General features: G+C 29.0%; 1 protein-coding gene and 1 long non-coding RNA gene across 3 annotated transcripts; one reads left to right on the top strand and one right to left on the bottom strand.

The window, feature by feature from the left end:
- The first annotated feature begins 35,145 nt into the window (after window positions 1-35,145).
- LOC143251831 (putative methyltransferase NSUN7) lies at window positions 35,146-67,336 on the top strand. The gene is made up of 6 exons (XM_076503078.1): window positions 35,146-35,355; window positions 35,954-36,272; window positions 39,520-39,663; window positions 47,054-47,158; window positions 59,551-59,891; window positions 66,483-67,336. Exons 2-6 carry the CDS (start codon window positions 36,035-36,037, stop codon window positions 66,984-66,986), a joined length of 1,332 nt encoding a protein of 443 aa, XP_076359193.1. The 5' UTR covers window positions 35,146-35,355; window positions 35,954-36,034; the 3' UTR covers window positions 66,987-67,336.
- Window positions 67,337-68,064: 728 nt separating this feature from the next.
- LOC143251832 (uncharacterized) lies at window positions 68,065-70,293 on the bottom strand. Of its 2 annotated transcripts, none has more exons than XR_013028659.1 (3): window positions 70,103-70,293; window positions 69,395-69,493; window positions 68,065-69,073 (listed from the first exon to the last, which is right to left on the bottom strand). It is a non-coding gene; the product is annotated as an uncharacterized LOC143251832 (long non-coding RNA). The 2 variants fall into 2 exon arrangements; XR_013028660.1 differs by having other exon boundaries at window positions 68,065-69,070.
- Window positions 70,294-72,089: the final 1,796 nt, after the last annotated feature.

The following is a 72,089-nucleotide window of genomic DNA, read 5'->3' as shown; positions in this document are numbered from 1 at the left end:
TTGTCTAATTCAATAGATATACACTTGGTTAAAGTTGTCTAATTCAATAGATATACACTTGGTTAAAGTTGTCTAATTCAATAGATATACACTTGATTAAAGTTGTCTAATTCAATAGATATATACACTTAGTTAAAGTTGTCTAATTCAATAGATATACACTTGATTAAAGTTGTCTAATTCAATAGATATACACTTGGTTAATCTAATTCAATAGATATACACTTGGTTAAAGTTGTCTAATTCAATAGATATACACTTGATTAAAGTTGTCTAATTCAATAGATATACACTTGATTAAAGTTGTCTAATTCAATAGATATACACTTGGTTAAAGTTGTCTAATTCAATAGATATACACTTGGTTAAAGTTGTCTAATTCAATAGATATACACTTGGTTAAAGTTGTCTAATTCAATAGATATACACTTGATTAAAGTTGTCTAATTCAATAGATATACACTTGATTAAAGTTGTCTAATTCAATAGATATACACTTGATTAAAGTTGTCTAATTCAATAGATATACACTTATAAAGTTGTCTAATTCAATAGATATACACTTGATTAAAGTTGTCTAATTCAATAGATATACACTTGATTAAAGTTGTCTAATTCAATAGATATACACTTAGTTAAAGTTGTCTAATTCAATAGATATACACTTGATTAAAGTTGTCTAATTCAATAGATATACACTTGGTTAAAGTTGTCTAATTCTAAAGTTAAAGTTGTCTAATTCAATAGATAATAGATAGATATACACTTAAAGTTGTCTAATTCAATAGATATACAATTAAAGTTGTCTAATTCAATAGATATACACTTGGTTAAAGTTGTCTAATTCAATAGATATACACTTGATTAAAGTTGTCTAATTCAATAGATATACACTTGGTTAAAGTTGTCTAATTCAATAGATATACACTTGATTAAAGTTGTCTAATTCAATAGATATACACTTGATTAAAGTTGTCTAATTCAATAGATATACACTTGATTAAAGTTGTCTAATTCAATAGATATACACTTGGTTAAAGTTGTCTAATTCAATAGATATACACTTATTAAACTAACTATACACTTGATTAAAGTTGTCTAATTCAATAGATATACACTTGATTAAAGTTGTCTAATTCAATAGATATACACTTGATTAAAGTTGTCTAATTCAATAGATATACACTTATTAAAGTTGTCTAATTCAATAGATATAGTTAAAGTTGTCTAATTCAATAGATATACACTTGATTAAAGTTGTCTAATTCAATAGATATACACTTGGTTAAAGTTGTCTAATTCAATAGATATACACTTGGTTAAAGTTGTCTAATTCAATAGATATACACTTGGTTAAAGTTGTCTAATTCAATAGATATACACTTGTTAAAGTTGTCTAATTCAATAGATATACAAAGTTGTCTAATTCAATAGATATACACTTGATTAAAGTTGTCTAATTCAATAGATATATACATAATTACTAATTCAATAGATATACACTTGATTAAAGTTGTCTAATTCAATAGATATACACTTGTTGTTAAAGTTGTCTAATTCAATAGATATACACTTGATTAAAGTTGTCTAATTCAATAGATATCAATAGTTGTCTAATTCAATAGATATACACTTGATTAAAGTTGTCTAATTCAATAGATATACACTTGGTTAGAGTTGTCTAATTCAATAGATATACACTTGATTAAAGTTGTCTAATTCAATAGATATACACTTGGTTAAAGTTGTCTAATTCAATAGATATACACTTGATTAAAGTTGTCTAATTCAATAGATATACACTTGATTAAAGTTGTCTAATTCAATAGATATATACACTTGATTAAAGTTGTCTAATTCAATAGATATACACTTGATTAAAGTTGTCTAATTCAATAGATATACACTTAGTTAAAGTTGTCTAATTCAATAGATATACACTTGGTTAAAGTTGTCTAATTCAATAGATATACATATACACAATAGATATACACTTGATTAAAGTTGTCTAATTCATATACACTTGATTAAAGTTGTCTAATTCAATAGATATACACTTGGTTAAAGTTGTCTAATTCAATAGATATACACTTGATTAAAGTTGTCTAATTCAATAGATATACACTTGGTTAAAGTTGTCTAATTCAATAGATATACACTTGATTAAAGTTGTCTAATTCAATAGATGTACACTTGATTAAGGTTGTCTAATTCAATAGATATATATACTTCGTTAAAGTTGTCTAATTCAATAGATATACACTTGGTTAAAGTTGTCTAATTCAATAGATATACACTTGGTTAAAGTTGTCTAATTCAATAGATATACACTTGATTAAAGTTGTCTAATTCAATAGATATACACTTGATTAAAGTTGTCTAATTCAATAGATATACACTTGATTAAAGTTGTCTAATTCAATAGATATACACTTGGTTAAAGTTGTCTAATTCAATAGATATACACTTGGTTAAAGTTGTCTAATTCAATAGATATACACTTGGTTAAAGTTGTCTAATTCAATAGATATACACTTGGTTAAAGTTGTCTAATTCAATAGATATACACTTGATTAAAGTTGTCTAATTCAATAGATATACACTTGATTAAAGTTGTCTAATTCAATAGATATACACTTGATTAAAGTTGTCTAATTCAATAGATATACACTTGGTTAAAGTTGTCTAATTCAATAGATATACACTTATTAAAGTTGTCTAATTCAATAGATATACACTTGGTTAAAGTTGTCTAATTCAATAGATTAAAGTTGTCTAATTCAATAGATATACACTTGATTAAAGTTGTCTAATTCAATAGATATACACTTGATTAAAGTTGTCTAATTCAATAGATATACACTTGATTAAAGTTGTCTAATTCAATAGATATACACTTGGTTAAAGTTGTCTAATTCAATAGATATACACTTGATTAAAGTTGTCTAATTCAATAGATATACACTTGATTAAAGTTGTCTAATTCAATAGATATACACTTGATTAAAGTTGTCTAATTCAATAGATATACACTTGGTTAAAGTTGTCTAATTCAATAGATATACACTTGTTAAAGTTGTCTAATTCAATAGATATACACTTGGTTAAAGTTGTCTAATTCAATAGATATACACTTGATTAAAGTTGTCTAATTCAATAGATATACACTTGATTAAAGTTGTCTAATTCAATAGATATACACTTGATTAAAGTTGTCTAATTCAATAGATATATACACTTGAGTTAAAGTTGTCTAATTCAATAGATATACACTTGATTAAAGTTGTCTAATTCAATAGATATACACTTGGTTAAAGTTGTCTAATTCAATAGATATACACTTGAGTTAAAGTTGTCTAATTCAATAGATATACACTTGATTAAAGTTGTCTAATTCAATAGATATACACTTAGTTAAAGTTGTCTAATTCAATAGATATACACTTGATTAAAGTTGTCTAATTCAATAGATATACACTTGATTAAAGTTGTCTAATTCAATAGATATACACTTGATTAAAGTTGTCTAATTCAATAGATATACAGTTAAAGTTGTCTAATTCAATAGATATACACTTGGTTAAAGTTGTCTAATTCAATAGATATACACTTGATTAAAGTTGTCTAATTCAATAGATATACACTTGATTAAAGTTGTCTAATTCAATAGATATACACTTGATTAAAGTTGTCTAATTCAATAGATATACACTTGGTTAAAGTTGTCTAATTCAATAGATATACACTTGGTTAAAGTTGTCTAATTCAATAGATATACACTTGATTAAAGTTGTCTAATTCAATAGATATACACTTATTAAAGTTGTCTAATTCAATAGATATACACTTGATTAAAGTTGTCTAATTCAATAGATATACACTTGATTAAAGTTGTCTAATTCAATAGATATACACTTAGTTAAAGTTGTCTAATTCAATAGATATACACTTGGTTAAAGTTGTCTAATTCAATAGATATACACTTGATTAAAGTTGTCTAATTCAATAGATATACACTTGGTTAAAGTTGTCTAATTCAATAGATATACACTTGGTTAAAGTTGTCTAATTCAATATATACATATACACTTGATTAAAGTTGTCTAATTCAATAGATATACACTTGATTAAAGTTGTCTAATTCAATAGATATACACTTGATTAAAGTTGTCTAATTCAATAGATATACACTTGATTAAAGTTGTCTAATTCAATAGATATACACTTGTTAAAGTTGTCTAATTCAATAGATATACACTTGATTAAAGTTGTCTAATTCAATAGATATACACTTGATTAAAGTTGTCTAATTCAATAGATATACACTTGATTAAAGTTGTCTAATTCAATAGATATACACTTATTAAAGTTGTCTAATTCAATAGATATACACTTAATTCAATAGATATAGTTAAAGTTGTCTAATTCAATAGATATACACTTGGTTAAAGTTGTCTAATTCAATAGATATACACTTGGTTAAAGTTGTCTAATTCAATAGATATACACTTGTCTAATTCAATTAAAGTTGTCTAATTCAATAGATATACACTTGGTTAAAGTTGTCTAATTCAATAGATATACACTTGGTTAAAGTTGTCTAATTCAATAGATATACACTTGATTAAAGTTGTCTAATTCAATAGATATACACTTGATTAAAGTTGTCTAATTCAATAGATATACACTTGGTTAAAGTTGTCTAATTCAATAGATATACACTTGATTAAAGTTGTCTAATTCAATAGATATACACTTGGTTAAAGTTGTCTAATTCAATAGATATACACTTGATTAAAGTTGTCTAATTCAATAGATATACACTTGATTAAAGTTGTCTAATTCAATAGATATACACTTGGTTAAAGTCTAATTCAATAGATATACACTTGATTAAAGTTGTCTAATTCAATAGATATACACTTGATTAAAGTTGTCTAATTCAATAGATATACACTTGGTTAAAGTTGTCTAATTCAATAGATATACACTTGGTTAAAGTTGTCTAATTCAATAGATATACACTTGATTAAAGTTGTCTAATTCAATATATACATATACACTTAGTTAAAGTTGTCTAATTCAATAGATATACACTTGATTAAAGTTGTCTAATTCAATAGATATACACTTAGTTAAAGTTGTCTAATTCAATAGATATACACTTGATTAAAGTTGTCTAATTCAATAGATATACACTTGTTAAAGTTGTCTAATTCAATAGATATACACTTGATTAAAGTTGTCTAATTCAATAGATATACACTTGGTTAAAGTTGTCTAATTCAATAGATATACACTAATTTGATTAAAGTTGTCTAATTCAATAGATATACACTTGATTAAAGTTGTCTAATTCAATAGATATACACTTGGTTAAAGTTGTCTAATTCAATAGATATACACTTGGTTAAAGTTGTCTAATTCAATAGATATACACTTGGTTAAAGTTGTCTAATTCAATAGATATACACTTGGTTAAAGTTGTCTAATTCAATAGATATACACTTGATTAAAGTTGTCTAATTCAATAGATATACACTTGGTTAAAGTTGTCTAATTCAATAGATATACACTTGATTAAAGTTGTCTAATTCAATAGATATACACTTATTAAAGTTGTCTAATTCAATAGATATACACTTGATTAAAGTTGTCTAATTCAATAGATATACACTTGATTAAAGTTGTCTAATTCAATAGATATACACTTGATTAAAGTTGTCTAATTCAATAGATATACACTTGATTACTTGATTAAAGTTGTCTAATTCAATAGATATATACACTTGGTTAAAGTTGTCTAATTCAATAGATATACACTTAGTTAAAGTTGTCTAATTAAAGTTGATTAAGTTGTCTAATTCAATAGATATACACTTGATTAAAGTTGTCTAATTCAATAGATATACACTTGGTTAAAGTTGTCTAATTCAATAGATATACACTTAGTTAAAGTTGTCTAATTCAATAGATATACACTTGGTTAAAGTTGTCTAATTCAATAGATATACACTTGATTAAAGTTGTCTAATTCAATAGATATACACTTGATTAAAGTTGTCTAATTCAATAGATATACACTTGGTTAAAGTTGTCTAATTCAATAGATATACACTTGGTTAAAGTTGTCTAATTCAATAGATATACACTTGATTAAAGTTGTCTAATTCAATAGATATACACTTGATTAAAGTTGTCTAATTCAATAGATATACACTTGGTTAAAGTTGTCTAATTCAATAGATATACACTTGTCTAATTCAATTATACAGATTAAAGTTGTCTAATTCAATAGATATACACTTGGTTAAAGTTGTCTAATTCAATAGATATACACTTGATTAAAGTTGTCTAATTCAATAGATATACACTTGATTAAAGTTGTCTAATTCAATAGATATACACTTGGTTAAAGTTGTCTAATTCAATAGATATACACTTGGTTAAAGTTGTCTAATTCAATAGATATACACTTGGTTAAAGTTGTCTAATTCAATAGATATACACTTGGTTAAAGTTGTCTAATTCAATAGATATACACTTGATTAAAGTTGTCTAATTCAATAGATATACACTTGGTTAAAGTTGTCTAATTCAATAGATATACACTTATTAAAGTTGTCTAATTCAATAGATATACACTTGATTAAAGTTGTCTAATTCAATAGATATACACTTGATTAAAGTTGTCTAATTCAATAGATGTATATACTTAGTTAAAGTTGTCTAATTCAATAGATATACACTTGATTAAAGGTGTCTAATTCAATAGATATACACTTGGTTAGAGTTGTCTAATTCAATAGATATACACTTGATTAAAGTTGTCTAATTCAATAGATATACACTTATTAAAGTTGTCTAATTCAATAGTCTAATTCAATATACACTTGATTAAAGTTGTCTAATTCAATAGATATACACTTGATTAAAGTTGTCTAATTCAATAGATATACACTTGATTAAAGTTGTCTAATTCAATAGATATACACTTGATTAAAGTTGTCTAATTCAATAGATATACACTTGATTAAAGTTGTCTAATTCAATAGATATACACTTGATTAAAGTTGTCTAATTCAATAGATATACACTTGATTAAAGTTGTCTAATTCAATAGATATACACTTGACTTGTTAAAGTTGTCTAATTCAATAGATATACACTTGATTAAAGTTGTCTAATTCAATAGATATACACTTGATTAAAGTTGTCTAATTCAATAGATATACACTTGATTAAAGTTGTCTAATTCAATAGATATACACTTGGTTAAAGTTGTCTAATTCAATAGATATACACTTGATTAAAGTTGTCTAATTCAATAGATATACACTTGGTTAAAGTTGTCTAATTCAATAGATATACACTTGGTTAAAGTTGTCTAATTCAATAGATATACACACTTAGATATACACTTGATTAAAGTTGTCTAATTCAATAGATATACACTTGATTAAAGTTGTCTAATTCAATAGATATACACTTGAGTTAAAGTTGTCTAATTCAATAATATACACTTGGTTAAAGTTGTCTAATTCAATAGATATACACTTGATTAAAGTTGTCTAATTCAATAGATATACACTTGATTAAAGTTGTCTAATTCAATAGATATACACTTGATTAAAGTTGTCTAATTCAATAGATATACACTTGATTAAAGTTGTCTAATTCAATAGATATACACTTGGTTAAAGTTGTCTAATTCAATAGATATACACTTGGTTAAAGTTGTCTAATTCAATAGATATACACTTGGTTAAAGTTGTCTAATTCAATAGATATACACTTGATTAAAGTTGTCTAATTCAATAGATATACACTTGTTAAAGTTGTCTAATTCAATAGATATACACTTGATTAAAGTTGTCTAATTCAATAGATATACACTTGGTTAAAGTTGTCTAATTCAATAGATATACACTTGTCTAATTCAATATTAAAGTTGTCTAATTCAATAGATATACACTTGATTAAAGTTGTCTAATTCAATAGATATACACTTGATTAAAGTTGTCTAATTCAATAGATATACACTTGGTTAAAGTTGTCTAATTCAATAGATATACACTTGATTAAAGTTGTCTAATTCAATAGATATACACTTGGTTAAAGTTGTCTAATTCAATAGATATACACTTGGTTAAAGTTGTCTAATTCAATAGATATACACTTGGTTAAAGTTGTCTAATTCAATAGATATACACTTGATTAAAGTTGTCTAATTCAATAGATATACACTTGATTAAAGTTGTCTAATTCAATAGATATACACTTGATTAAAGTTGTCTAATTCAATAGATATACACTTGATTAAAGTTGTCTAATTCAATAGATATACACTTGTTAAAGTTGTCTAATTCAATAGATATACACTTGATTAAAGTTGTCTAATTCAATAGATATACACTAAAGTTGTCTAAAGTTGTCTAATTCAATAGATATACACTTGGTTAAAGTTGTCTAATTCAATAGATATACACTTGATTAAAGTTGTCTAATTCAATAGATATACACTTGATTAAAGTTGTCTAATTCAATAGATATACACTTGATTAAAGTTGTCTAATTCAATAGATATTAACTTGGTTAAAGTTGTCTAATTCAATAGATATACACTTGATTAAAGTTGTCTAATTCAATAGATATACACTTGATTAAAGTTGTCTAATTCAATAGATATACACTTGATTAAAGTTGTCTAATTCAATAGATATACACTTGATTAAAGTTGTCTAATTCAATAGATATACACTTGATTAAAGTTGTCTAATTCAATAGATATACACTTACTTGTTAAAGTTGTCTAATTCAATAGATATACACTTGTTAAAGTTGTCTAATTCAATAGATATACACTTGATTAAAGTTGTCTAATTCAATAGATATACACTTGGTTAAAGTTGTCTAATTCAATAGATATATACTTGGTTAAAGTTGTCTAATTCAATAGATATACACTTGGTTAAAGTTGTCTAATTCAATAGATATACACTTAGTTAAAGTTGTCTAATTCAATAGATATACACTTGGTTAAAGTTGTCTAATTCAATAGATATACAGATTGTCTAATTCAATAGATATACACTTGATTAAAGTTGTCTAATTCAATAGATATACACTTGATTAAAGTTGTCTAATTCAATAGATATACACTTGATTAAAGTTGTCTAATTCAATAGATATATACACTTAGTTAAAGTTGTCTAATTCAATAGATATACACTTGATTAAAGTTGTCTAATTCAATAGATATACACTTATTAAAGTTGTTAAAGTTGTCTAATTCAATAGATATACACTTGATTAAAGTTGTCTAATTCAATAGATATACACTTGGTTAAAGTTGTCTAATTCAATAGATATACACTTGGTTAAAGTTGTCTAATTCAATAGATATACACTTGGTTAAAGTTGTCTAATTCAATAGATATACACTTGATTAAAGTTGTCTAATTCAATAGATATACACTTGATTAAAGTTGTCTAATTCAATAGATATACACTTGATTAAAGTTGTCTAATTCAATAGATATACACTTGGTTAAAGTTGTCTAATTCAATAGAGTTAAAGTTGTCTAATTCAATAAAGTTGTCTAATTCAATAGATATACACTTGGTTAAAGTTGTCTAATTCAATAGATATACACTTGATTAAAGTTGTCTAATTCAATAGATATACACTTGGTTAAAGTTGTCTAATTCAATAGATATACACTTGGTTAAAGTTGTCTAATTCAATAGATATACACTTGGTTAAAGTTGTCTAATTCAATAGTTAAAGTTGTCTAATTCAATAGATATACACTTGATTAAAGTTGTCTAATTCAATAGATATACACTTGATTAAAGTTGTCTAATTCAATAGATATACACTTGATTAAAGTTGTCTAATTCAATAGATATACACTTGAGTTAAAGTTGTCTAATTCAATAGATATACACTTGATTAAAGTTGTCTAATTCAATAAAGATATATACACTTGATTAAAGTTGTCTAATTCAATAGATATACACTTGATTAAAGTTGTCTAATTCAATAGATATACACTTGGTTAAAGTTGTCTAATTCAATAGATATACACTTGGTTAAAGTTGTCTAATTCAATAGATATACACTTGGTTAAAGTTGTCTAATTCAATAGATATACACTTATTAAAGTTGTCTAATTCAATAGATATACACTTGGTTAAAGTTGTCTAATTCAATAGATATACACTTGATTAAAGTTGTCTAATTCAATAGATATACACTTGGTTAAAGTTGTCTAATTCAATAGAGATACACTTGATTAAAGTTGTCTAATTCAATAGATATACACTTGATTAAAGTTGTCTAATTCAATAGATATACTTGATTAAACTAATTCAATAGATTAAAGTTGTCTAATTCAATAGATATACACTTGGTTAAAGTTGTCTAATTCAATAGATATACACTTGGTTAAAGTTGTCTAATTCAATAGATATACACTTGGTTAAAGTTGTCTAATTCAATAGATATACACTTGATTAAAGTTGTCTAATTCAATAGATATACACTTGGTTAAAGTTGTCTAATTCAATAGATATACACTTAGTTAAAGTTAAAGTTGTCTAATTCAATAGATATACACTTGGTTAAAGTTGTCTAATTCAATAGATATACACTTGATTAAAGTTGTCTAATTCAATAGATATACACTTGATTAAAGTTGTCTAATTCAATAGATATACACTTGATTAAAGTTGTCTAATTCAATAGATATACACTTGGTTAAAGTTGTCTAATTCAATAGATATACACTTGGTTAAAGTTGTCTAATTCAATAGATATACACTTGGTTAAAGTTGTCTAATTCAATAGATATACACTTGGTTAAAGTTGTCTAATTCAATAGATATACACTTGGTTAAAGTTGTCTAATTCAATAGATATACACTTGGTTAAAGTTGTCTAATTCAATAGATATACACTTGATTAAAGTTGTCTAATTCAATAGATATACACTTGGTTAAAGTTGTCTAATTCAATAGATATACACTTGATTAAAGTTGTCTAATTCAATAGATATACACTTGATTAAAGTTGTCTAATTCAATAGATATACACTTGATTAAAGTTGTCTAATTCAATAGATATACACTTGGTTAAAGTTGTCTAATTCAATAATAGTCTAATTCAATAGATATACACTTAGTTAAAGTTGTCTAATTCAATAGATATACACTTGATTAAAGTTGTCTAATTCAATAGATATATACACTTGATTAAAGTTGTCTAATTCAATAGATATACACTTGATTAAAGTTGTCTAATTCAATAGATATACACTTGATTAAAGTTGTCTAATTCAATAGATATACACTTGATTAAAGTTGTCTAATTCAATAGATATACACTTGAGTTAAAGTTGTCTAATTCAATAGATATACACTTGATTAAAGTTGTCTAATTCAATAGATATACACTTGGTTAAAGTTGTCTAATTCAATAGATATACACTTGATTAAAGTTGTCTAATTCAATAGATATACACTTGGTTAAAGTTGTCTAATTCAATAGATATACACTTGATTAAAGTTGTCTAATTCAATAGATATACACTTTAGTTAAAGTTGTCTAATTCAATAGATATACACTTGATTAAAGTTGTCTAATTCAATAGATATACACTTGATTAAAGTTGTCTAATTTGTACACTTAGTTAAATTCTAATTCAATAGATATACACTTGATTAAAGTTGTCTAATTCAATAGATATACACTTGGTTAAAGTTGTCTAATTCAATAGATATACAGTTAAAGTTGTCTAATTCAATAGATATACACTTGATTAAAGTTGTCTAATTCAATAGATATACACTTGATTAAAGTTGTCTAATTCAATAGATATACACTTGATTAAAGTTGTCTAATTCAATAGATATACACTTGATTAAAGTTGTCTAATTCAATAGATATACACTTGATTAAAGTTGTCTAATTCAATAGATATACACTTGATTAAAGTTGTCTAATTCAATAGATATACACTTGATTAAAGTTGTCTAATTCAATAGATATACACTTGATTAAAGTTGTCTAATTCAATAGATATACACTTGGTTAAAGTTGTCTAATTCAATAGATATACACTTGATTAAAGTTGTCTAATTCAATAGATATATATACACTTAGTTAAAGTTGTCTAATTCAATAGATATACACTTGATTAAAGTTGTCTAATTCAATAGATATACTTAGTTAAAGTTGTCTAATTCAATAGATATACACTTGATTAAAGTTGTCTAATTCAATAGATATACACTTGGTTAGAGTTGTCTAATTCAATAGATATACACTTGATTAAAGTTGTCTAATTCAATAGATATACACTTGATTAAAGTTGTCTAATTCAATAGATATACACTTGATTAAAGTTGTCTAATTCAATAGATATACACTTGATTAAAGTTGTCTAATTCAATAGATATACACTTGGTTAAAGTTGTCTAATTCAATAGATATACACTTGGTTAAAGTTGTCTAATTCAATAGATATACACTTAGTTAAAGTTGTCTAATTCAATAGATATACACTTGATTAAAGTTGTCTAATTCAATAGATATACACTTGATTAAAGTTGTCTAATTCAATAGATATACACTTGGTTAAAGTTGTCTAATTCAATAGATATACACTTGATTAAAGTTGTCTAATTCAATAGATATATACACTTAGTTAAAGTTGTCTAATTCAATAGATATACACTTATAAAGTTGTCTAATTCAATAGATATTAAAGTTGTCTAATTCAATAGATATACACTTGATTAAAGTTGTCTAATTCAATAGATATACACTTGATTAAAGTTGTCTAATTCAATAGATATCACTTGATTAAAGTTGTCTAATTCAATAGATATACACTTAGTTAAAGTTGTCTAATTCAATAGATATACACTTGATTAAAGTTGTCTAATTCAATAGATATACACTTGGTTAAAGTTGTCTAATTCAATAGATATACACTTGGTTAAAGTTGTCTAATTCAATAGATATACACTTGATTAAAGTTGTCTAATTCAATAGATATACACTTGATTAAAGTTGTCTAATTCAATAGATATACACTTGATTAAAGTTGTCTAATTCAATAGATATACACTTGATTAAAGTTGTCTAATTCAATAGATATACACTTGATTAAAGTTGTCTAATTCAATAGATATACACTTGATTAAAGTTGTCTAATTCAATAGATATACAATTAAAGTTGTCTAATTCAATAGATATACACTTGATTAAAGTTGTCTAATTCAATAGATATACACTTGATTAAAGTTGTCTAATTCAATAGATATACACTTGGTTAAAATTGTCTAATTCAATAGATATACACTTGGTTAAAGTTGTCTAATTCAATAGATATACATAGTTGTCTAACAATAGATATACACTTGGTTAAAGTTGTCTAATTCAATAGATATACACTTGATTAAAGTTGTCTAATTCAATAGATATACAAGTTAAAGTTGTCTAATTCAATAGATATACACTTGATTAAAGTTGTCTAATTCAATAGATATACACTTGATTAAAGTTGTCTAATTCAATAGATATACACTTGATTAAAGTTGTCTAATTCAATAGATATACACTTAGTTAAAGTTGTCTAATTCAATAGATATACACTTGATTAAAGTTATAGTCTAATTCAATAGATATACACTTGATTAAAGTTGTCTAATTCAATAGATATACACTTGATTAAAGTTGTCTAATTCAATAGATATACACTTGATTAAAGTTGTCTAATTCAATAGATATATTAGTTGTCTAATTCAATAGATATGATTAAAGTTGTCTAATTCAATAGATATACACTTGGTTAAAGTTGTCTAATTCATTAAAGTTGTCTAATTCAATAGATATACACTTAAAGTTGTCTAATTCAATAGATATACAGTTAAAGTTGTCTAATTCAATAGATATACACTTGGTTAAAGTTGTCTAATTCAATAGATATACACTTGGTTAAAGTTGTCTAATTCAATAGATATACACTTGGTTAAAGTTGTCTAATTCAATAATTACAATTAAAGTTGTCTAATTCAATAGATATACACTTGTTAAAGTTGTCTAATTCAATAGATATACACTTGATTAAAGTTGTCTAATTCAATAGATATACACTTGGTTAAAGTTGTCTAATTCAATAGATATACTTGATTAAAGTTGTCTAATTTGATATACACTTGGTTAAAGTTGTCTAATTCAATAGATATACAATTAAAGTTGTCTAATTCAATAGATATACACTTGATTAAAGTTGTCTAATTCAATAGATATACACTTGATTAAAGTTGTCTAATTCAATAGATATACACTTGATTAAAGTTGTCTAATTCAATAGATATACACTTGGTTAAAGTTGTCTAATTCAATAGATATACACTTGATTAAAGTTGTCTAATTCAATAGATATACACTTGATTAAAGTTGTCTAATTCAATAGATATACACTTGATTAAAGTTGTCTAATTCAATAGATATATACACTTAGTTAAAGTTGTCTAATTCAATAGATATACACTTGATTAAAGTTGTCTAATTCAATAGATATACACTTGATTAAAGTTGTCTAATTCAATAGATATACACTTGATTAAAGTTGTCTAATTCAATAGATATACACTTGATTAAAGTTGTCTAATTCAATAGATATACACTTGGTTAAAGTTGTCTAATTCAATAGATATACACTTGATTAAAGTTGTCTAATTCAATAGATATACACTTGATTAAAGTTGTCTAATTCAATAGATATACACTTGGTTAAAGTTGTCTAATTCAATAGATATACACTTGGTTAAAGTTGTCTAATTCAATAGATATACACTTGGTTAAAGTTGTCTAATTCAATAGATATACACTTGGTTAAAGTTGTCTAATTCAATAGATATACACTTGGTTAAAGTTGTCTAATTCAATAGATATACACTTGGTTAAAGTTGTCTAATTCAATAGATATACACTTGATTAAAGTTGTCTAATTCAATAGATATACACTTGATTAAAGTTGTCTAATTCAATAGATATACACTTGATTAAAGTTGTCTAATTCAATAGATATACACTTGATTAAAGTTGTCTAATTCAATAGATATACACTTGATTAAAGTTAATTCAATAATATCACTTGGTTAGATAGATATACACTTAGATTAAAGTTGTCTAATTCAATAGATATACACTTGGTTAAAGTTGTCTAATTCAATAGATATACACTTGATTAAAGTTGTCTAATTCAATAGATATACACTTGGTTAAAGTTGTCTAATTCAATAGATATACACTTGGTTAAAGTTGTCTAATTCAATAGATATACACTTGATTAAAGTTGTCTAATTCAATAGATATACACTTGATTAAAGTTGTCTAATTCAATAGATATACACTTGATTAAAGTTGTCTAATTCAATAGATATACACTTGATTAAAGTTGTCTAATTCAATAGATATACACTTGATTAAAGTTGTCTAATTCAATAGATATACACTTGATTAAAGTTGTCTAATTCAATAGATATACACTTGGTTAAAGTTGTCTAATTCAATAGATATACACTTGATTAAAGTTGTCTAATTCAATAGATATACACTTGATTAAAGTTGTCTAATTCAATAGATATACACTTGATTAAAGTTGTCTAATTCAATAGATATACACTTGATTAAAGTTGTCTAATTCAATAGATATACACTTGAGTTAAAGTTGTCTAATTCAATAGATATACACTTGGTTAAAGTTGTCTAATTCAATAGATATACACTTGATTAAAGTTGTCTAATTCAATAGATATACACTTGATTAAAGTTGTCTAATTCAATAGATATACACTTGGTTAAAGTTGTCTAATTCAATAGATATACACTTGATTAAAGTTGTCTAATTCAATAGATATACACTTGATTAAAGTTGTCTAATTCAATAGATATACACTTGATTAAAGTTGTCTAATTCAATAGATATACACTTGGTTAAAGTTGTCTAATTCAATAGATATACACTTGGTTAAAGTTGTCTAATTCAATAGATATACACTTGATTAAAGTTGTCTAATTCAATAGATATACACTTGATTAAAGTTGTCTAATTCAATAGATATACAGTTAAAGTTGTCTAATTCAATAGATATACACTGATTTAAGTTGTCTAATTCAATAGATATACACTTGATTAAAGTTGTCTAATTCAATAGATATACACTTGATTAAAGTTGTCTAATCAATATACACTTAAAGTTGTCTAATTAAAGTTGTTAAATTCAATAGATATACACTTGGTTAAAGTTGTCTAATTCAATAGATATACACTTGGTTAAAGTTGTCTAATTCAATAGATATACACTTGTTAAAGTTGTCTAATTCAATAGATATACACTTGGTTAAAGTTGTCTAATTCAATAGATATACACTTGGTTAAAGTTGTCTAATTCAATAGATATACACTTGGTTAAAGTTGTCTAATTCAATAGATATATACACTTAGTTAAAGTTGTCTAATTCAATAGATATACACTTGGTTAAAGTTGTCTAATTCAATAGATATACACTTAGTTAAAGTTGTCTAATTCAATAGATATACAGTTAAAGTTGTCTAATTCAATAGATATACACTTGGTTAAAGTTGTCTAATTCAATAGATATACACTTGGTTAAAGTTGTCTAATTCAATAGATATACACTTGGTTAAAGTTGTCTAATTCAATAGATATACACTTGGTTAAAGTTGTCTAATTCAATAGATATACACTTGATTAAAGTTGTCTAATTCAATAGATATACACTTAGTTAAAGTTGTCTAATTCAATAGATATACACTTGATTAAAGTTGTCTAATTCAATAGATATACACTTGGTTAAAGTTGTCTAATTCAATAGATATACACTTGGTTAAAGTTGTCTAATTCAATAGATATACACTTGATTAAAGTTGTCTAATTCAATAGATATACACTTGATTAAAGTTGTCTAATTCAATAGATATACACTTGGTTAAAGTTGTCTAATTCAATAGATATACACTTGGTTAAAGTTGTCTAATTCAATAGATATACACTTGGTTAAAGTTGTCTAATTCAATAGATATACACTTGGTTAAAGTTGTCTAATTCAATAGATATACACTTGGTTAAAGTTGTCTAATTCAATAGATATACACTTGATTAAAGTTGTCTAATTCAATAGATATACACTTGTTAAAGTTGTCTAATTCAATAGATATACACTTGATTAAAGTTGTCTAATTCAATAGATATACACTTGATTAAAGTTGTCTAATTCAATAGATATACACTTGGTTAAAGTTGTCTAATTCAATAGTACACTTGGTTAAAGTTGTCTAATTCAATAGATATACACTTGTCTAATTCAATAGTTAGTTGTCTAATTCAATAGATATACACTTGATTAAAGTTGTCTAATTCAATAGATATACACTTGATTAAAGTTGTCTAATTCAATAGATATACACTTGATTAAAGTTGTCTAATTCAATAGATATACACTTGATTAAAGTTGTCTAATTCAATAGATATACACTTGATTAAAGTTGTCTAATTCAATAGATATATACACTTAGTTAAAGTTGTCTAATTCAATAGATATACACTTGATTAAAGTTGTCTAATTCAATAGATATACACTTGGTTAAAGTTGTCTAATTCAATAGATATACACTTGGTTAAAGTTGTCTAATTCAATAGATATACACTTGGTTAAAGTTGTTGTCTAATTCAATAGATATACACTTGATTAAAGTTGTCTAATTCAATAGATATATACACTTAGTTAAAGTTGTCTAATTCAATAGATATACACTTGATTAAAGTTGTCTAATTCAATAGATATACACTTAGTTAAAGTTGTCTAATTCAATAGATATACACTTGATTAAAGTTGTCTAATTCAATAGATATACACTTGGTTAAAGTTGTCTAATTCAATAGATATACACTTGATTAAAGTTGTCTAATTCAATAGATATACACTTGATATACATTAAAGTTGTCTAATTCAATAGATATACACTTGATTAAAGTTGTCTAATTCAATAGATATACACTTGATTAAAGTTGTCTAATTCAATAGATATACACTTGGTTAAAGTTGTCTAATTCAATAGATATACACTTGGTTAAAGTTGTCTAATTCAATAGATATACACTTGGTTAAAGTTGTCTAATTCAATAGATATACACTTGATTAAAGTTGTCTAATTCAATAGATATACACTTGATTAAAGTTGTCTAATTCAATAGATATACACTTGATTAAAGTTGTCTAATTCAATAGATATACACTTGATTAAAGTTGTCTAATTCAATAGATATACACTTGATTAAAGTTGTCTAATTCAATAGATATACACTTGGTTAAAGTTGTCTAATTCAATAGATATACACTTGATTAAAGTTGTCTAATTCAATAGATATACACTTGGTTAAAGTTGTCTAATTCAATAGATATACTTGGTTAAAGTTGTCTAATTCAATAGATTACACTTGATTAAAGTTGTCTAATTCAATAGATATACACTTGATTAAAGTTGTCTAATTCAATAGATATACACTTGATTAAAGTTGTCTAATTCAATAGATATACACTTAGTTAAAGTTGTCTAATTCAATAGATATACACTTGATTAAAGTTGTCTAATTCAATAGATATACACTTGGTTAAAGTTGTCTAATTCAATAGATATACACTTGATTAAAGTTGTCTAATTCAATAGATATACACTTGGTTAAAGTTGTCTAATTCAATAGATATACACTTGGTTAAAGTTGTCTAATTCAATAGATATACACTTGGTTAAAGTTGTCTAATTCAATAGATATATACACTTAGTTAAAGTTGTCTAATTCAATAGATATACACTTAGTTAAAGTTGTCTAATTCAATAGATATACACTTGATTAAAGTTGTCTAATTCAATAGATATACACTTGATTAAAGTTGTCTAATTCAATAGATATACACTTGATTAAAGTTGTCTAATTCAATAGATATACACTTGATTAAAGTTGTCTAATTCAATAGATATACACTTGATTAAAGTTGTCTAATTCAATAGATATACACTTGATTAAAGTTGTCTAATTCAATAGATATACACTTGGTTAAAGTTGTCTAATTCAATAGATATACACTTGATTAAAGTTGTCTAATTCAATAGATATACACTTGATTAAAGTTGTCTAATTCAATAGATATACACTTGATTAAAGTTGTCTAATTCAATAGATATACACTTGGTTAAAGTTGTCTAATTCAATAGATATACACTTGGTTAAAGTTGTCTAATTCAATAGATATACACTTGGTTAATGTTGTCTAATTCAATAGATATACACTTGATTAAAGTTGTCTAATTCAATAGATATACACTTGTTGTTAAAGTTTCTAATTCAATAGATATACACTTGGTTAAAGTTGTCTAATTCAATAGATATACACTTGATTAAAGTTGTCTAATTCAATAGATATACACTTGGTTAAAGTTGTCTAATTCAATAGATATACACTTGATTAAAGTTGTCTAATTCAATAGATATACAATTAAAGTTGTCTAATTCAATATATACACTTGAGTTAAAGTTGTCTAATTCAATAGATATACACTTGATTAAAGTTGTCTAATTCAATAGATATACACTTGATTAAAGTTGTCTAATTCAATAGATATACACTTGGTTAAAGTTGTCTAATTCAATAGATATACACTTGGTTAAAGTTGTCTAATTCAATAGATATACACTTGGTTAAAGTTGTCTAATTCAATAGATATACACTTGATTAAAGTTGTCTAATTCAATAGATATACACTTGGTTAAAGTTGTCTAATTCAATAGATATACACTTGGTTAAAGTTGTCTAATTCAATAGATATACACTTGATTAAAGTTGTCTAATTCAATAGATATACACTTGATTAAAGTTGTCTAATTCAATAGATATACACTTGGTTAAAGTTGTCTAATTCAATAGATATACACTTGATTAAAGTTGTCTAATTCAATAGATATACACTTGATTAAAGTTGTCTAATTCAATAGATATACACTTGAGTTAAAGTTGTCTAATTCAATAGATATACACTTGATTAAAGTTGTCTAATTCAATAGATATACACTTGAGTTAAAGTTGTCTAATTCAATAGATATACACTTGATTAAAGTTGTCTAATTCAATAGATATACACTTGGTTAAAGTTGTCTAATTCAATAGATATACACTTGGTTAAAGTTGTCTAATTCAATAGATATACACTTGATATACATTAAAGTTGTCTAATTCAATAGATATACACTTGATTAAAGTTGTCTAATTCAATAGATATACACTTGATTAAAGTTGTCTAATTCAATAGATATACACTTGATTAAAGTTGTCTAATTCAATAGATATACACTTGGTTAAAGTTGTCTAATTCAATAGATATACACTTGGTTAAAGTTGTCTAATTCAATAGATATACACTTGGTTAAAGTTGTCTAATTCAATAGATATACACTTGGTTAAAGTTGTCTAATTCAATAGATATACACTTGGTTAAAGTTGTCTAATTCAATAGATATACACTTGGTTAAAGTTGTCTAATTCAATAGATATACAATTAAAGTTGTCTAATTCAATAGATATACACTTAGTTAAAGTTGTCTAATTCAATAGATATACACTTGATTAAAGTTGTCTAATTCAATAGATATACACTTGGTTAAAGTTGTCTAATTCAATAGATATACACTTCAATAGATATACACTTTAAAGTTGTCTAATTCAATAGATATACACTTGGTTAAAGTTGTCTAATTCAATAGATATACACTTGATTAAAGTTGTCTAATTCAATAGATATACACTTGATTAAAGTTGTCTAATTCAATAGATATACACTTGGTTAAAGTTGTCTAATTCAATAGATATACACTTGATTAAAGTTGTCTAATTCAATAGATATACACTTGGTTAAAGTTGTCTAATTCAATAGATATACACTTGATTAAAGTTGTCTAATTCAATAGATATACACTTGATTAAAGTTGTCTAATTCAATAGATATACAATTAAAGTTGTCTAATTCAATAGATATACACTTGGTTAAAGTTGTCTAATTCAATAGATATACACTTGATTAAAGTTGTCTAATTCAATAGATATATACACTTAGTTAAAGTTGTCTAATTCAATAGATATACACTTGATTAAAGTTGTCTAATTCAATAGATATACACTTGATTAAACTAATTCAATAGATATACACTTGATTAAAGTTGTCTAATTCAATAGATATACACTTGGTTAAAGTTGTCTAATTCAATAGATATACACTTGATTAAAGTTGTCTAATTCAATAGATATACACTTGGTTAAAGTTGTCTAATTCAATAGATATACACTTGGTTAAAGTTGTCTAATTCAATAGATATACACTTGATTAAAGTTGTCTAATTCAATAGATATACACTTGATTAAAGTTGTCTAATTCAATAGATATATACACTTACAGTTAAAGTTGTCTAATTCAATAGATATACACTTGATTAAAGTTGTCTAATTCAATAGATATACACTTGGTTAAAGTTGTCTAATTCAATAGATATACACTTGGTTAAAGTTGTCTAATTCAATAGATATACACTTGATTAAAGTTGTCTAATTCAATAGAAAGTTAAAGTTGTCTAATTCAATAGATATACACTTGATTAAAGTTGTCTAATTCAATAGATATACACTTGATTAAAGTTGTCTAATTCAATAGATATACACTTGATTAAAGTTGTCTAATTCAATAGATATACACTTGATTAAAGTTGTCTAATTCAATAGATATACTTGGTTAAAGTTGTCTAATTCAATAGATATACACTTGGTTAAAGTTGTCTAATTCAATAGATATACACTTATTAAAGTTGTCTAATTCAATAGATATACACTTGATTAAAGTTGTCTAATTCAATAGATATACACTTGGTTAAAGTTGTCTAATTCAATAGATATACACTTGATTAAAGTTGTCTAATTCAATAGATATACACTTGGTTAAAGTTGTCTAATTCAATAGATATACACTTGATTAAAGTTGTCTAATTCAATAGATATACACTTGATTAAAGTTGTCTAATTCAATAGATATACACTTGAGTTAAAGTTGTCTAATTCAATAGATATACACTTGATTAAAGTTGTCTAATTCAATAATATCAATTAGTTGTCTAATTCAATAGATATACACTTGATTAAAGTTGTCTAATTCAATAGATATACACTTGGTTAAAGTTGTCTAATTCAATAGATATACACTTGATTAAAGTTGTCTAATTCAATAGATATACACTTGGTTAAAGTTGTCTAATTCAATAGATATACACTTGGTTAAAGTTGTCTAATTCAATAGATATACACTTGATTAAAGTTGTCTAATTCAATAGATATACACTTGATTAAAGTTGTCTAATTCAATAGATATACACTTAGTTAAAGTTGTCTAATTCAATAGATATACACTTGGTTAAAGTTGTCTAATTCAATAGATATACACTTGATTAAAGTTGTCTAATTCAATAGATATACACTTGATTAAAGTTGTCTAATTCAATAGATATATACACTTAGTTAAAGTTGTCTAATTCAATAGATATACACTTGATTAAAGTTGTCTAATTCAATAGATATACACTTGATTAAAGTTGTCTAATTCAATAGATATACACTTGATTAAAGTTGTCTAATTCAATAGATATACAGTTAAAGTTGTCTAATTCAATAGATATACACTTGGTTAAAGTTGTCTAATTCAATAGATATACACTTGATTAAAGTTGTCTAATTCAATAGATATACACTTGGTTAAAGTTGTCTAATTCAATAGATATACACTTGATTAAAGTTGTCTAACAATAGATATACACTTGATTAAATAATTCAATAGATATACACTTGATTAAAGTTGTCTAATTCAATAATAGATATACACTTGTTAAAGTTGTCTAATTCAATAGATATACACTTGATTAAAGTTGTCTAATTCAATAGATATACACTTGATTAAAGATATACTTGGTTAAACACTTACACTTGATTAAAGTTGTCTAATTCAATAGATATACACTTGGTTAAAGTTGTCTAATTCAATAGATATACACTTGATTAAACTAATTCAATAGATTAAAGTTGTCTAATTCAATAGATATACACTTGTTAAAGTTGTCTAATTCAATAGATATACACTTGGTTAAAGTTGTCTAATTCAATAGATATACACTTGGTTAAAGTTGTCTAATTCAATAGATATACACTTGGTTAAAGTTGTCTAATTCAATAGATATATACAGTTAAAGTTGTCTAATTCAATAGATATACACTTGATTAAAGTTGTCTAATTCAATAGATATACACTTGGTTAAAGTTGTCTAATTCAATAGATATACACTTGATTAAAGTTGTCTAATTCAATAGATATACACTTGATTAAAGTTGTCTAATTCAATAGATATACACTTGGTTAAAGTTGTCTAATTCAATAGATATACACTTGGTTAAAGTTGTCTAATTCAATAGATATACACTTGGTTAAAGTTGTCTAATTCAATAGATATACACTTGGTTAAAGTTGTCTAATTCAATAGATATACACTTGGTTAAAGTTGTCTAATTCAATAGATATACACTTGATTAAAGTTGTCTAATTCAATAGATATACACTTGGTTAAAGTTGTCTAATTCAATAGATATACACTTGATTAAAGTTGTCTAATTCAATAGATATACACTTGATTAAAGTTGTCTAATTCAATAGATATACACTTGATTAAAGTTGTCTAATTCAATAGATATACACTTGATTAAAGTTGTCTAATTCAATAGATATACACTTGGTTAAAGTTGTCTAATTCAATAGATATACACTTATTAAAGTTGTCTAATTCAATAGATATACAGTTAAAGTTGTCTAATTCAATAGATATACACTTGATTAAAGTTGTCTAATTCAATAGATATACACTTGGTTAAAGTTGTCTAATTCAATAGATATACACTTGATTAAAGTTGTCTAATTCAATAGATATACACTTGATTAAAGTTGTCTAATTCAATAGATATACACTTGATTAAAGTTGTCTAATTCAATAGATATACACTTGGTTAAAGTTGTCTAATTCAATAGATATACACTTGATTTAATTCAATAGATTAGTTGTCTAATTCAATAGATATACACTTGATTAAAGTTGTCTAATTCAATAGATATACACTTGGTTAAAGTTGTCTAATTCAATAGATATACACTTGATTAAAGTTGTCTAATTCAATAGATATACACTTGATTAAAGTTGTCTAATTCAATAGATATACACTTGATTAAAGTTGTCTAATTCAATAGATATACACTTGGTTAAAGTTGTCTAATTCAATAGATATACACTTGATTAAAGTTGTCTAATTCAATAGATATACACTTGGTTAAAGTTGTCTAATTCAATAGATATACACTTGATTAAAGTTGTCTAATTCAATAGATATACACTTGGTTAAAGTTGTCTAATTCAATAGATATACACTTGATTAAAGTTGTCTAATTCAATAGATATACACTTGATTAAAGTTGTCTAATTCAATAGATATACACTTGATTAAAGTTGTCTAATTCAATAGATATACACTTGGTTAAAGTTGTCTAATTCAATAGATATACACTTGTTGTTAAAGTTGTCTAATTCAATAGATATACACTTGATTAAAGTTGTCTAATTCAATAGATATACACTTGGTTAAAGTTGTCTAATTCAATAGATATACACTTGGTTAAAGTTGTCTAATTCAATAGATATACACTTGGTTAAAGTTGTCTAATTCAATAGATATACACTTGATTAAAGTTGTCTAATTCAATAGATATACACTTGATTAAAGTTGTCTAATTCAATAGATATACACTTGATTAAAGTTGTCTAATTCAATAGATATACACTTGATTAAAGTTGTCTAATTCAATAGATATACACTTGGTTAAAATTGTCTAATTCAATAGATATACACTTGGTTAAAGTTGTCTAATTCAATAGATATACACTTGGTTAAAGTTGTCTAATTCAATAGATATACACTTGTCTAATTAAAGTTGTCTAATTCAATAGATATACACTTGAGTTAAAGTTGTCTAATTCAATAGATATACACTTGGTTAAAGTTGTCTAATTCAATAGATATACACTTGGTTAAAGTTGTCTAATTCAATAGATATACACTTGATTAAAGTTGTCTAATTCAATATACACTTGATTAAAGTTGTCTAATTCAATAGATATACACTTGATTAAAGTTGTCTAATTCAATAGATATACATATAAAGTTGTCTAATTCAATAGATATACACTTGATTAAAGTTGTCTAATTCAATAGATATACACTTGATTAAAGTTGTCTAATTCAAATATACACTTGGTTAAAGTTGTCTAATTCAATAGATATACACTTGATTAAAGTTGTCTAATTCAATAGATATACACTTGATTAAAGTTGTCTAATTCAATAGATATACACTTGATTAAAGTTGTCTAATTCAATAGATATACACTTGATTAAAGTTGTCTAATTCAATAGATATACACTTGGTTAAAGTTGTCTAATTCAATAGATATACACTTGGTTAAAGTTGTCTAATTCAATAGATATACTTGGTTAAACTTAGATATACACTTGATTAAAGTTGTCTAATTCAATAGATATACACTTGGTTAAAGTTGTCTAATTCAATAGATATACACTTGATTAAAGTTGTCTAATTCAATAGATATACACTTGGTTAAAGTTGTCTAATTCAATAGATATACACTTGTTAAAGTTGTCTAATTCAATAGATATACACTTATAAAGTTGTCTAATTCAATATATATATACATTAAAGTTGTCTAATTCAATAGATATACACTTGATTAAACACTTGAGTTAAAGTTGTCTAATTCAATAGATATACACTTGATTAAAGTTGTCTAATTCAATAGATATACACTTGGTTAAAGTTGTCTAATTCAATAGATATACACTTGATTAAAGTTGTCTAATTCAATAGATATACACTTGATTAAAGTTGTCTAATTCAATAGATATACACTTGATTAAAGTTGTCTAATTCAATAGATATACACTTAGTTAAAGTTGTCTAATTCAATAGATATACACTTGATTAAAGTTGTCTAATTCAATAGATATACACTTGGTTAAAGTTGTCTAATTCAATAGATATACACTTGATTAAAGTTGTCTAATTCAATAGATATACACTTGATTAAAGTTGTCTAATTCAATAGATATACACTTGAGTTAAAGTTGTCTAATTCAATAGATATACACTTGATTAAAGTTGTCTAATTCAATAGATATACACTTATTAAAGTTGTCTAATTCAATAGATATACACTTGATTAAAGTTGTCTAATTCAATAGATATACACTTGATTAAAGTTGTCTAATTCAATAGATATACACTTGGTTAAAGTTGTCTAATTCAATAGATATACACTTGATTAAAGTTGTCTAATTCAATAGATATACACTTGGTTAAAGTTGTCTAATTCAATAGATATACACTTGGTTAAAGTTGTCTAATTCAATAGATATACACTTGGTTAAAGTTGTCTAATTCAATAGATATACACTTGGTTAATGTTGTCTAATTCAATAGATTATACAACTTGTCTAATTAGTCTAATTCAATATATACACTTGGTTAAAGTTGTCTAATTCAATAGATATACACTTGGTTAAAGTTGTCTAATTCAATAGATATACACTTGATTAAAGTTGTCTAATTCAATAGATATACACTTGATTAAAGTTGTCTAATTTAGATATACACTTGATTAAAGTTGTCTAATTCAATAGATATACACTTGATTAAAGTTGTCTAATTCAATAGATATACACTTGATTAAAGTTGTCTAATTCAATAGATATACACTTGGTTAAAGTTGTCTAATTCAATAGATATACACTTGATTAAAGTTGTCTAATTCAATAGATATACACTTGATTAAAGTTGTCTAATTCAATAGATATACACTTGTTGTTAAAGTTGTCTAATTCAATAGATATATACACTTGGTTAAAGTTGTCTAATTCAATAGATATACACTTGATTAAAGTTGTCTAATTCAATAGATATATACACTTAGTTAAAGTTGTCTAATTCAATAGATATACACTTGATTAAAGTTGTCTAATTCAATAGATATACACTTGATTAAAGTTGTCTAATTCAATAGATATACACTTGATTAAAGTTGTCTAATTCAATAGATATACACTTGATTAAAGTTGTCTAATTCAATAGATATACACTTGATTAAAGTTGTCTAATTCAATAGATATACACTTGATTAAAGTTGTCTAATTCAATAGATATACACTTGGTTAAAGTTGTCTAATTCAATAGATATACACTTGGTTAAAGTTGTCTAATTCAATAGATATACACTTGATTAAAGTTGTCTAATTCAATAGATATACACTTGATTAAAGTTGTCTAATTCAATAGATATACACTTGATTAAAGTTGTCTAATTCAATAGATATACACTTGATTAAAGTTGTCTAATTCAATAGATATACACTTGATTAAAGTTGTCTAATTCAATAGATATACACTTGATTAAAGTTGTCTAATTCAATAGATATACACTTGGTTAAAGTTGTCTAATTCAATAGATATACACTTGGTTAAAGTTGTCTAATTCAATAGATATACACTTGATTAAAGTTGTCTAATTCAATAGATATACACTTGATTAAAGTTGTCTAATTCAATAGATATACACTTGGTTAAAGTTGTCTAATTCAATAGATATACACTTGGTTAAAGTTGTCTAATTCAATAGATATACACTTGGTTAAAGTTGTCTAATTCAATAGATATACACTTGGTTAAAGTTGTCTAATTCAATAGATATACACTTGGTTAAAGTTGTCTAATTCAATAGATATACACTTGGTTAAAGTTGTCTAATTCAATAGATATACACTTGATTAAAGTTGTCTAATTCAATAGATATACACTTGATTAAAGTTGTCTAATTCAATAGATATACACTTGAGTTAAAGTTGTCTAATTCAATAGATATACACTTGATTAAAGTTGTCTAATTCAATAGATATACACTTGATTAAAGTTGTCTAATTCAATAGATATACACTTAGTTAAAGTTGTCTAATTCAATAGTTGTCTAATTCAATATATACACTTGATTAAAGTTGTCTAATTCAATAGATATACACTTGATTAAAGTTGTCTAATTCAATAGATATACACTTGATTAAAGTTGTCTAATTCACTTGGTTAAAGTTGTCTAATTCAATAGATATACACTTGGTTAAAGTTGTCTAATTCAATAGATATACACTTGGTTAAAGTTGTCTAATTCAATAGATATACACTTACACTTGTTAAAGTTGTCTAATTCAATAGATATACACTTGGTTAAAGTTGTCTAATTCAATAGATATACACTTGATTAAAGTTGTCTAATTCAATAGATATACACTTAGTTAAAGTTGTCTAATTCAATAGATATACACTTGATTAAAGTTGTCTAATTCAATAGATATACACTTGAGTTAAAGTTGTCTAATTCAATAGATATACACTTGATTAAAGTTGTCTAATTCAATAGATATAACTTGATTAAAGTTGTCTAATTCAATAGATATACACTTGATTAAAGTTGTCTAATTCAATAGATATACACTTGGTTAAAGTTGTCTAATTCAATAGATATACACTTGGTTAAAGTTGTCTAATTCAATAGATATAACTTGGTTAAAGTTGTCTAATTCAATAGATATACACTTGGTTAGAGTTGTCCAATTCAATAGATATACACTTGGTTAAAGTTGTCTAATTCAATAGATATACACTTGGTTAAAGTTGTCTAATTCAATAGATATACACTTGATTAAAGTTGTCTAATTCAATAGATATACACTTGATTAAAGTTGTCTAATTCAATAGATATACACTTGGTTAAAGTTGTCTAATTCAATAGATATACACTTGGTTAAAGTTGTCAATAGATATACACTTGGTTAAATAATTCAATAGATATACACTTGATTAAAGTTGTCTAATTCAATAGATATACACTTAGTTAAAGTTGTCTAATTCAATAGATATATACTTAGTTAAAGTTGTCTAATTCAATAGATATACACTTGATTAAAGTTGTCTAATTCAATAGATATACACTTGATTAAAGTTGTCTAATTCAATAGATATACACTTGATTAAAGTTGTCTAATTCAATAGATATACACTTGATTAAAGTTGTCTAATTCAATAGATATACACTTGATTAAAGTTGTCTAATTCAATAGATATACACTTTGTTAAAGTTGTCTAATTCAATAGATATACACTTGGTTAAAGTTGTCTAATTCAATAGATATACACTTGATTAAAGTTGTCTAATTCAATAGATATACACTTGGTTAAAGTTGTCTAATTCAATAGATATATACACTTAGTTAAAGTTGTCTAATTCAATAGATATACACTTGAGTTAAAGTTGTCTAATTCAATAGATATACACTTGATTAAAGTTGTCTAATTCAATAGATATACACTTGATTAAAGTTGTCTAATTCAATAGATATACACTTGTTAAAGTTGTCTAATTCAATAGATATACACTTAGATATAGTTAAAGTTGTCTAATTCAATAGATATACACTTGATTAAAGTTGTCTAATTCAATAGATATACACTTGGTTAAAGTTGTCTAATTCAATAGATATACACTTGGTTAAAGTTGTCTAATTCAATAGATATACACTTGGTTAAAGTTGTCTAATTCAATAGATATACACTTGATTAAAGTTGTCTAATTCAATAGATATACACTTAGTTAAAGTTGTCTAATTCAATAGATATACACTTGATTAAAGTTGTCTAATTCAATAGATATACACTTGAGTTAAAGTTGTCTAATTCAATAGATATACACTTGATTAAAGTTGTCTAATTCAATAGATATATACACTTAGTTAAAGTTGTCTAATTCAATAGATATACACTTGTCTAATTTAAAGTTGTCTAATTCAATAGATATACACTTGATTAAAGTTGTCTAATTCAATAGATATACACTTGATTAAAGTTGTCTAATTCAATAGATATACACTTGATTAAAGTTGTCTAATTCAATAGATATACACTTGGTTAAAGTTGTCTAATTCAATAGATATACACTTGGTTAAAGTTGTCTAATTCAATAGATATACACTTGGTTAAAGTTGTCTAATTCAATAGATATACACTTGGTTAAAGTTGTCTAATTCAATAGATATACACTTGATTAAAGTTGTCTAATTCAATAGATATACACTTGGTTAAAGTTGTCTAATTCAATAGATATACACTTGATTAAAGTTGTCTAATTCAATAGATATACACTTGATTAAAGTTGTCTAATTCAATAGATATACACTTGATTAAAGTTGTCTAATTCAATAGATATACACTTGGTTAAAGTTGTCTAATTCAATAGATATACACTTGGTTAAAGTTGTCTAATTCAATAGATATACACTTGATTAAAGTTGTCTAATTCAATAGATATACACTTAGTTAAAGTTGTCTAATTCAATAGATATACACTTAGTTAAAGTTGTCTAATTCAATAGATATACACTTGGTTAAAGTTGTCTAATTCAATAGATATACACTTGGTTAAAGTTGTCTAATTCAATAGATATACACTTGATTAAAGTTGTCTAATTCAATAGATATACACTTGATTAAAGTTGTCTAATTCAATAGATATACACTTGATTAAAGTTGTCTAATTCAATAGATATACACTTGATTAAAGTTGTCTAATTCAATAGATATACACTTGGTTAAAGTTGTCTAATTCAATAGATATACACTTGGTTAAAGTTGTCTAATTCAATAGATATACACTTGATTAAAGTTGTCTAATTCAATAGATATACACTTGATTAAAGTTGTCTAATTCAATAGATATACACTTGATTAAAGTTGTCTAATTCAATAGATATACACTTGATTAAAGTTGTCTAATTCAATAGATATACACTTGATTAAAGTTGTCTAATTCAATAGATATACACTTGATTAAAGTTGTCTAATTCAATAGATATACACTTGATTAAAGTTGTCTAATTCAATAGATATATACACTTAGTTAAAGTTGTCTAATTCAATAGATATACACTTGATTAAAGTTGTCTAATTCAATAGATATACACTTGAGTTAAAGTTGTCTAATTCAATAGATATACACTTGATTAAAGTTGTCTAATTCAATAGATATACACTTGGTTAAAGTTGTCTAATTCAATAGATATACACTTGGTTAAAGTTGTCTAATTCAATAGATATACACTTGGTTAAAGTTGTCTAATTCAATAGATATACACTTGGTTAAAGTTGTCTAATTCAATAGATATATACTTGGTTAAAGTTGTCTAATTCAATAGATATACACTTGGTTAAAGTTGTCTAATTCAATAGATATACACTTGGTTAAAGTTGTCTAATTCAATAGATATACACTTGATTAAAGTTGTCTAATTCAATAGATATACACTTAGTTAAAGTTGTCTAATTCAATAGTACACTTAATTCAATAGATATACACTTGATTAAAGTTGTCTAATTCAATAGATATACACTTATACACTTGTTAAAGTTGTCTAATTCAATCAATAGATATACAGATTAAAGTTGTCTAATTCAATAGATATACACTTGATTAAAGTTGTCTAATTCAATAGATATACACTTGATTAAAGTTGTCTAATTCAATAGATATACACTTGATTAAAGTTGTCTAATTCAATAGATATACACTTGGTTAAAGTTGTCTAATTCAATAGATATACACTTGATTAAAGTTGTCTAATTCAATAGATATACACTTGGTTAAAGTTGTCTAATTCAATAGATATACACTTGGTTAAAGTTGTCTAATTCAATATATATATACACTTGGTTAAAGTTGTCTAATTCAATAGATATACACTTGGTTAAAGTTGTCTAATTCAATAGATATACACTTGATTAAAGTTGTCTAATTCAATAGATATACACTTGATTAAAGTTGTCTAATTCAATATATATATACACTTGTCTAATTCAATAGATATACACTTGTTAAAGTTGTCTAATTCAATAGATATACACTTGATTAAAGTTGTCTAATTCAATAGATATACACTTGATTAAAGTTGTCTAATTCAATAGATATACACTTGATTAAAGTTGTCTAATTCAATAGATATACACTTGATTAAAGTTGTCTAATTCAATAGATATATACACTTAGTTAAAGTTGTCTAATTCAATAGATATACACTTGGTTAAAGTTGTCTAATTCAATAGATATACACTTGATTAAAGTTGTCTAATTCAATAGATATACACTTGATTAAAGTTGTCTAATTCAATAGATATACACTTAGTTAAAGTTGTCTAATTCAATAGATATACACTTGATTAAAGTTGTCTAATTCAATAGATATACACTTGGTTAAAGTTGTCTAATTCAATAGATATACACTTGGTTAAAGTTGTCTAATTCAATAGATATACACTTGGTTAAAGTTGTCTAATTCAATAGATATACACTTGATTAAAGTTGTCTAATTCAATAGATATACACTTAGTTAAAGTTGTCTAATTCAATAGATATACACTTAGTTAAAGTTGTCTAATTCAATAGATATACACTTGATTAAAGTTGTCTAATTCAATAGATATACACTTGATTAAAGTTGTCTAATTCAATAGATATACACTTGATTAAAGTTGTCTAATTCAATAGATATACACTTGATTAAAGTTGTCTAATTCAATAGATATACACTTGATTAAAGTTGTTGTCTAATTCAATAGATATATATACTTCGTTAAAGTTGTCTAATTCAATAGATATACACTTGGTTAAAGTTGTCTAATTCAATAGATATACACTTGATTAAAGTTGTCTAATTCAATAGATATACACTTGGTTAAAGTTGTCTAATTCAATAGATATACACTTGATTAAAGTTGTCTAATTCAATAGATATACACTTGATTAAAGTTGTCTAATTCAATAGATATACACTTAGTTAAAGTTGTCTAATTCAATAGATATACACTTGATTAAAGTTGTCTAATTCAATAGATATACACTTGGTTAAAGTTGTCTAATTCAATAGATATACACTTGGTTAAAGTTGTCTAATTCAATAGATATACACTTGATTAAAGTTGTCTAATTCAATAGATATACACTTGATTAAAGTTGTCTAATTCAATAGATATACACTTGGTTAAAGTTGTCTAATTCAATAGATATACACTTGGTTAAAGTTGTCTAATTCAATAGATATACACTTGATTAAAGTTGTCTAATTCAATAGATATACACTTAGTTAAAGTTGTCTAATTCAATAGATATACACTTGATTAAAGTTGTCTAATTCAATAGATATACACTTGATTAAAGTTGTCTAATTCAATAGATATATACACTTAGTTAAAGTTGTCTAATTCAATAGATATACACTTGGTTAAAGTTGTCTAATTCAATAGATATACACTTGGTTAAAGTTGTCTAATTCAATAGATATACACTTAGTTAAAGTTGTCTAATTCAATAGATATACACTTGGTTAAAGTTGTCTAATTCAATAGATATACACTTGATTAAAGTTGTCTAATTCAATAGATATACACTTAGTTAAAGTTGTCTAATTCAATAGATATACACTTGATTAAAGTTGTCTAATTCAATAGATATACACTTGATTAAAGTTGTCTAATTCAATAGATATACACTTGGTTAAAGTTGTCTAATTCAATAGATATATACACTTAGTTAAAGTTGTCTAATTCAATAGATATACACTTGGTTAAAGTTGTCTAATTCAATAGATATACACTTGATTAAAGTTGTCTAATTCAATAGATATACACTTGATTAAAGTTGTCTAATTCAATAGATATACACTTAGTTAAAGTTGTCTAATTCAATAGATATACACTTGATTAAAGTTGTCTAATTCAATAGATATACACTTGATTAAAGTTGTCTAATTCAATAGATATACACTTCGTTAAAGTTGTCTAATTCAATAGATATACAGTTAAAGTTGTCTAATTCAATAGATATACACTTGGTTAAAGTTGTCTAATTCAATAGATATACACTTGATTAAAGTTGTCTAATTCAATAGATATATACACTTAGTTAAAGTTGTCTAATTCAATAGATATACACTTGGTTAAAGTTGTCTAATTCAATAGATATACACTTGATTAAAGTTGTCTAATTCAATAGATATACACTTGATTAAAGTTGTCTAATTCAATAGATATACACTTGATTAAAGTTGTCTAATTCAATAGATATACACTTGGTTAAAGTTGTCTAATTCAATAGATATACACTTGATTAAAGTTGTCTAATTCAATAGATATACACTTGGTTAAAGTTGTCTAATTCAATAGATATACACTTGGTTAAAGTTGTATAATTCAATAGATATACACTTGATTAAAGTTGTCTAATTCAATAGATATACACTTTATTAAAGTTGTCTAATTAAATAGATATATATACTTAGTTAAAGTTGTCTAATTCAATAGATATACACTTGATTAAAGTTGTCTAATTCAATAGATATACACTTGGTTAAAGTTGTCTAATTCAATAGATATACACTTAGTTAAAGTTGTCTAATTCAATAGATATACACTTGATTAAAGTTGTCTAATTCAATAGATATACACTTGGTTAAAGTTGTCTAATTCAATAGATATACACTTGGTTAAATTTGTCTAATTCAATAGATATACACTTTCTGTTAAGCCTCTTAACTTTCCACTTAAATCTGTTTTTTGTATTACTAAATAACGTCTTCATGCTATTTTTTAAGATAAGATAAATATCGTGACGAAAGAAGTTATATTTTATCATTAAAGTACTGTACTTACCATTAGATAACGTCACCAGATTACAATTGGTTGCTGACAAATATTTAAGTGTGACAGTTGTGACAGTGGTTTATAAAGGAAAGATAAAGCATGATAATGGATCGTGCAAGTTTTGTTCAATCTGTTTTATAGCATTCAGTCGATTATAGACGAATTACAAGACGAAGGCATCACAGCCACACCACTACATGACCCTAGTAGTCCATTACCTTGCTTATTTTCAGAGCGACATCTTGCGGACATTTTGTGCTTTCTTCCGAGCGACAAGGAACGCCTCTTGTGGAGCCGCGTCATAAAGGAAGATATTCTTGTTGTTCAGGTTAGTAGATTATTTTATTTTACATAATATCTACTCTGACTACAACATCTCCACGGTTGAAAGAGCGAGCATATCTGGTGTGACGGGAATTTGGTCCCGTGACCCTAAGATTGCTAGTCGAGCTTCCTAACCACTACTGACTGTGGTAATATAGATTATGTTAAGTTATCGTAAACCTGAATATTATGATTGGTGTAAACAATGTGGCGTGCACTGGTCTCAAGAGGACTTTGTAACAGTGATGGTCAAGTGCTATCATTGATGAATTAAATGAATTGACAGTATGTTACCTACCTGACCTCTAGCGTGTCAACCTAAAATTATTAACTGGCTATGCATAGATATTCATTGGTTTCGGGCTGCGTAAATAAATGAAAAATAGAATAAAACAACAACAAAAAAACATATTTAATCAGATTATTATTAATATTTGGGACATCACTAGCGACCTTTATTCTCTAGCTGCATCTAAACTGCATTATGAAGTATTAGGTTTGTTTTGAATTTAGTCTTTAGTTTCTGTGGTTGCATCATGGCAATGGATCCCATTTCATCTGACGGAAGAACAGTAACAATATTCTGTATTTATAAATTCCAGGAAAGTATTAGCTGTTTAGGACCCCAATGTCTGAGAAAAGCACTTGTCTTAGAATGGGAGAAAGAGAACATTGAAAGACCAATGTCCCCAAACTCACTGATATTGGCCAAGTTGTTAAATAAGCCCAGACCACCTTCGGCTCCAGTCATTGGTAAGACTGACGTAGTTATCACCAACATAGGCACAGGTAAAACAGCTGTTTACCTGTCAAGTCTTCTTGTGGAATGTGGCTTCGAGGGTAGGATCTTAGCTTTCGGCGCCTGTTCACTCGCTGAACAACTGGAACTGCAAACCAGAGTTAACAACTGGGGTGCAACCAGTATCCATTTGTAAATAAGATTAACTTGACCTGTCACAAGACACAATGTGAGACATTTAGCAACTAATGGTCAGTAACGTGACCTGTCACTAGACACAATGTTAGACATTTAGCAACTAATGGTCAGTAACGAAACCTATCACAAGACACAATGTTAAACTAATGGTGAACAAATTGAAATTCTTACAAGTTTTGTCTTCTGTGAATAATAAATGTTTTGGTCCAGTGTAACAGGAAACCATACAACACCACTTGTTAGCACCATTTACAAAGAAGACAAATTTGTAACTCTTCCAGAGAACTAAAACTGTAATATATTCTAGTAATACATTACATATAATGTTTGATTAATGTTCTATAATCTTTAATTATTCGAAAGAAAGTTTGATCTGAATTATAAATTAAGTCTTCTGGTTTTCTGTACCAGTCCTTTAAAAATTATAAAATTAACGTGAAATCCTGACTTAAGAACTATTTTATTTATACCGATAATCCAGCAAGCCTCTGACGACCACTTCAAAACTGTAATTGTTCACATGATTCCACCTGGGAAATAACGACATAATTTCTTTCTACAGATACGAGCGTACATAAAGACATCTCTGTTAAGCCTGTAACACCTGTGAAAGAAGGTTACGTCTCTCAATTTCATTTTTAAAAATATAAGCCTAAAAAAATTGTAACTGTTGATTATTCTTTCATGTAATATGTTCAAATTTTGACCTATAGTTTTTGTACATGTTTTAAATATCCAGTTCACATCCTTTGTTACGGTTAGTCCTACTGAAAGTATTTCTTTCACAGATGTTACTGATGTAGCAACACCTAGCGGATATTTTCGCAACTAAAGTTAAAGTTTATTCGACTTGATGAACATGTTACTGAGCTGCTCAGTCTGAGTATAGTAATGTCAGATTTTTCATTCTTAATAAAATAATAAATATTATATCTAATAGATGTGAAATTATCCAAATCGTAAACCACACCAGGTGAGCTTAATTTATTTGGAGTTGTTATTTTATTTAGAGAAAAACACAACCTTATGATATTTCATATATATTATTTTGATTATTATACAGTTATAATGAATAGTGCTAGTAGATTTTTTTTGTATAACCTTTAATAACAACAATTCAAATTTATTAATCAATCAACCACAGCAGCGCCTCTGTGACTCAGCAAGGCGCTTTTGACACGATGACCGTATTTGACTAAACGGCTTCACTGAGAACAAACGAAACCAAAATCAGTTAATATAAATCTTTGGAGATATGGACATTCACTTTAGAATATGTTCAGCACGTTAAAACATGTTTTATATTAATATTCTCAAAATTCAAGCTGTTGAAGTGAATAGTTTTTCAATTTTGTTTTCCAATTAATTTAGATTTGTAACAAAATTAGTTAGATAATCTGATATGTATTTAAAACCAAAGGAGAGAGTTTGTTTGTTTCGCGCATAGCTACTCGAGGGCTATCTGCGCTAGCCGTCCCTAATTTAGTAGTGTAACACTAGAGAGAAGGCAGCTAGTCATCATCACCCACCGCCAACTCTTGGGCTACTCTTTTACCAACGAATAGTGGGATTGACAGTACCATTATAACGCTCCCAGTGCTAAAAAGGCGAGCATGTTTGGTGCGGCGGGCATACGAACCCGCGACCCTCAGATTACGAGTCGCACGCCTTAACTCACCTGGCCATGCCAGGCCTTTCTCAATAGGTAAAGAGGATATTGTTTTAAACAATAGTATATTTATATGTATAGACGATATAGTTGTAAAGAATACTATATAAAATTATGTACCTGATATTTTTGTAAACAATAGCGTATCAACATGTATAGATAATATTCTTGAAAACAATAATATATCAACATGTATATATGATATTGTTATAAACATGTACAGCAGATATTGTAATAACTTATACAAAATCAGCATGTATATGTGATATTCTTATAACAATACTAAATAAATACATATGTAGGAGTGTTATAAACAATAGTATATCTGCATGTATAGATAATATTGTTGTAAACAATACTATATCAAAACATATAGCTAATATTGTTATAAACAATACTATATCAACACATATAGCTGATAATGTTGTAAACAATACTATATCACCACATATAGCTGATAATGTTGTAAACAATATTATATCACCACATATAGCTGATAATGTTGTAAACAATATTGTATCAACACATATAGCTGATAATGTTGTAAACAATATTATATCAGTACATATAGCTGATAATATTGTGAACAATATTATATCAACATGTATAGATGATATTGTTGTAAACAATAGTATATCAAAGTGTATAGATTATTTTGTTGTAAACAATAATATACCAACATGTATAAATGATATTGTTGTGAACAATATTATATCAACATGTACGGATGATAGTGTTGTAAACAATACTATATCAACACGTTATATTATATTGCTATAAATAACACTATATCAACATGTAAATAGGACAATGTTCTAAACAATAGTATACAAACATGTATAAGTGATAATGTTCTAAACAATACTAAATCATCATGTACATACGATAACATTATAAACAATATTATATCAACATGTATAAATGATAGTGTTGTAAACAATAGTATATGAACATGTATATATGATATTGTTATAAACAATACTATATGAACATGTATAATTGATATTGTTATAAACAATAGTATATGAACATGTATAGTTGATATTGTTATAAACAATACTATATGAACATGTATAGTTGATATTGTTATAAACAATGGTACATGAACATGTATAGCTGATATTGTTATAAACAATAGTATATGAACATGTATAGTTGATATTGTTATAAACAATAGTATACGAACATGTATAGTTGATATTGTTATAAACAATAGTATATGAACATGTATAGTTGATATTGTTATAAACAATAGTATATGAACATCTATAGTTGATATTGTTAAAAACAGTAGTATATAAACATGTATAGTTGATATTGTTATAAACAATAGTATATGAACATGTATAGTTGATATTGTTTAAACAATAGTATATGAACATGTATAGTTGATATTGTTATAAACAACAGTATATGAACATGTATAATTCATATTGTTATAAACAACAGTATATGAACATGTATAGTTGATATTGTTTAAACAATATTTTATCAATTACTTCTTATTATGAATATCATATCAGTATCCACAGTTATGATGCTTAACTATAGCTACTTGTAAGATATTCACGTATTTGTTGGATGTCTACAAGACCTGTCCCTCTGTGACGTACGGTTGAGGAATGTTATTGCAGTACTTGCAAATTGTCCCTGTTCACTTACAGCAGTGTCATGTCCCGTGGAGTTCCTCTGCTCAGAAGGAGGAGGTAACGAACTATTTTAATCTAATGATGAAATATCATATTAAACTTAACATTTTAGAAAGTGAAAGAGGCGATCAACTGGTAGAAATAATCTTTAAAAACCTATTGTTTTAATGCAGAAAGTGTGATGTAAAATTTTGGTTGTGATACGTTGGTCCCTTGAAGAATTCATGATTTCCTAATAAAACAGGATAAAGTATTGTCTCTGAATATTATACTTAATAATATGTTGTCTTAATAATTTTATGTTAGCAGTTGTTTTCCTTAACTTGGAACCTTTTACTGTTTTTATCACTTCAACGCATCTTTAAGTTTAAAGTTTTAAGAAAATTGACTGTAACCCCATGCAGTCTTGACCCAGATGACTCATGAGACCATAAACAAGACTAACAACTGAAAATAAATGACATTTTGTACAGAATAATAAGTCTAATTATTTGATGCAACTTACAAACAACTAGTTGGCCGTAAATTATATTAAATAATTACACCTATTAATGTGCCCCCAAACGTATTAAATAATTACACCTATTAATGTGCCCCCAATTCCAGCTGTCACTCATAATTTACCAGCACAATGTACCTCAAAAGGAACTACAGTAGTTTTATATCACAAGTACAGTACAACATCTGTTGTGGCAAATTTACCATATGAAAATTTCTATATAGACATTTTGAAAGTACAACTAGAGCTCATGTGAACAATCACTCTGTAGTAACTCCAATGTTGAGTGATGCTACTATTCAGCTTATACATACAATCACTCTGTAGTAACTCCAATGTTGAGTGATGATACTGTTCAGCTTATACATACAATCACTCTGTAGTAACTCCAATGTTGAGTGATGCTACTGTTCAGCTTATACATACAATCACTCTGTAGTAACTCCAATGTTGAGTGATGCTACTGTTCAGCTTATACATACAATCACTCTGTAGTAACTCCAATGTTGAGTGATGCTACTGTTCAGCTTATACATACAATCACTCTGTAGTAACTCTAATGTTGAGTGATGCTACTGTTCAGCTTATACATACAATCACTCTGTAGTAACTCTAATGTTGAGTGATGCTACTGTTCAGCTTATACATACAATCACTCTGTAGTAACTCCAATGTTGAGTGATGCTACTGTTCAGCTTATACATACAATCACTCTGTAGTAACTCCAATGTTGAGTGATGCTACTGTTCAGCTTATACATACAATCACTCTGTAGTAACTCCAATGTTGAGTGATGCTACTGTTCAGCTTATACATACAATCACTCTGTAGTAACTCCAATGTTGAGTGATGCTACTGTTCAGCTTATACATACAATCACTCTGTAGTAACTCCAATGTTGAGTGATGCTACTGTTCAGCTTATACATACAATCACTCTGTAGTAACTCCAATGTTGAGTGATGCTACTGTTCAGCTTATACATACAATCACTCTGTAGTAACTCCAATGTTGAGTGATGCTACTGTTCAGCTTATACATACAATCACTCTGTAGTAACTCCAATGTTGAGTGATGCTACTGTTCAGCTTATACATACAATCACTCTGTAGTAACTCCAATGTTGAGTGATGCTACTGTTCAGCTTATACATACAATCACTCTGTAGTAACTCAATGTTGAGTGATGCTACTGTTCAGCTTATACATACAATCACTCTGTAGTAACTCTAATGTTGAGTGATGCTACTGTTCAGCTTATACATACAATCACTCTGTAGTAACTCCAATGTTGAGTGATGCTACTGTTCAGCTTATACATACAATCACTCTGTAGTAACTCCAATGTTGAGTGATGCTACTGTTCAGCTTATACATACAATCACTCTGTAGTAACTCCAATGTTGAGTGATGCTACTGTTCAGCTTATACATACAATCACTCTGTAGTAACTCCAATGTTGAGTGATGCTACTGTTCAGCTTATACATACAATCACTCTGTAGTAACTCCAATGTTGAGTGATGCTACTGTTCAGCTTATACATACAATCACTCTGTAGTAACTCCAATGTTGAGTGATGCTACTGTTCAGCTTATACATACAATCACTCTGTAGTAACTCCAATGTTGAGTGATGCTACTGTTCAGCTTATACATACAATCACTCTGTAGTAACTCCAATGTTGAGTGATGCTACTGTTCAGCTTATACATACAATCACTCTGTAGTAACTCCAATGTTGAGTGATGCTACTGTTCAGCTTATACATACAATCACTCTGTAGTAACTCCAATGTTGAGTGATGCTACTGTTCAGCCTATACATACAATCACTCTGTAGTAACTCCAATGTTGAGTGATGCTACTGTTCAGCTTATACATACAATCACTCTGTAGTAACTCAATGTTGAGTGATGCTACTGTTCAGCTTATACATACAATCACTCTGTAGTAACTCCAATGTTGAGTGATGCTACTGTTCAGCTTATACATACAATCACTCTGTAGTAACTCCAATGTTGAGTGATGCTACTGTTCAGCTTATACATACAATCACTCTGTAGTAACTCCAATGTTGAGTGATGCTACTGTTCAGCTTATACATACAATCACTCTGTAGTAACTCCAATGTTGAGTGATGCTACTGTTCAGCTTATACATACAATCACTCTGTAGTAACTCCAATGTTGAGTGATGCTACTGTTCAGCCTATACATACAATCACTCTGTAGTAACTCCAATGTTGAGTGATGCTACTGTTCAGCTTATACATACAATCACTCTGTAGTAACTCCAATGTTGAGTGATTTTACTGTTCAGCTTATACATACAATCACTCTGTAGTAACTCAATGTTGAGTGATGTTACTGTTCAGCTTATACATACAATCACTCTGTAGTAACTCCAATGTTGAGTGATGCTACTGTTCAGCTTATACATACAATCACTCTGTAGTAACTCCAATGTTGAGTGATGCTACTGTTCAGCTTATACATACAATCACTCTGTAGTAACTCCAATGTTGAGTGATGCTACTGTTCAGCTTATACATACAATCACTCTGTAGTAACTCCAATGTTGAGTGATGCTACTGTTCAGCTTATACATACAATCACTCTGTAGTAACTCCAATGTTGAGTGATGCTACTGTTCAGCTTATACATACAATCACTCTGTAGTAACTCCAATGTTGAGTGATGCTACTGTTCAGCTTATACATACAATCACTCTGTAGTAACTCCAATGTTGAGTGATTTTACTGTTCAGCTTATACATACAATCACTCTGTAGTAACTCCAATGTTGAGTGATGCTACTGTTCAGCTTATACATACAATCACTCTGTAGTAACTCCAATGTTGAGTGATGCTACTGTTCAGCTTATACATACAATCACTCTGTAGTAACTCCAATGTTGAGTGATGCTACTGTTCAGCTTATACATACAATCACTCTGTAGTAACTCCAATGTTGAGTGATGCTACTGTTCAGCTTATACATACAATCACTCTGTAGTAACTCCAATGTTGAGTGATGCTACTGTTCAGCTTATACATACAATCACTCTGTAGTAACTCCAATGTTGAGTGATGCTACTGTTCAGCTTATACATACAATCACTCTGTAGTAACTCCAATGTTGAGTGATGCTACTATTCAGCTTATACATACAATCACTCTGTAGTAACTCTAATGTTGAGTGATGCTACTGTTCAGCTTATACATACAATCACTCTGTAGTAACTCCAATGTTGAGTGATGCTACTGTTCAGCTTATACATACAATCACTCTGTAGTAACTCCAATGTTGAGTGATGCTACTGTTCAGCTTATACATACAATCACTCTGTAGTAACTCCAATGTTGAGTGATGCTACTGTTCAGCTTATACATACAATCACTCTGTAGTAACTCCAATGTTGAGTGATGCTACTGTTCAGCTTATACATACAATCACTCTGTAGTAACTCTAATGTTGAGTGATGCTACTGTTCAGCTTATACATACAATCACTCTGTAGTAACTAACCAATGTTGAGTGATGCTACTGTTCAGCTTATACATACAATCACTCTGTAGTAACTCCAATGTTGAGTGATGCTACTGTTCAGCTTATACATACAATCACTCTGTAGTAACTCCAATGTTGAGTGATGCTACTGTTCAGCTTATACATACAATCACTCTGTAGTAACTCCAATGTTGAGTGATGCTACTGTTCAGCTTATACATACAATCACTCTGTAGTAACTCCAATGTTGTTCAGCTTATACATACAATCACTCTGTGATGCTACTGTTCAGCTTATACATACAATCACTCTGTAGTAACTCCAATGTTGAGTGATGCTACTGTTCAGCTTATACATACAATCACTCTGTAGTAACTCCAATGTTGAGTGATGCTACTGTTCAGCTTATACATACAATCACTCTGTAGTAACTCAATGTTGAGTGATGCTACTGTTCAGCTTATACATACAATCACTCTGTAGTAACTCCAATGTTGAGTGATGCTACTGTTCAGCTTATACATACAATCACTCTGTAGTAACTCCAATGTTGAGTGATGCTACTGTTCAGCCTATACATACAATCACTCTGTAGTAACTCCAATGTTGAGTGATGCTACTGTTCAGCTTATACATACAATCACTCTGTAGTAACTCCAATGTTGAGTGATGCTACTGTTCAGCTTATACATACAATCACTCTGTAGTAACTCCAATGTTGAGTGATGCTACTGTTCAGCTTATACATACAATCACTCTGTAGTAACTCCAATGTTGAGTGATGCTACTGTTCAGCTTATACATACAATCACTCTGTAGTAACTCCAATGTTGAGTGATGCTACTGTTCAGCTTATACATACAATCACTCTGTAGTAACTCCAATGTTGAGTGATGCTACTGTTCAGCTTATACATACAATCACTCTGTAGTAACTCAATGTTGAGTGATGCTACTGTTCAGCCTATACATACAATCACTCTGTAGTAACTCTAATGTTGAGTGATGCTACTGTTCAGCTTATACATACAATCACTCTGTAGTAACTCCAATGTTGAGTGATTTTACTGTTCAGCTTATACATACAATCACTCTGTAGTAACTCCAATGTTGAGTGATGCTACTGTTCAGCTTATACATACAATCACTCTGTAGTAACTCCAATGTTGAGTGATGCTACTGTTCAGCTTATACATACAATCACTCTGTAGTAACTCCAATGTTGAGTGATGCTACTGTTCAGCTTATACATACAATCACTCTGTAGTAACTCCAATGTTGAGTGATGCTACTGTTCAGCTTATACATACAATCACTCTGTAGTAACTCCAATGTTGAGTGATGCTACTGTTCAGCTTATACATACAATCACTCTGTAGTAACTCCAATGTTGAGTGATGCTACTGTTCAGCTTATACATACAATCACTCTGTAGTAACTCCAATGTTGAGTGATGCTACTGTTCAGCTTATACATACAATCACTCTGTAGTAACTCCAATGTTGAGTTGATTTTACTGTTCAGCTTATACATACAATCACTCTGTAGTAACTCAATGTTGAGTGATGCTACTGTTCAGCTTATACATACAATCACTCTGTAGTAACTCCAATGTTGAGTGATGCTACTGTTCAGCTTATACATACAATCACTCTGTAGTAACTCCAATGTTGAGTGATGCTACTATTCAGCTTATACATACAATCACTCTGTAGTAACTCCAATGTTGAGTGATGCTACTGTTCAGCTTATACATACAATCACTCTGTAGTAACTCCAATGTTGAGTGATGCTACTGTTCAGCTTATACATACAATCACTCTGTAGTAACTCCAATGTTGAGTGATGCTACTATTCAGCTTATACATACAATCACTCTGTAGTAACTCTAATGTTGAGTGATGCTACTGTTCAGCTTATACATACAATCACTCTGTAGTAACTCTAATGTTGAGTGATGCTACTGTTCAGCTTATACATACAATCACTCTGTAGTAACTCCAATGTTGAGTGATGTTACTGTTCAGCTTATACATCTGTTGGTTCTTTATGTAAGAGAACCTACTAGTCAGTCTGATACTAAATAATATGTTCTTTTTTAAACAATTGAGAAATATTCAGAATGTTCCTTCGATTCATTACTTACTGTTAATGTTTTAAATTTCACACTGATGAGTGAACGTGAAAATTGGTTTTCACTAAACAGTTAACACTATTTCTCTGGTTATTCAAGATATTAACTGTTGTTTATTTAGCTATGGTTCCCTGGTGGCTCGAGAGGAAATATCTAGGCTTATAATGCTAGAAGACTTACCTGAATAAACATATCTTAACATAAATTACATAGCAACACAAAATACGTTAATAAACATATATTATCACAGACACTAACATACAAAATACGTTAATAAACATATATTATCACAGACACTAAAATACAAATTACGTTAATAAACATATATTATCACAGACACTAACATACAAATTACGTTAATAAACATATATTATCACAGACACTAACATACACAATACGTTAATAAACATATATTATCACAGACACTAACATACAAAATACGTTAATAAACATATATTATAATAGACAAAAACATACAAAATACGTTAATAAACATATATTATCATAGACACTAACATACAAAATACGTTAATAAACATATATTATCACAGACACTAACATACAAAATACGTTAATAAACATATATTATCAAAGACAAAAACAAACAAAATACGTTAATAAACATATATTATCACAGACACTAACATACAAAATACGTTAATAAACATATATTATCACAGACACTAACATACAAAATACGTTAATAAACATATATTATAATAGACAAAAACATACAAAATACGTTAATAGACATATATTATCACAGACACTAACATACAAAATACGTTAATAAACATATAATATCATAGACATTAACGTACACAATACGTTAATAAACATATCACAGACACTAACATACAAAATACGTTAATAAACATATCACAGACACTAACATACAAAATACGCTAATAAACATATATTATCATAGGCAGTAAAATACAAAATACGTTAATAAACATATATTATCATAGGCAGTAAAATACAAAATACGTTAATAAACATATATTATCATAGGCAGTAAAATACAAAATACGTTAATAAACATATATTATCATAGACACTAACGTATACAATACTATAGAATAAATGCTATATTATGTTGTGGAATTTGTAGGTCCTATGTTATACTATGCAATATGAAAGTGCTATATTCTACTATGGAATATGTAAGTGCTGTATTATGCAATGGAATAGGAAAGTTATTTTAAAAGTATGAAAGTACTATATCGTAGTATGACGTAAGAAAGTGCTATATTATACTTCGGAATATGTAAGTGTACATTATACCAGTTGTTTTGTTTTTCTATAGATGCCAGTTGTTTAGTCGAACGTCTTGTTAGAAGGGACGACGAAAAGGAGGACATTCAACTTATGAGTGAAGGAAACTATATAACATTAGATCATGCTATGAAACGTTAGTGTATATAGTATTAGATCATGCTATGAAACGTCAGTGTATACAGTATTAGATCGTGTTATGAAACGTTAGTGTATATAGTATTAGATCATGCTATGAAACGTCAGTGTATACAGTATTAGATCGTGTTATGAAACGTCAGTGTATACAGTATTAGATCGTGTTAAGAAACATTTGTGTATATAGTATTAGATCATGTTATGAAACGTTAGTGTATACAGTATTAGATCATGTTATGAAACGTTAGTGTATATAGTATTAGATCATGCTATGAAACGTTAGTGTATAGAGTATTAGATCATGTTATGAAACGTTAGTGTATATAGTATTAGATCATGCTATGAAACGTCAGTGTATACAGTATTAGATCGTGTTATGAAACGTTAGTGTATATAGTATGAGATCATGCTATGAAACGTCAGTGTATACAGTATTAGATCGTGTTATGAAACGTCAGTGTATACAGTATTAGATCGTGTTATGAAACATTTGTGTATATAGTATTAGATCATGTTATGAAACGTTAGTGTATACAGTATTAGATCATGTTATGAAACGTTAGTGTATATAGTATTAGATCATGCTATGAAACGTTAGTGTATATAGTATGAGATCATGATATGAAACGTTAGTGTATATAGTATTAGATCATACTATGAAACGTTAGTGTATATATTATTAGATCATGCTATGAAACGTTAGTGTATACAGTATTAGATCATGCTATGAAACGTTAGTGTATATAGTATTAGATCATGCTATGAAACGTTAGTGTATACAGTATTAGATCATGCTATGAAACGTTAGTGTATATAGTATTAGATCATGCAATGAAACGTTAGTGTATACAGTATTAGATCATGCTATGAAACTTTTGTGTATATAGTATTAGATCATGCTATGAAACGTTAGTGTATACAGTATTAGATCATGCTATGAAACGTTAGTGTATACAGTATTAGATCATGCTATGAAACGTTATTGTATATAGTATTAGATCATGCTATGAAACGTTAGTGTATATAGTATTAGATCATGCTATGAAACGTTAGTGTATACAGTATTAGATCATGCTATGAAACGTTAGTGTATATAGTATTAGATCATGCTATGAAACGTTAGTGTATATAGTATTAGATCATGCTATAAAACGTTAGTGTATATAGTATTAGATCATGTTATGAAACGTTAGTGTATACAGTATTAGATCATGTTATGAAACGTTAGTGTATATAGTATTAGATCATGCTATGAAACGTTAGTGTATATAGTATTAGATCATGCTATGAAACGTTAGTGTATATAGTATTAGATCATGCAATGAAACGTTAGTGTATATAGTATTAGATCATGCTATGAAACGTTAGTGTATATAGTATTAGATCATGCTATGAAACGTTAGTGTATATAGTATTAGATCATGCAATCAAACGTTAGTGTATATAGTATTAGATCATGCTATGAAACGTTAGTGTACACAGTATTAGATCATGCTATGAAACGTTAGTGTATACAGTATTAGATCATGTTATGAAACGTTAGTGTATATAGTATTAGATCATGCAATAAAACGTTAGTGTATATAGTATTAGATCATGCTATGAAACGTCAGTATATACAGTATCAGATCATGCAATAAAAGGTTAGCGTATGCAGTATTAGATCATGTTATGAAACGTTAGTGTATATAGTATTAGATCATGCTATGAAACGTTAGTGTATATAGTATTAGATCATGCTATGAAACGTTAGTATATACAGTATTAGATCATGCTACGAAACCTTAGTGTATATAGTATTAGATCATGCTATGAAACGTCAGTGTATACAGTATTAGATCGTGCTATGAAACGTCAGTGTATTAGATCACGTTATGAAACCTTAATGTATATAGTATAAGATCATGTTATGAAACGTTAGTGTATATAGTATTAGATCATGTTATGAAACGTTAGTGTATATAGTATTAGATCATGCTATGAAACGTTAGTGTATATAGTATTAGATCATGCTATGAAACGTTAGTGTATATAGTATTAGATCATGCAATGAAACGTTAGTGTATACAGTATTAGATCACGCTATGAAACTTTTGTGTTTACAGTATTAGATCATGCTATGAAACGTTAGTGTATATAGTATTAGATCATGCTATGAAACGTTAGTGTATATAGTATTAGATCATGCAATGAAACGTTAGTGTATATAGTATTAGATCATGCTATGAAACTTTAGCGTAATTTACGTAATTAATATTCATTTGGTATATTAATCTCATCAACATATTACTTTCTCTTTCGTTCTTGTTGAAATAAAAAACCTAAATCACATTGTGTTCAGTAAGTAACCTTCTCATGCGAATTATAAAGGAATTAATGAACGTCTCTAGTACCACCTAGTGACGTAGAAAAGTTAAATGGTTATTCGATGCTCTAACATTTCTGTGGTGATATTGTTATTTCTTATAGTTGTTTGGTGATACATTGTTGCACACTATTGTGTTTAAATTCAAAATAATTAAATCTATTTTATTCGATTTAATCCAGTGACGTAACATGGGTCTCATGTTATTAAACGTTTTGAGTTTATCAAGGTTGCTACATGGTCAATTAGTTATAATTATTAAATTATGTTAATCAGATTTTGTTTGAATACAATATCTATAGATTAACACATTATTGGGACAAAAGAGGGAACATGAAATCAACAAATTAAATTGCATCCCCAAAGAATTCGGTGGTTTAACGTGGACAGTTGTGTGTTTATTAAAGTAGGATTTAGTATTCACACTGTGAAGATGACAAAACCTGTTTAACGTGGACAGTTGTGTGTATATTAAAGTAGGATTTAGTATTCACACTATGAAGGTGACAAAACCATAATTAACGTGGACAGTTGTGTGTTTATTAAAGTAGGATTTAGTATTCACACTGTGAAAATGACAAAACATGTGTAACGTGGACAATTATGTGTTTATTAAAGTAGGATTTAGTATTCACACTGTGAAGATGACAAAATCTGTGTAACGTAGACAGTTGTGTATTTATTAAAGTATGATTTAGTATTCACACTGTGAAGATGACAAAACCTGTATAACGTGGACAGTTGTGTGTTTATTAAATTAGGATTTAGTATTCACACTGTGAAGATGACAAAACCTGTGTAACGTAGACAGTTGTGTGTTTATTAAAATAGGATTTAGTATTCACACTGTGAAGATGACAAAATCTGTGTAACGTGGACAGTTGTGTGTTTATTAAAGTAGGATTTAGTATTCACACTGTGAAGATGACAAAACCTGTATAACGTGGACAATTGTGTGTTTATTAAAGTAGGATTTAGTATTCACACTGTGAAGATGACAAAATTCGTATAGTGTGGACAATTGTGTGTTTATTAAAGTAGGATTTAGTATTCACACTGTGAAGATGACAAAACCCGTATAGTGTGGACAATTGTGTGTTTATTAAAGTAGGTATTTAGTATTCACACTGTGAAGATGACAAAACCTGTGTAACGTGGACAGTTGTGTATTTATTAAAGTATGATTTAGTATTCACACTGTGAAGATGACAAAACCTGTATAACGTGGACGGTTGTGTGTTTATTAAATTAGGATTTAATATTCACACTTTGAAGATGACAAAACCTGTATAACGTGGACAGTTGTGTGTTTATTAAAGTAGGATTTAGTATTCACACTGTGAAGATGACAAAATCTGTGTAACGTGGACAGTTGTGTGTTTATTAAAGTAGGATTTAGTATTCACACTGTGAAGATGATAAAACCTGTGTAACGTGGACAGTTGTGTGTTTATTAAAGTAGGATTTAGTATTCACACTGTGAAGATGACAAAACCTGTGTAACGTGGACAGTTGTGTGTTTATTAAAGCAGGATTTAGTATTCACACTGTGAAGATGACAAAACCTGTATAACGTGGACAGTTGAGTGTTTATTAAAGTAGGATTTAGTATTCACACTGTGAAGATGACAAAACCTGTGTAACGTGGACAGTTGTGTGTTTATTAAAGTAGGATTTAGTACTCACACTGTGAAAATGACAAAACCTGTATAACGTGGACAGTTGAGTGTTTATTAAAGTAGGATTTAGTATTCACACTGTGAAGATGACAAAACCTGTGTAACGTAGACAGTTGTGTGTTTATTAAAGTAAGATTTAGTATTCACACTGTGAAGATGACAAAACCTGTATAACGTGGACAGTTGTGTGTTTATTAAAGTAGGATTTAGTATTCACACTATGAAGGTGACAAAACCATATTTAACCTGGACAGTTGTGTGTTTATTAAAGTAGGATTTAGTATTCACACTGTGAAGATGACAAAACCTGTGTAACGTGGACAGTTGTGTGTTTATTAAAGTAGGATTTAGTATTCACACTGTGAAGATGACAAAACCTGTATAACGTGGACAGTTGTGTGTTTATTAAAGTAGGATTTAGTATTCACACTGTGAAGATGACAAAACCTGTGTAACGTGAACAGTTGTGTGTTTATTAAAGTAGGATTTAGTATTCACACTGTGAAGATGACAAAACCCGTATAGTGTGGACAATTGTGTGTTTATTAAAGTAGGATTTAGTATTCACACTGTGAAGATGACAAAACCCGTATAGTGTGGACAATTGTGTGTTTATTAAAGTAGGATTTAGTATTCACACTGTGAAGATGACAAAACCATATGTAACGTGGACAGTTGTGTGTTTATTAAAGTAGGATTTAGTATTCACACTGTGAAGATGACAAAACCTGTGTAACGTGGACAGTTGTGTGTTTATTAAAGTGGGATTTAGTATTCACACTGTGAAGATGACAAAACCTGTATACGTGGACAGTTGTGTGTTTATTAAATTAGGATTTAGTATTCACACTGTGAAGATGACAAAACCTGTGTAACGTGAACAGTTGTGTGTTTATTAAAGTAGGATTTAGTATTCACACTGTGAAGATGACAAAACCTGTGTAACGTGGACAGTTGTGTGTTTATTAAAGTAGGATTTAGTATTCACACTGTGAAGATGACAAAACCTGTATAACGTGGACAGTTGTGTGTTTATTAAAGTAGGATTTAGTATTCACACTGTGAAGATGACAAAACCCGTATAGTGTGGACAATTGTGTGTTTATTAAAGTAGGATTTAGTATTCACACTGTGAAGATGACAAAACCTGTGTAACGTGGACAGTTGTGTGTTTATTAAAGTGGGATTTAGTATTCACACTGTGAAGATGACAAAACCTGTGTAACGTGGACAGTTGTGTGTTTATTAAAGTAGGATTTAGTATTCACACTGTGAAGATGACAAAACCTGTGTAACGTGGACAGTTGTGTGTTTATTAAAGTAGGATTTAGTATTCACACTATGAAGGTGACAAAACCATATTTAACCTGGACAGTTGTGTGTTTATTAAAGTAGGATTTAGTATTCACACTGTGAAGATGACAAAACCCGTATAGTGTGGACAATTGTGTGTTTATTAAAGTAGGATTTAGTATTCACACTGTGAAGATGACAAAACCTGTGTAACGTGAACAGTTGTGTGTTTATTAAAGTAGGATTTAGTATTCACACTGTGAAGATGACAAAACCCGTATAACTTGGACAATTGTGTGTTTATTAAAGTAGGATTTAGTATTCACACTGTGAAGATTACAAAACCTGTGTAACGTGGACAATTGTGTGTTTATTAAAGTAGGATTTAGTATTTACAGTGTGAAGATGACAAAACCTGTGTAACGTGGAGAGTTGTGTGTTTATTAAAGTAGGATTTAGTATTCACACTGTGAAGATGACAAAACCTGTGTAACGTGGACAGTTGTGTGTTTATTAAAGTAAGATTTAGTATTCACACTGTGAAGATGACAAAACCATATTTAATGTGGACAGTTGTGTGTTTATTAAAGTAGGATTTAGTATTCACACTGTGAAGATGACAAAACCTGTGTAACGTGGACAGTTGTGTGTTTATTAAAGTAGGATTTAGTATTCACACTGTGAAGATGACAAAACCTGTATAGTGTGGACAATTGTGTGTTTATTAAAGTAGGATTTAGTATTCACACTGTGAAGATGACAAAACCTGTGTAACGTGGACAGTTGTGTGTTTATTAAAGTAGGATTTAGTATTCACACTGTGAAGATGACAAAACCTGTGTAGTGTGAACAATTGTGTGTTTATTAAAGTAGGATTTAGTATTCACACTGTGAAGATGACAAAACCCGTATAGTGTGGACAATTGTGTGTTTATTAAAGTAGGATTTAGTATTCACACTGTGAAGATGACAAAACCTGTGTAACGTGAAGAGTTGTGTGTTTATTAAAGTAGGATTTAGTATTCACACTGTGAAGATGACAAAACCTGTGTAACGTGGACAGTTGTGTGTTTATTAAAGTAGGATTTAGTATTCACACTGTGAAGATTACAAAACCATGTGTAACGTGGACAGTTGTGTGTTTATTAAAGTAGGATTTAGTATTCACACTGTGAAGATGACAAAACCTGTGTAACGTGGACAGTTGTGTGTTTATTAAAGTAGGATTTAGTATTCACACTGTGAAGATGACAAAACCTGTATAACTGTGGACAGTTGTGTGTTTATTAAAGTAGGATTTAGTATTCACACTGTGAAGATGACAAAACCTGTGTAACGTGAACAGTTGTGTGTTTATTAAAGTAGGATTTAGTATTCACACTGTGAAGATAACAAAACCTGTGTAACGTGGACAGTTGTGTGTTTATTAAAGTAGGATTTAGTATTCACACTGTGAAGATGACAAAACCTGTGTAACGTGGACAGTTGTGTGTTTATTAAAGTAGGATTTAGTATTCACACTGTGAAGATGACAAAACCTGTGTAACGTGGACAGTTGTGTGTTTATTAAAGTAGGATTTAGTATTCACACTGTGAAGATGACAAAACCTGTGTAACTTGGACAGTTGTGTGTTTATTAAAGTAGGATTTAGTATTCACACTGTGAAGATTACAAAACCTGTGTAACGTGGACAGTTGTGTGTTTATTAAAGTAGGATTTAGTATTCACACTGTGAAGATGACAAAACCTGTGTAACGTGGACAGTTGTGTGTTTATTAAAGTAGGATTTAGTATTCACACTGTGAAGATGACAAAACCTGTGTAACTTGGACAGTTGTGTGTTTATTAAAGTAGGATTTAGTATTCACACTGTGAAGATGACAAAACCTGTGTAATGTGGACAGTTGTGTGTTTATTAAAGTAGGATTTAGTATTCACACTGTGAAGATGACAAAACCTGTGTAACGTGGACAGTTGTGTGTTTATTAAAGTAGGATTTAGTATTCACACTGTGAAGATGACAAAACCTGTATAACGTGGACAGTTGTGTGTTTATTAAAGTAGGATTTAGTATTCACACTGTGAAGATGACAAAACCTGTGTAACGTAGACAGTTGTGTGTTTTTTAAAGTAGGATTTAGTATTCACACTGTGAAGATGACAAAACCTGTGTAACGTGGACAGTTGTGTGTTTATTAAAGTAGGATTTAGTATTCACACTGTGAAGATGACAAAACCTGTGTAACGTGGACAGTTGTGTGTTTATTAAAGTAGGATTTAGTATTCACACTGTGAAGATGACAAAACCTGTGTAACGTGGACAGTTGTGTGTTTATTAAAGTAGGATTTAGTATTCACACTGTGAAGATGACAAAACCTGTGTAACGTGGACAGTTGTGTGTTTATTAAAGTAGGATTTAGTATTCACACTGTGAAGATTACAAAACCTGTGTAACGTGGACAGTTGTGTGTTTATTAAAGTAGGATTTAGTATTCACACTGTGAAGATGACAAAACCTGTGTAACGTGGACAATTGTGTGTTTATTAAAGTAGGATTTAGTATTTACAGTGTGAAGATGACAAAACCTGTGTAACGTAGACAGTTGTGTGTTTATTAAAGTAGGATTTAGTATTCACACTGTGAAGATAACAAAACCTGTGTAACGTAGACAGTTGTGTGTTTATTAAAGTAGGATTTAGTATTCACACTGTGAAGATGACAAAACCTGTGTAACGTGAACAGTTGTGGGTTTATTAAAGTAGGATTTAGTATTCAAACTGTGAAGATGACAAAACCTGTCTAATGTGGACAGTTGTCGGTTTATTAAAGTAGGATTTAGTATTCACACTGTGAAGATGGAAAAACCTGTGTAACGTGGACAGTTGTGTGTTTATTAAAGTAGGATTTAGTATTCACACTGCGAAGATGGAAAAACCTGTGTAACGTGGACAGTTGTGTGTTTATTAAAGTAGGATTTAGTATTCACACTGTGAAGATGGAAAAACCTGTGTAACGTGGACAGTTGTGTGTTTATTAAAGTAGGATTTAGTATTCACACTGTGAAAATGACAAAACCTGTGTAACGTGGACAGTTGTGTGTTTATTAAAGTAGGATTTAGTATTCACACTGTGAAGATGACAAAACCTGTGTAACGTGAACAGTTGTGTGTTTATTAAAGTAGGATTTAGTATTCACACTGTGAAGATGACAAAACCTGTGTAACGTGAACAATTGTGTGTTTATTAAAGTAGGATTTAGTATTCACAATGTGAAGATGAAAAAACCTGTGTAACGTAGACAGTTGTGTGTTTATTAAAGTAGGATTTAGTATTCACACTGTGAAGATGACAAAACCTGTGTAACGTGAACAGTTGTGTGTTTATTAAAGTAGGATTTAGTATTCACACTGTGAAGATGACAAAACCTGTGTAACGTGGACAGTTGTGTGTTTATTAAAGTAGTATTTAGTATTCACACTGTGAAGATGACAAAACCTGTATAACGTGGACGGTTGCGTGTTTATTAAAGTAGGATTTAATATTCACACTTTGAAGATGACAAAACCTGTATAACGTGGACAGTTGCGTGTTTATTAAAGTAGGATTTAGTATTCACACTGTTAAGATGACAAAACCTGTGTAACGTGGACAGTTGCGTGTTTATTAAAGTAGGATTTAGTATTCACACTGTGAAGATTACAAAACCTGTGTAACGTGGACAGTTGTGTGTTTATTAAATTAGGATTTAGTATTCACACTGTGAAGATGACAAAACCTGTGTAACGTGGACAGTTGTGTGTTTATTTAAGTAGGATTTAGTATTCACACTGTGAAGATGACAAAACCTGTATAACGTGGACAGTTGCGTGTTTATTAAAGTAGTATTTAGTATTCACACTGTGAAGATGACAAAACCTGTGTAACGTGGACAGTTGTATGTTTATTAAAGTAGGATTTAATATTCACACTGTGATGATGACAAAACCTGTGTAACGTGGACAGTTGTGTGTTTATTAAAGTAGTATTTAGTATTCACACTGTGAAGATGACAAAACCTGTATAACGTGGACTGTTGCGTGTTTATTAAAGTAGGATTTAATATTCACACTTTGAAGATGACAAAACCTGTATAACGTGGACAGTTGCGTGTTTATTAAAGTAGGATTTAGTATTCACACTGTGAAGATGACAAAACCTGTGTAACGTGGACAGTTGCGTGTTTATTAAAGTAGGATTTAGTATTCACACTGTGAAGATGACAAAACCTGTGTAACGTGGACAGTTGTGTGTTTATTAAATTAGGATTTAGTATTCACACTGTGAAGATGACAAAACCTGTGTAACGTGGACAGTTGTGTGTTTATTTAAGTAGGATTTAGTATTCACACTGTGAAAATGACAAAACCTGTATAACGTGGACAGTTGCGTGTTTATTAAAGTAGGATTTAGTATTCACACTGTGAAGATGACAAAACCTGTGTAACGTGGACAGTTGTATGTTTATTAAAGTAGGATTTAATATTCACACTGTGAAGATGACAAAACCTGTGTAACGTGGACAGTTGTGTGTTTATTAAAGTAGGATTTAGTATTCACACTGTGAAGATGACAAAACCTGCGATCTTGCCTAACGGTCATTATGTTCGTAAACAGAAGGAAGTTGAATCAGAAGAAAAATAACCACTATTTGGCAAAAACTGGTAACAATATATGACATTCCACTTAATACCAAATTTATTCAAAAACCAGACGCAAAACTGAGGTCTATACTATGTAGAAACTACACTGACAAACACCACACCAACATTATTTATAAAATACAATCTGATAACTGCCACGATTTTGTTATTAGAGAAACAAGTAGAAAAATGGAAACCAGATTCAAAGAACATAAAAAGTCACCTTTACACGTTTTCGAACACTGAAAATCAAATAAACAAAACATAACCATAGAAAACATTCAAATACTAAATAAAGAAACAAACATAAACAAACGATAAATTAAAGAAGCCTTACTTATACAACAATTCGAGCCCAAAATAAACCAATACAAAAGAACACCTTTATACCTATATTAATAAATATAATCAAACATCTAAGCAGGCCCTCTACATTCCTACACTGAACTACGCAACCCCCTTCAAACATGTGGTCAGCTTTCGGTCAGTTACTTCTTTCTTTCTTTGTGAACCTAACGATGACCCAAGAAGGTCGAAACGTTGTTCGCCATTCTAGATAAAAATGTTCTCAACCCATACCAGGCGTTTTTACATGATTTATAAGTTATAGACTAATGGAGATGCAGCTATTCAATGTCACTCACCGCCAACTCTTGTGTTACCATTTGTCAATATAAATTGGGTCTGATCTTTACTCACTTTATAACGCCCCCACGATTGAAAGGGCAAGTATGTTTGAGGTAAAAATATATCGATAAGTTATAAGTATGGTATGTATATGTTTAGTGATATTAAATATATAGATGTTTAATCTCAATTTTAACAATACTGGGATATTATAAGAATATAACTTAATTAAAACTGAAGAAAAGACTTTTCAAGATCTTCTGTAAATGTAATTCTACAAAAATGCATATTCTAACTGAGGAAAAAGTTAGGACACCCTACCCCCTAATAGCTAGTGTTACCCCCTTTGGCTGAAATAACTGCAGTGAGATGCTTCTTGTAGCCATCTACCAGTCTCTGTCATCAGTCGGAAGAAAGTTTTTCCTTCTTTTCAATGCAGAATTCTTTCAGCTGTGAGATGTTTCAGGGATTTCTTGCATGTACAGCCCGTTTCAAGTCACCCACAGCATCTCTCTCAATGGGATTAAGATCTGGGCTTTGACTCAGCCATTTTAGGACTCTCCATTTCTTAGTTTTCAACCAGTCCTTTTTGGATTTACTGGTATGTTTTGGGTCTTTGTCGTGTTGCAGGGTCCAGTTCTGCTTCAGCTTTAATTTTCTTACAGATAGTCTCACATGTTCCTCAAGCATCCTGTGATACACAGTAAAATTCATGGTGGATTCTATGATTGTGAGCTGTCCAGGTCTTGCTGCAGTAAAGCAGCCCCAAACCATGACACTTCCACCTCCATGCTTTACAGTTGGTATGAGGTTCTTTTCCTGGAATGCTGTATTTGGTTTACGCCAGACATGTCCTCTGTTCTGGTGTCCAAATAATTCAATTTTGGACTCATCTTTCCAAAGAACATTATTCCAGAAGTCCTGGTCTTTGTCTACATTCTCTCAAACTTCAGTTTGGCCTTCATGTTTTTCTTAGAGAGCAAATGTTTCCTCCTAGCACACCTTCCCGTGCAAGTTAAACTTGTGCAGTCTCTTTCTGATTGTAGAGGTATGCACTTTCACATCAACAGTAGCTAGAGCCTGCTGTAGGTCCTGTGATGACATGTTAGGGTGTTTGGAGACCTCTTTTAGCATCTTGCGGTCTGTTCTCGGAGTGAACTTGCCTGGACGACCAAACCTGTTGGCAGTTGTTTTGAAAACCCTCCACTTGTTGACTATTTTCCGGACAGTGGAATGGCTGATTTCAAAATGTTTTTAAATCCCTTACCAGACTCATAAGCTGCTACAATTTTCTTTCTGAAGGCCTCAGACAGCTCTTTTGTTCTCACCATGGTGCTCACTCTGACTCCAACAGTCCGGAGAACACCAAACTAAATGTCTGAGGTTTAAATAGGGCAAGCCTCATTCAAAATGCTGAGTAACGATCTTCTAATCATGTGCACTTGGTGTGATACACGTGTGTGTGTTGAGCCAATTTAAGTGGGAATAAATGTGGGAGTGTTCTAACTTTTTCCTCAGTTAGAATATGCATTTTTGTAGAATTACATTTACAGAAGATCTTGAAAAGTCTTCAGTTTTAATTGTTTAGTTATATTCCTATATTCTCTCAGTATTGTTAAAATTGAGATTAAATATCTATATATCCATAAATGTTACAAAAATACATAGGCTTTCATAAGGTGTCCTAACTTTTTCACATGACTCTATTTTAACTCGTTTCATTTTAACTGATTGTATTTGTTAGTTCCTAGAGTGAGGACTGTTGTGTACGTTACGTATTCTTTGCATGATGAAGAAAACCAAGACGTGGTCCATAGAGCCATGTGCTCAGCGAATTCCTTTATCGAGAATTGTCGCAGTAGTGAGAACACGGGAATAGACGACAGTGATCACGTTTGTTCTGTCAGTCGCTCAGTGTCCGATACATCTGGCGGGGTCAGTTTTGAGATCGTTCGTCCATGTGTCCACATTGACGGCCATGATAGCTCGAAAGTTACTAAGGAAGACGAGATTAAAGAACCATTTATCAGAATTCTCCCGACTGGAAGTTCTAACGGTTGTTTTATCGCTGTGATGATCAAAAAGGTAATTTTGATGTCTGTGTGTTCTTCTAACTCACGTGACGTTTCATTATTTTTAATGTCCTGATTAAATGCGGATTTTAACAGTTCGGTTAATGTTCGAACCAAGTGCTCCTTTGTTAAAAGTGAGGGATATAAAAGAGAAACTCAGGAACTAACTGGGTAGGAAAATTGTTTATTAAACAAAGTAGGGGGAGAACAAACCGTTTCTGCTCTTTTAAGTTTGGTTACGGACCTATGGTACAAATTATCTTACTAATAAAGTTATAAGTAACTTTCGACAAATTTTCACATTGAGAATCATTCATCTGTTTCCTAAATTCATTATGTCTGGTGGTTACTGGTGATCTACACTCAACAATAACGTTTTTAGAGTAAGGCTTTTTTTTTTTCTCAGAATTTAACAAAACCAACGTGTAACCGGTGACTGTCTTTCTTTCTTTTTGTAACCTTTCTCTGTTTGTTTGTTTTGGAATTTTGCACAAAGCTACTCGAGGGCTATCTGCGCTAGCCGTCCCTAATTTAGCAGTGTAAGACTAGAGGGAAGGCAGCTAGTCATCACCACCCACCGCCAACTCTTGGGCTACTCTTTTACCAACGAATAGTGGGATTGACCGTCACATTATACACCCCTACGGCTGGGAGGGCGAGCATGTTTAGCGCAACGCGGGCGCGAACCCGCGACCATCAGATTACGAGTCACACGCCTTACGCGCTTGGCCATGCCAGGCCACCTTTCTCTGAGAAATAATTACTGCGTATTTATAAAGTAAGTTTGCTTCAATAAATAGTATTGAATATCCTCATTTATGTTTATAATTCCTCAATCACGTTTCAAACTAAATCCTCGTGTTATGTTTGTATGGTAAGAGCACATGAAACTAATAACTCTGAAGTTTTACTTACTTACCAATATTTGTTAGACATTTTGTCTGTTAGTTTCTCTTTGTTAATAATGTTGTCAAAGTCCGTATTTGTGTTATTTTTTCTTTGTTAGTAATGTTGTGAAAGTCCGTATTTGTGTTAGTTTCTCTTTGTTAGTAATGTTGTCAAAGTCCGTATTTGTGTTAGTTTCTCTTTGTTAGTAACGTTGCCAAAGTGCGAATTTGTGTTAGTTTCTCTTTGTTAGTAACGTTGTCAAAGTCCGTATTTGTGTTAGTTTTTCTTTGTTAGTAATGTTGTCAAAGTCCGTATTTGTGTTAGTTTCTCTTTGTTAATAATGTTGTCAAAGTCCATATTTGTGTTAGTTTCTCTTTGTTAGTAATGTTGTCAAAGTCCGTATTTGTGTTAGTTTCTCTTTGTTAATAATGTTGTCAAAGTCCGTATTTGTGTTAGTTTCTCTTTGTTAGTAATGTTGTGAAAGTCCCTATTTGTGTTAGTTTCTCTTTGTTACTAATGTTGTCAAAGTCCGTATTTGTGTTAGTTTTTCTTTGTTAGTAATGTTGTCAAAGTCCGTATTTGTGTTAGTTTCTCTTTGTTAGTAATGTTGTCAAAGTACGTATTTGTGTTAGTTTCTCTTTGTTAGTAATGTTGTCAAAGTCCGTATTTGTGTTAGTGTTTCTTTGTTATTAATGTTGTCAAAGTCCGTATTTGTGTTAGTTTCTCTTTGTTAGTAATGTTGTCAAAGTCCGTATTTGTGTTAGTTTCTCTTTGTTACTAATGTTGTCAAAGTCCGTATTTGTGTTAGTTTCTCTTTGTTACTAATGTTGTCAAAGTCCGTATTTGTGTTAGTTTTTCTTTGTTAGTAATGTTGTGAAAGTCCGTATTTGTGTTAGTTTCTCTTTGTTAGTAATGTTGTCAAAGTCCGTATTTGTGTTAGTTTCTCTTTGTTAGTAACGTTGCCAAAGTGCGAATTTGTGTTAGTTTCTCTTTGTTAGTAACGTTGTCAAAGTCCGTATTTGTGTTAGTTTTTCTTTGTTAGTAATGTTGTCAAAGTCCGTATTTGTGTTAGTTTCTCTTTGTTAGTAATGTTGTCAAAGTCCGTATTTGTGTTAGTTTTTCTTTGTTATTAATGTTGTCAAAGTCCGTATTTGTGTTAGTTTCTCTTTGTTACTAATGTTGTCAAAGTCCGTATTTGTGTTAGTTTTTCTTTGTTAGTAATGTTGTCAAAGTCCGTATTTGTGTTAGTTTTTCTTTGTTAGTAATGTTGTCAAAGTCCGTATTTGTGTTAGTTTTTCTTTGTTAGTAATGTTGTCAAAGTCCGTATTTGTGTTAGTTTCTCTTTGTTAGTAATGTTGTCAAAGTCCGTATTTCAAAAGTGGAAATTAGTTTCATTTTTTTACAAAGAAGTCCAGTATTTATAGTGACGTCATTGCTGGTAATTAAAAAATGAGTTCTGAAGTAAAGTTTGAAGTTTTTCATATTTTCAAAAGAAATAATCACACAGTTAACACTTGTTATGAAATAATCACACAGTTAACACTTGTTAAGAAATAATCACACAGTTAACACTTGTTAAGAAATAATCACACAGTTAACACTTGTTAAGAAATAATCACACAGTTAACACTTGTTATGAAATAATCACACAGTTAACACTTGTTAAGAAATAATCACACAGTTAACACTTGTTAAGAAATAATCACACAGTTAACACTTGTTATGAAATAATCACACAGTTAACACTTGTTAGAAATAATCACACAGTTAACACTTGTTATGAAATAATCACACAGTTAACACTTGTTAAGAAATAATCACACAATTAACACTTGTTAAGAAATAATCACACAGTTAACACTTGTTAAGAAATAATCACACAATTAACACTTGTTAAGAAATAATCACACAGTTAACAGGTGTTAAGAAATAATCACACAGTTAACACTTGTTAAGAAATAATCACACAGTTAACAGGTGTTAAGAAATAATCACACAGTTAACACTTGTTATGAAATAATCACACAGTTAACACTTGTTAAGAAATAATCACACAGTTAACACTTGTTATGAAATAATCACACAGTTAACACTTGTTAAGAAATAATCACACAGTTAACACTTGTTAAGAAATAATAACACAATTAACACTTGTTAAGAAATAATCACACAGTTAACACTTGTTAAGAAATAATCACACAGTTAACACTTGTTAAGAAATAATCACACAATTAACACTTGTTAAGAAATAATCACACAGTTAACAGGTGTTAAGAAATAATCACACAGTTACCACTTGTTAAGAAATAATCACACAGTTAACACTTGTTAAGAAATAATCACACAGTTAACACTTGTAAGAAATAACACAGTTTGTTAAGAAATAATCACACAGTTAACACTTGTTAAGAAATAATCACACAGTTAACACTTGTTAAGAAATAATCACACAGTTAACACTTGTTAAGAAATAATCACACAGTTAACACTTGTTAAGAAATAATCACACAGTTAACACTTGTTAAGAAATAATCACACAGTTAACACTTGTTAACACTTGTTAAGAAATAATCACACAGTTAACACTTGTTAAGAAATAATCACACAGTTAACACTTGTTAAGAAATAATCACACAGTTAACACTTGTTAAGAAATAATCACACAGTTAACACTTGTTAAGAAATAATCACACAGTTAACACTTGTTAGAAATAATCACACAGTTAACACTTGTTAAGAAATAATCACACAGTTAACACTTGTTAAGAAATAATCACACAGTTAACACTTGTTAAGAAATAATCACAGTTAACACTTGTTAAGAAATAAACACAGTTAACAGGTGTTAAGAAATAATCACACAGTTAACACAGTTGTTTAGAAATAATCACACAGTTAACACTTGTTAAGAAATAATCACACAGTTAACACTTGTTATGAAATAATCACACAGTTAACACTTGTTAAGAAATAATCACACAGTTAACACTTGTTAAGAAATAATCACACAGTTAACACTTGTTAAGAAATAATCACACAGTTAACACTTGTTAAGAAATAATCACACAGTTAACACTTGTTAAGAAATAATCACACAGTTAACACTTGTTAAGAAATAATCACACAGTTAACACTTGTTAAGAAATAATCACACAGTTAACACTTGTTAAGAAATAATCACACAGTTAACACTTGTTAAGAAATAATCACACAGTTAACACTTGTTATGAAATAATCACACAGTTAACACTTGTTAAGAAATAATCACACAGTTAACACTTGTTAAGAAATAATCACACAGTTAACACTTGTTAAGAAATAATCACACAGTTAACACTTGTTATGAAATAATAAGTTCTTGTTAAGAAATAACACAGTTAACACTTGTTAAGAAATAATCACACAGTTAACACTTGTTAGAAATAATCACACAGTTAACATCACACAGTTAACACTTGTTAAGAAATAATCACACAGTTAACACTTGTTAAGAAATAATCACACAGTTAACACTTGTTAAGAAATAATCACACAGTTAACACTAATGTTAACAGAAATAATCACACAGTTAACACTTGTTAAGAAATAATCACACAGTTAACACTTGTTAACACTTGTTAGAAATAATCACACAGTTAACACTTGTTAAGAAATAATCACACAGTTAACACTTGTTAAGAAATAATCACACAGTTAACACTTGTTAAGAAATAATCACACAGTTAACACTTGTTAAGAAATAATCACACAGTTAACACTTGTTAAGAAATAATCACACAGTTAACACTTGTTAAGAAATAATCACACAGTTAACACTTGTTAAGAAATAATCACACAGTTAACACTTGTTAAGAAATAATCACACAGTTAACACTTGTTAAGTTAAGAAATAATCACACAGTTAACACTTGTTAAGAAATAATCACACAGTTAAAGAAATAATCACACAGTTAACACTTGTTAAGAAATAATCACACAGTTAACACTTGTTAAGAAATAATCACACAGTTAACACTTGTTAAGAAATAATCACACAGTTAACACTTGTTAAGAAATAATCACACAGTTAACACTTGTTAAGAAATAATCACACAGTTAACACTTGTTAAGAAATAATCACACAGTTAACACTTGTTAAGAAATAATCACACAGTTAACAGGTGTTAAGAAATAATCACACAGTTAACAAGTTTGGTGTTGTTACCACTTGTTCAAAAATAATCACACAGTTAACACTTGTTAAGAAATAATCACACAGTTAACACTTGTTAAGAAATAATCACACAGTTAACACTTGTTAAGAAATAATCACACAGTTAACACTTGTTATGAAATAATCACACAGTTAACAGTTAACACTTGTTGAAATAATCACACAGTTAACACTTGTTGAAATAATCACACAGTTAACACTTGTTCACAAGAAATAATCACACAGTTAACACTTGTTAAGAAATAATCACACAGTTAACACTTGTTAAGTGTTAAGAAATAATCATCACAATTAACACTTGTTAAGAAATAATCACACAGTTAACAGGTGTTAAGAAATAATCACACAGTTAACAGGTGTTCACACAGTTAACAGAAATAATCACACAGTTAACACTTGTTAAGAAATAATCACACAGTTAACACTTGTTAAGAAATAATCACACAGTTAACACTTGTTATGAAATAATCACACAGTTACCACTTGTTAAGAAATAATCACACAGTTAACACTTGTTGAAATAATCACACAGTTAACACTTGTTAAGAAATAATCACACAGTTAACAGGTGTTAAGAAATAATCACACAGTTAACACTTGTTAAGAAATAATCACACAGTTAACACTTGTTAAGAAATAATAACACAATGTTAACACTTGTTAAGAAATAATCACACAGTTAACACTTGTTAAGAAATAATCACACAGTTAACACTTGTTAAGAAATAATCACACAATTAACACTTGTTAAGAAATAATCACACAGTTAACAGGTGTTAAGAAATAATCACACAGTTAACACTTGTTAAGATACCAGGAGGTTTATTTACAAGTTTGGTGTCTGTCTTCAAACTGTTTTATTAATGTTTTCAGAAAGAAATAATCACACAGTTAACACTTGTTGAGAAATAATCACACAGTTCACACATGTCAAGAAATAATCACACAGTTAACACTTGTTAAGATACCAGGAGGTTTATTTACAAGTTTGGTGTCTGTCTTCAAACTGTTTTATTAATGTTTCAGAAAGAAATAATCACACAGTTAACACTTGTTAAGATACCAGGAGGTTTATTTACAAGTTTGGTGTCTGTCTTCAAACTGTTTTATTAATGTTTTCAAAAGAAATAATCACACAGTTAACACTTGTTAAGATACCAGGAGGTTTATTTACAAGTTTGGTGTCTGTCTTCAAACTGTTTTATTAATGTTTTCAAAAGAAATAATCACACAGTTAACAGGTGTTAAGATACCAGGAGATTTATTTACAAGTTTGGTGTCTGTGTTCAAACTGTTTTATTAATGTTTTCAAAAGAAATAATCACACAGTTAACACTTGTTAAGATACCAGGAGGTTTATTTACAAGTTTGGTGTCTGTGTTCAAACTGTTTTATTAATGGTTTCAGAAAGAAATAATCACACAGTTAACAGGTGTTAATATACCAGGAGGTTTATTTACAAGTTTGGTGTCTGTGTTCAAACTGTTTTATTAATGTTTTCAGAAAGAAATAATCACACAGTTAACAGATGTTAAGAAACCGGTTGAAACAGAAGATTTACCTACAAGTATGGGAGTCAATTATTTACAGCCAGTTGACAAGAAACGAAACCAAAACCTAGCTAGTGACCACAATACAAGAATTAACCGGTTAATACAGAAGTCCCGAGAACCTTCACCCATGGTTCCTAGGTTACTGAGAAACCATAAATTTCGAACGGACCACAAAGGTCATCTCAGAGGTATGGAATTCTTGAAACTCTTTGACCTAACAGTGCGTGGGAGAAGGGTGCGAGCCGCGCCCACAAGTATTCCAGGGAGGGGCAGAGCCTCTCTATATCCATTCCAGGAGAAGCCACCGAGATTGAAGGCTGTAAGGAAACCGTATCCTCTGACTAAGATAGATGTAGGAATGTTCCTGGCTGCAGGGAATGTTCTCTCTGACGTTTATAGGGTTGGAACAAACACCTCCAGCAAGAATAAAGTCACATTATCTGATCAAAACTAAATACAAAATTCTCAGTGTTTGTTTTAATATGGAGACTAACGGAAAGTGTTGTAACTCAAATTATATTGAAAGTACGTAAAGAGCTCATTATTGGTCCAGTGACATTTGGAAAAATGATCTTATAACTGCCTTCCAAGTTTTGAAGTGAGTGGAGAAAAAAAACAGTAAAATTACCAAACATTTCAAGATAGCAGTTTGATAATTTCCATTGCGTTGACAGAACCACAAAGTTTGTAGACTGTCTATAGACGTCCAGATACTATCAGAAAACATAACAATTATTTTAAAAGATAAAATTGAAAAGTTCTGTGAGAAGATATGAAACAATAAAGTTTCTCTGTCATACCAAATTTTGTATTCTTTCTTTCCTAATGTGATAAGGGTAGCTCAGCAACATTTGTATCACTAACAGTATTGAACTATTTTAAAGAGAAACAAACACACTCAAGTAAGAAAGAACATAATGTTAATAACAGGAAGGTAAACACAGATTACTGATGGTGAAACATATGGACAGTCTGTGTCCTTCTGGTGTTAACTGTAACTGGGGAAGTCCACAGATACCAAGGAAAACATTGAACTCTCTACGTCCACGGAAACTGGATACCTGTTAAATGTAACTTTGATGTACCAAAAGTAGGGGACCTTTGTATATATGAAACCGAAACAATGTTAAGTGTAACTTGGATGTACCGAAAGTGGGGGACCTTTGTATATATGAAACCGAAACCATGTTAAGTGTAACTTGGATGTACCGAAAGTGGGGGACCTTTGTATATATGAAACCGAAACCATGTTAAGTGTAACTTGGATGTACCGAAAGTGGGGGACCTTTGTATATATGAAACCGAAACAATGTTAAGTGTAACTTGGATGTACCGAAAGTCGGGAACCTTTGTATATATGAAACCGAAATTGTAACTTCGAGGTACACAAAGTGAGGGACATTTGTATAAATGAAACCGAATCCGTGTTAAGTGTAACTTGGGTGTATCGAAAGTAAAGGACCTTTGTATATGAAACCTAATGTGCTTAAAAAAAGTTCTCTGCTCACAACAAGGACACAACTTTTCACTAGTAATGGTTTGATTATATTTTATTTGAAAACACTTTTGTAATAAGAGTTAAAAAAAAAAAACTGTTTCAATAAACGTTACCACTTTTAATCTACTAAAAACATTACAGTTTATATCAGTAATACATTTGACCACTGGACCTTGAATCATTTTGTGCGTGTGCGTGTGCAACTTGTTAAGCCACATCGGGCTATCTGCTGAGCCAACCGAGAGAAATCGAACGTCTGATTTTAGAGTTGTAAATTCGTGTACTTACCGCTGTAGCAGCGTGTAGGGGTGGGTGGGTGGGTCGCCTTGGTATAATGAGGTACGTCTCACTGAAGGCCACAACCCCACTCGTCTAGTGCAGAATTTTCAGAAACCTAAATTTTTCTACAGTTTTTTTTTTTTTTTAAATGAAGTATGAATACTTCAATCAGTAGTTACTATCACAAACAGCCGCGCCTAGGGCAGAGTTTCTGGGAGTAATAGCTTTCAGAGAGCTTACATTTAAACAGATTTTTTGTCATGCGTACATAACATTTCCACGTGGTATTAAACACACGGTTAGAGTTCAATGAACCTTGTATATGATTATTTCTGAGGTGTAAGGAGGTTTGTAGTTCCTGTAAATATATATCTAAATGTTTGTATAATCATACTTAGTTTCCTTAACTTTCAAAAGTAGTGATTGCTCAAGTACCTTTCTACACAAACCTTTATAACGTTTTAAACTCCGACCCTAAATCCTGCGATAGACAAGGTGAGCGAATTTTATTCTATTCGAACACAACTAACACTAAAGCCAGAATTTTTTATTAAATTTTATTTTCCAAGTTTTTTATCTCGATATATTTAAAACAATAAACAAAGGTTGTTTCTGTAAATAAATTATTATCTGAACTAAACACAGGTCACATTTGCAATTGATATTGTCTCTTTGGTCCCTCTGGTGGCATCATACCGCAGATACTCGACTCATTGGTCACTTCTGAGGGTCACCCGTTGATTCGGAACCGCAGTCTTTGTCTTCTAAAACAAGAGAAGGTTTCTATTACGAGTCTCTAATGTACAAACTAAATCAAAGCTTGTCCATATACTGATCGTTAATAGAAAAATGAACTAAAATTCTCGCCCTTTCTTATGCTGGAAGATGTTCATACAGAGTCGTGGTTCTGGTACAAATATGAACGAGTTAAATTTCAGATTTAAATATATTTAATAAAACAAAGTTCCATTAACACACAGCACGTTCTTAGTTTTTGATTACGTCAGTCATTTAATTTAAGGACTTATTTTCTACACTTCAACGAACCAAACTATCAGTCTTGGCAACACATGTTTAATACTTACGTGGACATCGCGTATCATCTGTACATTTTTTGGTGCACGTGGGACACTCGCAGCCTCCCTCTTTGTTGCACGTGCATTGTTCTTCACACACACACTTTTCTAAGAGAAAAAATAAGTGAGCTTGAAATCAAAACAAAACAGTTTTAATGATTTAAACTTAAGAGCTATCTCGCATTTGTCTCCTTCACGTCTAACACTTCGTGATGACGAGAAACCCACTTGAAGTAAAAACGCAGTCAAGACTCCTAGTAGGGGTATTAGAAATTCAATTAAAGTACAAGTTAGCACCCATACCAACCGCCTTGAGAAAACGAGTATAACACTTGTCTTTCTTAAAATCTACCATTTTACTTGCGTCTTGGAACAAGTAGAATCAAACATCTTTTCACGTGGAAAGCAGAGTTCTGTTCAAACCTAACTGTATCAGTTAAAATAGGGTAAAGCCCGAAGTAAAAATCAGTAACCACTAACCGACAGAATAGTACACGTGTTATTCAAGGTACAAGATACTTGCCTAAACAAAGGACACACACACAGCGTGCGTCTCGTTTTAACGTAATATAATATTTATAAAAAAACGTTTTTGTTTGTTTGCTATTAATCACAGAGCTACACAATGGACTATTTGTTCTTCCCTCACCACGGGTATCGAACCCTGATTTGTAGTATTATAGCTCCCCAGACAACAAAACCAACTACTATACTTACCGCTACACTGACAGGCGGGATCTGGCATGACAGGAATTATTAGATAAAAAAGTTGAGTACAGAAACTATTCTCGATTTCCAACCAACTGAACAATTTTCAAAATAGGCGCTTAATATAACAGAAGTTTTGTGTATATAATTTTCGTGCAGTGTGAAGAAGTTGCGTCTCGTGTGCACAAACCAATGAATGGAGTCTCACAATTTCAACACCAGCCAATTATGACGTCAGAAAATTGGCGCGCCAAGGGCGTATGCACGTGACGTCCTGCACGTTCCACAGTGAAATCAACCACGTGGAAACGATGACACAGCCTCACATTCCTGAATAAAGTTGTAGACAATTAAATGAGTCGCAGACAGGCATTAACTCACCCATGTGAACAAAGAGAGACACGAGCACGCGCACACAAACGGAGAGATACAGAAATAATCATAACAATAAACCCATTAATTTTGTTTTATTTAACAAGTACGTTAGAAAATACAAAGTCCCTTTGGACTCTTCCGGACGCACCAAACGTGCTCGTCCTTTCAGCCGTGGGTGCGTTATAACATTACGGTTAATCCCACTATTCGTTGGTAAAAGTGTAGCCAAAGAGTTGGCGGTGGATGGTGATGACTAGCTGCCTTCTCTCTAGTCTTACACTGCTAAATTAGAGACGGTTAGAGCAGGTAGCCCTCGAGTAGCTTTGTGTGAAATTCAAAACAAACAAACCCTTTGGATTTACTGACTTTAGTTACACATTTTGGTAATTTTTTTTAAGAGGCCATATTTTCAAACTTTGTTAAATCGTCTTTTAAAGGGACAAGCTATTCTCAATAAAATTCATGTGTCCCCGAAATGTGTAAATCATATATGATGCTACTGACTTCTGTACTTACTTTACCTTCGTTTGTGCAACTTTAAAAAATTAGATTTCGATACCCGTGGTGTACATAGTACAGATAACCTATTGTGCAGCTTCGGGCTTAACAACTAATAAACAGATTGTTTCTACAACGCTTTCGTTTTCCACCTTCCTTGAATTATCTTAATTAAACACTAGGGGACACTCAAATTGCTGTAACAGAAGTTACAAACTACAGAAAATCTACACAATCAAATCTAACTGTGTTTTTCATTCAACAAGAACCTAACAGTTCGCACAGTAAACTTCGAACTCACACCAGTATTTTCTGAGTTGTGTCCTCGTTGTTTACAGTTAAGCACAAAGCTACCAAATAGGCCATCTTGTGCTGTCCACCACAGCTAAAAACCCGGTTTTCAGTGTTTTAAGTCCTCAGACATAGCACTGTGCTTCTGAATAACACTGAGTTGTGTAAAACTGATTTTAGGTGTTTCTCGTCCACAACAATGCAGTAAACATCACAGAGTTAAGAACTATACAAAACTAGCAGATACATTCAGTTGATTTTTAAGGTCCACGACCTAAAATTACTCAACTATCAAAGCTTCTATAACTGTCCATAAAGTCGTTTAACACCTATATAATTAATTATAAGTTTACTGAGATCTATTTATAGCCTAATAAATATTAATAAAAGACAATAATTCGTGAGACCCAACAGTTTACTTCAACAAAACACTTAGTAATCTATCAATAATACAAACATGTATATTCAGTGAAACGACTGTCGACAACTTTAAATTAAAATTCAGTCACAATGTTCTGTATATTCACTATTTTAGATTTTAACGTAGAATGTTGTGATTCTTAAAAACAAAAAGATGTAAGAAATGGAATCTCATGAATCCTGGTGCAGCTTTCAATTTCGTACCATGCAATCCGTGTTCAAATGCACTCACCACCACTCTTTCTATTATAAGATGTGAGTGTGGTACCAATCTACTAGCGTGGAGGTTCTGTTTTATGGGTTACTATCCATCTAATCAGCAGCTATCTAGTTATTATATTGAACTGTTTTACAGCTGTCTGGTTATTATATTGAACTATTTTATAGCTGTCTGGTTATTATATTGAACTAT

Source organism: Tachypleus tridentatus, chromosome 6 (genome assembly GCF_004210375.1).
Source record: "Tachypleus tridentatus isolate NWPU-2018 chromosome 6, ASM421037v1, whole genome shotgun sequence".
In the NCBI taxonomy this organism is placed as follows: Eukaryota; Metazoa; Arthropoda; class Merostomata; order Xiphosura; family Limulidae; genus Tachypleus; species Tachypleus tridentatus.
Note: the sequence above shows the minus strand (reverse complement) of the source record. Positions and strands in the feature narration are given on the sequence as shown.

What these genes read in the sequence shown, in the direction of transcription:
- LOC143251831 (XM_076503078.1), top strand. Translation starts at nt 36,035, where the DNA reads ATGTCCCCAAACTCACTGATATTGGCCAAGTTGTTAAATAAGCCCAGA. An exon ending in TAACAACTGGGGTGCAACCA is followed by an intron (nt 36,273 to 39,519) that starts GTATCCATTTGT and finishes GCTACTTGTAAG; the next exon opens with ATATTCACGTATTTGTTGGA. An exon ending in ATTAGATCATGCTATGAAAC is followed by an intron (nt 47,159 to 59,550) that starts GTTAGTGTATAT and finishes TGTATTTGTTAG; the next exon opens with TTCCTAGAGTGAGGACTGTT.